Source organism: Balaenoptera acutorostrata, chromosome 15 (genome assembly GCF_949987535.1).
Source record: "Balaenoptera acutorostrata chromosome 15, mBalAcu1.1, whole genome shotgun sequence".
NCBI classification, from domain to species: domain Eukaryota; kingdom Metazoa; phylum Chordata; class Mammalia; order Artiodactyla; family Balaenopteridae; genus Balaenoptera; species Balaenoptera acutorostrata.
The window spans coordinates 9,955,076-10,016,023 of NC_080078.1; the positions used below are offsets into that span (position 1 = coordinate 9,955,076).

At 42.0% G+C, this 60,948-nt stretch overlaps 1 protein-coding gene across 2 annotated transcripts; it reads left to right on the forward strand.

The window, feature by feature from the left end:
• The first annotated feature begins 33,668 nt into the window (after window positions 1–33,668).
• Window positions 33,669–60,232, forward strand: EIF4H (eukaryotic translation initiation factor 4H). Of its 2 annotated transcripts, XM_057529421.1 has the most exons (7): window positions 33,669–33,826; window positions 50,892–51,079; window positions 53,154–53,218; window positions 53,304–53,400; window positions 53,717–53,776; window positions 58,087–58,224; window positions 58,313–60,232. In XM_057529421.1, exons 1-7 carry the CDS (start codon window positions 33,768–33,770, stop codon window positions 58,450–58,452), a joined length of 747 nt encoding a protein of 248 aa, XP_057385404.1. In that variant the 5' UTR covers window positions 33,669–33,767; the 3' UTR covers window positions 58,453–60,232. The 2 variants fall into 2 exon arrangements, with proteins under 2 accessions (XP_057385404.1, XP_057385405.1); XM_057529422.1 differs by lacking the exon at window positions 53,717–53,776.
• The last annotated feature ends 716 nt before the right edge of the window (window positions 60,233–60,948 follow it).

Genomic DNA, 60,948 nt, shown 5'->3' on the forward strand with positions numbered 1-60,948 from the left:
GTTAAGATGTTAATTCTCCCCAAATTGATCTGTTGATTTCACACAATTCCAATAAAAATCCCAAGAACATTTTTTTGTGGAAATAGACAAGCTGAGTCTAAAATTTATATGCAATGGCAAAAGGACTAGAAAAGTTAAAGTACTTTTGAAAAAAGAAAAAGTTGAAAGACACACACTACCCAATTTCATGACCTGTAGGAACTATAGTAATCATGACAGGTATTGGTGAAGGGATAGACATGTGCACCAATGGAACAGAAGAGAGTCCGGAAATAGACCCACGTGTATATAGCCAATTGCTTTTTTAAAAAAATTAATTAATTTCTTTATTTTTGTCTGTGTTGGGTCTTCGTTGCTGTGCGCAGGCTTTCTCTAGTTTTGGCGAGCGGGGGCTACTCTTCATTGTGGTGCGCAGGCTTCTCATTGCAGTGGCTTCTCTTGTTGCAGAGCACAGGCTCTAGGCACGTGGGCTTCAGTAGTTGTGGCACACGGGCTTAGTTGCTCCGCGGCATGTGAGATCTTCCTGGACCAGGGATTGCACCCGTGTCCCCTGCACTGGCAGGCAGATTCTTAACCACTGCACCACTAGGGAAGTCCAGTTGCTTTTTGACAAAGATGCAAAGGCAATTCAATGAAGAAAGGATAGTCTTTCTAACAAATGGTGTTGGAAAAATTAGACATCCATCTATCCTAAATAAATAAGATCCCAACCTAAACCTCAAACTCTATAGAAAAATTAACTCAAAATGGATCATAGAGGGACTTCCCTGGTGGTCCAGTGGCTAAGACTCTGCACTCCCAATGCCAGGGGCCCGGGGTTCAATCCCTGGTCAGGGAACTAGATCCCAAGTGCCACAACTAAGCATTCACATGCTGCAAGTAAAGATCCCGCATGCCGCAATGAAGATCCCGCATGCAGCAACGAAGATCCCACGTGCTGCAACTGAGGTCCAGCACAGCCAAATAAATAAATAAATAAATATTTTTAAAAATGGATCATAGATCTAAATGTAAAATGTGAAAGTATAAAATGTTTTTATGAAAACAAAGAAGAAAATCTGCATGACTTGGGTTAAACAAAGATTTCTTAGATGTGACACCAAAAGCACAATCAAAAAAAAAAAGTTGATAAATTAGACTTCATCAAAATTAAAACACTTCCTCTGTAAAATACAATGATTGTGGTGGTGGTTATATGAATCTATAAATGTGTTAAAACACCTAGAACCGTAAGTGGAAAAAGAAGTTAATTTTACTCTGTGTAAATTTTTTAAATAATTGTTTTAAAATCATACCAAAGCAGATGGCAAGCCAGAAGAAATATTTGCAACATACAGAAAATATTTGCAAACCATGTAATAGTCAAAGAATTCTATAATATATTGAATATAAAGTGTTTCTACAAAAAAAAAAGATTGTCAGATTGGATTCAAAAAATAATTTATATGCTGCTTACAAGAAACCAACTTGAAATGTAATTATATAGATAAAGTAAAAGGATGAAATGATACACCACACAAACACTAATTTTTTTTTAAAGCTGGACTGGCTATATTTAGATTAGATGAGATAGATTAGATTAATATCAATCAAAGTAGACTTCAGAACTGGGAAGATGATTAGGGATAAAGAGAGAATTACAGGGCTTCCCTGGTGGCGCAGTGGTTAGGAATCCGCCTGCCAATGCAGGGGACATGGGTTCGTGCCCCGGTCCGGGAAGATCCCACATGCCGCGGAGCGGCTAGGGCCGTGAGCCACAACTACTGAGCCTGCGCTCCGCAACGGGAGAGGCCGCGACAGTAAGAGGCCCGCCCAACGCGATGAAGAGTGGCCCCCGCTCTCCGCAACTGGAGACAGCCCTTGCACAGAAACAAAGACCCAACACAGCCAAAAATAAATAAATAAATAAATAAATTTTAAAAAAAAAAAGAGAGAATGACATAATAATAAAAGAGTCAACTAGCCAAGAAGACATAACTATCTGAAATGTGTATGCATCTAAAAACATTGTTTTGAAATACATAAAGCAAAAATTCCTAGAACTGAAAGGAAAAATAGATATTATAGAAGTACCACCTTTACAGCCATGTGAAGTAGTACCTTTGAAGTGGATTCACCAGCCCTAGTAAAGCCTTCAGATGACTGTGGTCCCAGTCAACATCTTGACTGCAACCTTATCAGAGACCCTGAGCCAGAACTGTCCAGATAAGTCACTCCTGAATTCCAGACCATCAGAAACTGAGAGATAAGTGTTTATTAATATTTTAAGACACTAACTTCTAGACGAATTTGTTACACAGCAACAGATACCTAATAAAGCCACCATAAAGCCCTCTGGTTCTTTGACCATGACTTAGGCTGAGAATTAAAAGCCCTAAGCTATTCCCTTTCTTCCTGTAACTGTGCAGTGCAGTCAGAAGTAGCCAGCCCACCTCACCATTCTTATAGTTTTCCTTAGCTATTTGTTTTCACATGGCACTGGGCACTTCTCAAGCAACCACGAGTGGTAATCAGTTTATCTGAGATGTCTCTTTATGCCAGGGGACATCAGAATCCCATTTACATTGGCAAGGTGCTCAGCACTGAGTTCAAGGTCAGGGGTGTAACCAAATCAATTTCATGGTCCCACCTTTTAAGGTCTACTTCTCTTGCCAGCTGGCTTCCTTCTAACTTCTGACAATGGGAATCACTAAAGGGACCTTGGAAGATGGACAAAGAGGAAAAAGGACGACTTCCAGCTTTCCAGGGATTGTCTGTATTTCTCAAGCAACAGCAAACACTTGACTTCTGCCCCCAACTACTTGCAGCAGGCATAGCCCAGGCTGCCCATAGCTCTCTCTTCACAGGTCTGAGTACCAGCCACATGACACAGCCTCCTCAGTAGTCTGGGTACCACCCAAGGGCTCCCTTTCCTCAGGGTTCTGAACACCAGCTACATGAAGATACAATGTAGATAGAGCTCCGAGGTCTTGGTAAGTTATAAAGTTTGGTTTCCATTATCCTGACTAGTCCCTGATTGATACAGTACTTGGTACTGGAGTGGAGTTGAAATATTTGCTGGATAAATGAACAGAATAATGAACAATTGAGCTTGTAAGATCTAGGACTCCCAGCTGCCATCTTACTCTCAGGAAGAGCAACTAAATTATTCCTTCAGTAATTAAATCATTCAACATCTGCTCTTTTTCTATGTTAACCTCTTTACCACTCCATCAAACCAGTCCATCAACGCCTCTCTGCTTCTACCTCTTAGCCCGATAAATTTATTTTTTAAAATTTATTTTACTGAAGTAGAGTTGATTTACAGCATTGTGTTAATTTCTGCTGTAGAGCAAAGTGAGTCAGTTATACATGTATATACATTCTTTTTCATATTCTTTTCCATTGTGGTTTATCAGAGGATATTGAATATAGTTCCCTGTGCTATACAGTAGGACCTTGTTGTTTAATCCATTCTATATATAATAGTTTGCATCTGCTAATCCCAAGCTCCCACTCCATCCCTCACCTAACCCCTCCCCCTTGGCAACCACAAGTCTGTTCTCTATGCCTGTGAGTCTGTTCCTGTTTCATAGATATGTTCATTTGTGTCGTATTTTAGGTTCCACATATAAGTGATATCATATGGTATTTGTCTTTCTCTGTCTGGCTTACTTCACTTAGTATGATAATCTCTAGGTTCATCCATGTTGCTGCAAATGGCATTTTTTCATTCTTTTTTATGGCTGAGTAGTATTCCATTGTATATATGTACCACATCTTCTTTATCCATTCATCTGTCGATGGACATTTAGGTTGTTTCCATGTCTTGGCTATTGTGAATAGTGCTGCTATGAGTATAAAGATGCATTATCTTTTTGAAGTATAGTTTTGTCCATATATATGCCCAGGAATGGGATTGCTGGGTCATACGGCAACTCCATTTTTAGTTTTTTGAGGAACATCCATACCATTTTCCATAGTGGCTGCATCAATTTATATTCCCATCAACAATGTAGGAGGGTTCCCTTTTTTCCACACCCTCTCCAGCATTTGTTATTATTAAATTTTTAAAATGATGGCCATTCTGACCAGTGTGAGGTGGTACCTCATTGTACTTTTTTTTTTTTTCATTGTACTTTTGATTTGCATTTCTCTAACAGTTAGCGATGTTGAGCATCTTTTCATGTGCCTGTTGGCCATCTGTATGTCTTCTTTGGAGAAATGTCTATTTAAGTCTTCTGCCCATTTTTTGATTGGGTTGTCTGTTTTTTGTTGTTGTTGAGTTGTATGAGCTGTTGTATATTTTGGAAATTAAGCCCTTGTTGGTCACATCATTTGCAAATATTTTCTCCCAGTCTGTAGGTTGTCTTTTTGTTTTATTTATGGTTTCCTTTGCTGTACAAGAGCTTTTAAGTTTGATTAGGTCCCATTTGTTTATTTTTGCTTTCATCTCTGTTGCTTTGGGAGACTGACCTAAAAAAACATTGGTACGATTTATGTCAGAGAATGTTTTGCCTATGTTCTCTTCTAGGAGTTTTATGATGTAATGTCTTATATTTAAGTCGTTAAGCCATTTTGAATTTATTTTTGTGTATGGCGTAAGGGAGTGTTCTAACTTCACTGATTTACATGAGGCTGTCCAGCTTTCCCAACACCACTTGCTGAAGTGACTGTCTTTTTTCCATAGTATATTCTTGGCTCCTTTGTTAAAGATTAATTGACCGCAGGTGGGTCGGTTTATTTCTGGTTAGCCCAATAAATTTAAATAAGACTCAGACTCTGCAACCCTCTGTTTGAATAAGAAATCCAATAGGTTTGGAGTCTTATTAAATTTTTGTGGGTAGGGAAAGGAAAAAATTGCCAATGATCCTTTCTTGACTTAATAAAAAGAAGATTAATTATGTATATATTTCAGAAAGCATATACATCAACTTAAACACCATTATAAGTGCAACAAATTATTAAATGAGATAACCAGAGGACTTCCCTGGTGGCGCAGTGGTTAAGAATCTGCCTGCCAATGCAGGGGGCACGGGTTTGAGCCCTGGTCCAGGAAGATGCCACATTCAATGGAGCAGCTAAGCCTGTGCGCCACAACTACTGAGCCTGCGCTCTAGAACCCACGAGCCACAACTACTGAGCCCACGTGCCACAACTACTGAAGCCCGCGCTCCACAACAAGAGGAGCCACCTCAATGAGAAGCCCACGCACTGCAACGAAGAGTAGACCCCACTTGCTGCAACTAGAGAAAGCCCGCGCACAGCAGTGAAGACCCAACACAGGCAAAAATAATAAATAAATTAAATAAATTTAAAAAATAAAAATAAAAAAGACTCATTCGAACAAATACCATTTCTAGAAGAAGATTATACATTTGCAAACTCACATCAGATAGGAGTGCAGAACTGATACTTCGGTGAATGCTCTATCAGAAATAGCTTTATGATCCTCAGTGATGGTCTGCATCTCTGCAGCTGTAGGGCAAGACAACATACTTCTCTTAGATTTTCTTTACTAGCAGCATTTTCAAACCTACTCCCCAGAATTCCATTAATTAGCACGAAAAACAGAAGAGACCTAATAAACCTAAAACATAAAGTAGGGAAAAGGAACTGCCAAGATAATTTTTAGATAAAATCTACACACAAGTGAGATGCACAAATCTTAAGTGCTCAATTTGAAGAATTTTAATAAAGTTTACACCCATGTAGCCACCACCCCAATCAAGAAATAGAGCATTTTCATATCCCCAGAAAGTTCCCTGGGGGCTTTTCCCATCAATCCCCCCCCACCCCATGGGCAACCACTGTTACGATTTCTATCATGTAGGACACGTTTTCCAGTTCTTAAACTTCAAATAAATGGAATCATACAGCATGTACTCTATTATGTCTGACTTCTTTTGTTCAACCTAATTCCTTCCAGGTGTGTCCATATTGTTGAGTATAGTTGAACTTTATTCTTTTTATTGCTCATTTTGTATTCCATTGCAGGAATATACTGTCATTTGTTTATATATTCTTCTGTTAATGGACATTTTGGTTATTTCTGGGTTTCGGATATTATACATTTATATACAGTCATTGTGAGGACATATGTCTTCATTTCCATTGAATAAATTCCCAGGAGTGGAATTGCTGGGTCACGTGGTAAGTATATCTTTAGCTTTATAAGAAACTGTCACAGTGGCCGCACCATTGTTCATTTCTACCAACAATGTCTGAGAATTCTGGTTTCTCTGCATCCTTGCCAGAAATAGATACCATCAGTCATTTTAATTGTATCCACTGGCATCTCACTGTGAGCTTAACATGCATTTCTCTAGTGACCAGTTATTTTGAGCATCTTCTCATTTGCTTATTTGCCATCCATGTACTTTATCTGGTCAAGTATCTGTTCAAAACTTTTGCCATTTCTTTCTTTTGTTTGTTTTGTTTTGGCCAGGCCGTGCAGCATGAGGGATCTTAGTTCCCCGACCAGGGATCGAACCCATACCCCCAGCAGTGGAAGTGCGGAGTCCTAACCACAGGACCGCCAGGGAATTCCCAGCTTTTGCCATTTCTTATCGGTTTTGTTCTTCATATTATTGAGTTTTAAGGGTTCTTAAATATTCTACATTCAAGTCCTTTTTCAGATGAAGAAGGAAAAAAAAAGTCCTTTTCAGAAAGCCTGCATGCAGCAACAAAGACCCAACGCAGCCAAAAATTAATTAGTTAATTAATTAATTAATTAATTATTTAAAAAAAAGAATGTGAATTTAGTGATCAGGTTCATTTTGCAGGGCATATATTGATATTTATATATAGCTAATTGTTCTAGCACCATTAGGGTTTTTTAAATTTAAAAATTCTTTTAAAATTGAGATATAATTGGCACATAATATTATATTAGTTTCAGGTGTACAACATAATGATTTGATATATGTATACATTGTGAAATGATTAACACAGTAAGTTTAGGTAACACCATTTATTGAAAAAACTATCCTTTCCCTGCTTCTTGTTTTTGGAAGCTGTATTAATAGGTACCTACACATTTAGGATTGCTATGTCTTCTTGAAAAATTGACCCGTTTATCATTATGAAATGTCCTTCTTTATCTCTGATATTAATGTAGCCATTTCACCTTTCTTATGGTTAGTGGTTCCGTGGTATATCTTTTTGCATCCTTTTGTTTTGAACCTATCTATGTATTTATATTTAAGCTGCGTCTCTTGAAAACAGCGTATGACTTGGTCATGTTTTGTTATTCAGTCTTTCAAACTTTGCCTTGATAATGTTTTGTCCATTTACATTTAATATTGTTGGTAATTATTGCTTTTATTTTCTAATTGTCCATCTGTTCTTTGTTCCTGTATTTTTCTCTTTCTGGCTTCTTTTGAATTGAGTTTTTTGTTTTTTAGAATTCCAGTTTATCTCCTTCTTTGGCTTTCATTTTTTTTAATTTTTATTTGTTTTTTGGCTGCATTAGGTCTTCGTTATGTGTGTGGGCTTTCTCTAGTTGCGGTGAGCGGGGGCTACTCTTTGTTGCGGTGTGCAGACTTCTCATTGCAGTGGCTTCTCTTGTTATGGAGCGTGGGCTCTAAGCACTCAGGTTTCAGTAGTTGTGGTGTGCGGCCTCAGTAGCTGTGGCTCGCAGGCTTAGTTGCTCCACGGCATGTGGGATCTTCCCGGACCAGGGATCGAACCCGTGTCCTCTGCATTGGCAGGCGGATTCTTAACCACTGCACCACCAGGGAAGTCCCTTCTTTGGCTTTTTAGTTATACCTCTTTGTAGTACGTCTTACTGATTGCTCTATAAATTATAAAACTAACCCTCCACTTAACTCAGTTTACCTTGAATTAATGTTTATCACTTCACATATAGCATAGGGACCTCTCAACCATGTAATTCCATTTATCTATTCCCATCCTTTGTGTGTTTATTGTAACATGTTTTGCTTCTACTATGCTATAAACCTCACAATGCATTGTTATTTTTGTTATTGTTGTTTTGCTTTAACCACCAACTTTCTTGAATAAATTAAGAAAAGAAAAAAATAGTCCTTATTTTTACCTTCGTAATTGCAATCTGTGGTGCTTCTCATTCCCCCCCTTTAGATCTGAGTTTCCATCTGGTATCATTTCCTCTCTGATGGACAAACATCCTATTGCAATTTTCATAGTGCCTGTCTGCTAGAGACAAATTCTCTCTACTTTGTTTATCAAAAAAAAGGTATTTATTTTACCTTCATTTTTCAGAGCTGTTTTCACTGAGTATAGAATTCTAAGCTGACAAGTTGCATTTTCAGCCTTTACATATGCCTTTCTATTGTCTTCTGGTTTCCAGTGTTTCTGATTAGATGTTAGCCATTTTTCTTACTGTTCCCTTGTATGTTATGTCTTTTTTCTTTGTCTCTTTCTGAGATTTTCTCTTTACCTTTGGTTTTTAGCAGCTTGACTCTGGTTTGCTTAGGTGTGATTTCCTTTCTGTTTATCCAGTTTGGGTTTCATGAAGTTTTTATTAATCTATGGGTTAATGCTTTTCATCAAAGTTGGAAATTTTGGTTTCACTTCCAGCATGGCCAAGAAAACCCCTAACAAACCCAACCCTCCCACAGATAATAACTGTAAACACTAGATAAATATTTGTAAATAGCATGGAGGCACTGGAGTGTGAAGAGAGGCAGATTCTGAAGGGGAGTTGAAAATTGGAAGAAGGGACTAGCACAGTATGAGTTTCCCATTTTTACAGCTTTTAGCTGGAGGTCAAGACAAAGTCAGGGTCATATAGTAAGTGCTCTGTCCAAACTAAAAGTAATCTTTCTGGCTTGAAGAACCAGAGGGCAGTATTTGGGACAAGTACAGCTGATGGAACTAAAGGGGATTCATGGAAAGAAGAGGGCCAGGGGAGTCCCGGGTGCTGGTGTAAGTTGCCAAAGTCTCTGGCTGATCCCTACACCATGTATGCAAGGGCAGATTCAAGGCAGCCAAAAGAACCAAATGAAGATTTAAGCTGCTGCCCAAAAGACAGAGCTTGAATTTGAGTCCACCCAATTAATTGCCTTTAAAAAGTCAACACAGAGTTATATAAAAGAATCTAGAGGGGCTTCCCGGGGCTTCCCTGGTGGCGCAGTGGTTGAGAATCTGCCTGCCAATGCAGGGGACACGGGTTCGAGCCCTGGTCTGGGAAGATCCCACATGCCACGGAGCAACTAAGCCCGTGAACCACAATTACTGAGCCTGTGCTTTAGAGCCCGCAAGCCACAACTATGGAAGCTCACGCGCCTAGAGCCCGTGCTCCGCAACAAGAGAAGCCACCACAATTAGAAGCCCGTGCATCGCAACAAAGAGTAGCCCCCACTCGCCACAACTAGAGAAAGCCCGCGCCCAGCAACAAAGACCCAACGCAGCCATAAATAAATAAATAAATAAGAATCTAGAATCTCTTCAACATAATATTCACAAGGTTCAGGATAAAATCCAAAATCTTCAACATAAAACCAATAGGAAAATGTGACCAATCTCAACAGAAAAGAAAATCAATCATCCAAGGCCAATCCCAAAATAATCCAAATGTCGACATTAGCACTATGGAATTTTATTTTAAAGTAGCTATTATAATTATGCCAATTAAGTAAAGGAAAATTTTTTTCATGATGAATTAGGAAATCTTAGTGGAGAAATGGAAACTATGAAAAAGAAGCAAATTGAAGTTCTAGAACTTAAAAATAAAATATCTAAAATAAAAAATTGGGGAATTCCCAGGTGATCCAGCAGTTAGGACTCTGCGCTTCCACTGCAGGGAGGCTGGGTTCAGTCCCTGGTCGGGGAACAAAGATCCTGCAAGCCATGCGGTGAGACCAAGAAAAGGAAAAAAAAGGAATTGAATTCAGAAGGAGTTGCAGTGTAGCCTTGGTTAGTTTGGCTTCACTTTTATATTTAACTCTAGTAGTGTCCTAGAATCTAAGCACCATGAGACTGTGCCAACTCTCTCTGCTTTGTAGCCTCAATCCCATCACCCCATACCCAGCAAATTCCCCGAGGAAGTAGGGGCTGTAGGCTTGTCAGGTTGTTCAACCTATTTATCCGTTTTTAAGAAATAAATGATAATTAGAACATAACACTTTTTAAGGAACAAATCTACCTTACACACATTCTACAAACCAACTTGTTTCCAAATATAAATAGTTACCCACATTTTGTTTAGTTAAAATGTTGTTTCGGGGACTTCCCTGGCGGTCCAGTGGTTAGGACTCCGTGCTTCCATTGCAGGGGGCACGGGTTCCATCCCTGGTCGGGGAACTAAGATCCCGCATGCTGCGAGGTGCGACCAAAAATTTTTTTAAAAAAAGAAAAAAGTTGTTTTGGTTGTAAAACCAATCTTCTGTTTCCAAAAAAAAATCAAATACTTAATGTATTTGAGCTGCTTTTACAAATGGACTAATAAACCTTAAGCTAAACAATATTTTATACATGTATTTTTCATTAAGATATAATTCACATAAAATTCATCCTTCTACAGATAATCAAGCATTTTTTTAAGTGAATCATGGTGTTTTTTTAATTCCATCGGTATTTTTATTTGTTTATTTATTTTTGGCTGCGTTGGGTCTTCATTGCTGCCCGTGGGCTTTCTCTAGTTGCGACGAGTGGGGGCTACTCTTCGTTGCAGTGCGTGGGCTTCTCATTGCAGTGGCTTCTCTTGTTGCGGAGCACAGGCTCTAGGCGCACAGGCTTCAGTAGTTGTGGCATGTGGGCTCAGTAGTTGTGGCTCGCGGGCTTAGTTGCTCCACGGCATGTGGGATCTTCCCAGACCAGGGCTCGAACCCGTGTCCCCTGCATTGGCAGGCGGATTCTTAACCACTGTGCCACCAGGGAAGTCCCTCAAGCGGTTTTTAATGTATTTACAAAGTTATACTTACAACCATCAGCACAATCAAATCACAGAACATTTCATCACCCCTAAAAGAAATCCCATCCACACTAGGAGACACTCCCCATTCCCCCTCTCCACAGCCTCTGAAAACCACGAATCTACTTTCCGTTTCTATGGATTTTCCTATTCTGGACATTCCAGAATCATACAGTATGTGGCCTTTTGTGTCTGGCTTCTTCCATTTAGAATAATGTTTTCAAGGTTCATCCATCTTGTAGCACGATTCATCCATTCCTCTTTAGGGCTGAATAATGTTCCATTGTATTCATGTACTGCATTTTGTTTATCCATTCATGAGCTGATGGACATTTGGATTGTTTCCACCTTTTGACTATTATAATACTGCTATGGACATCTGTTACCAGTTTTTGTATGAACATGCATTTTCAGTTCTCTTCAGCATATACCTAAGAGTGGATTGCTGGCAGATATGGCAACTCTATGTTTAACTTTTTGAAGAACTGCCAAACTGTTTTTCAAAGTGCCAAGAGTTTTATAGTTTCAGATCTTACATTTAGACTTATGATTTGAGTTAATTTTTGTGTGTGACATGAGGTAGGGGTCCAGCTTCATTCTTTTGCATGTGGATAGTGAGTTGTCCCACTACCATTTGTTGAAGAGACTATTCTTCCCCCATTGAATGATCTTGGCACTCTTGTCAAAAATCGATTGACCATATTCGTATGGGTTTATTTCTGAACTTTCCATTCTATTCTGTTGATTAATGTTTATCTTTATGCCAGTATCAACGGTCTTGATCTCTGTTACTTTGTAGTAACCTTTGGAATCAGGAAATGTGAGCCCTCCAACTTTGTTCTTCTTTTTCAAGATTGTTTTGGCTATTTGGGGTCCGTTAAATTTCCATATGAATTTTAGGAACAGCTTGTCCGTTTCTGGGGCAAAAAAAAAAAAACCCAGCTACGGTTTTTTTGTTTTGGTGTTTTTGTTTGTTTGGGGGGTTTTTTTTGGTTTTTGTTTTGGGGTTTTTGTTGTTGTTTTTTGGGGGTTTCCTGTTTGTTTGGTTTTTTTTGGCTGCTTTAGGTCTTCATTGCTGTGCACGGGCTTTCTCTAGTTGCGGCAAGTGGGGGCTACTCTTGGTCGCAGTGCGCGGGCTTCTCAGTGCAGTGGCTTCTCTTGTTGTGGAGCACGGGCTCTAGGCGCGCGGGCTTCAGTAGTTGCGGCACTTGGGCTCAGTAATTGTGGCTCCTGGGCTCTAGAGCGCAGGCTCAGTAGTTGTAGCTCGAGGGCTTAGTTGCTCCATGGCATGTGGGATCTTCCCAGACCAGGGCTTGAACACGTGTCCCCTGCATTGGCAGGTGGATTCTTAACCACTGCGCCACCGGAGAAGTCCCCTAGCTAGGGTTTTTGATAGAGATTGCTTTGAATCTGTAGATTAATTGAGGAGTATTGGAGTATTGATATCTTAACAATATTAACTCTTCTAATCCATGAACATGTCTTTCCATTTATTGGGGTCTTAAATTTCTTTCAATGACGTTTTGAAGTTTTCATTGTATAAATTGTGCACTTCTTTTGTTACATTTATTCCTAAGCACTTTGTTCTTTTAATGAAATTGTTCATTTCTTTTTGGGTTGTTCATTGCTAGTGAATGCAAATACAATTGATTTTTGTATATTAATCTTGTTTCCTTGCTGAACTCTTTTATTAGCTCTACTAATTTTTTGTGGATTTCTCAGGATTTTCTATATACAAGATCATGTCATCTGCAAATAAAGATAGTTTTTTATTTTTTCCTTCCAGTCTGAATGCCTTTATCTGCCTTTCTTCCCTAATTGCCCTGCCTAGAACCTCCAGTACAATGTTGAACAGAAGTGGCAAGAGCAGACACCCTTGTCTTGTTCCTGATCTTAGAAAGCTTTCAATCTTTCACCATTACGTATGATGTTAAGCTGTGGGTTTATGCCCTTTATCAGACTGAGGAAGTTTCCTTCTGTTCTTAGTTTGTTGAGTGTTATCATGACAGGGTGTTGAATTTTGTCAAATGCTTCTTCTGCATCTATTGAGATGATCACGTGGGTTTTGTAACCAATATTCTAAGTAGAAAGAACTCTATTTTTCAAATAAGTTAGTATCTGTTTCTGTGGTTTACATGCATATATTAACTTTCTCTTTTATAAGAAACTTTAAGTTGATCACTTACATTAAGCATTATAAAATAAAGGCAAAGTGGGCTTCCCTGGTGGCACAGTGGATAAGAAGCTGCCTGCCAATGCAGGAGACACAGGTTCGATCCCTGGTCCGGGAAGATTCCACATGCTGCGGAGCAACTAAGCCCGTGAGCCACAGCTACTGAGCCTGCATGCCATAACTACTGAAGCCCACGGGCTTAGAGCCCGTGCTCCGCAATGAAGAGAAGCCCCCGCTCGCCACAACTAGAGAAAGCCTGCGCACAGCAACTAAGACCCAACGCAGCCAAAAATAAATAAATGTATAAATTTATAAATTTTAAAAAAAATTAAAAAAACTTTTAATTAAAAATAACTATTAAAAAATATAAATAGGGCTTCCCTGGTGGTGCAGTGGTTGAGAATCTGCCTGCCAATGCAGGGCACACGGGTTCGAGCCCTGGTCTGGGAAGATACCACATGCCGCGGAGCAACTGGGCCCGTGAGCCACGATTGCTGAGCCTGCGCGTCTGGAGCCTGTGCTCCACAACAAGAGAGGCCGCGACGGTGAGAGGCCTGCGCACCGCGATGAAGGGTGGACCCCACTTGCCGCAGCTAGAGAAAGCCCGCGCACAGAAACGAAGACCCAACACAGCCAAAAATAAAAATAAATTAATTAATTAAAAAAAAAAAACAAAAACAAAAACCCGGCATTTGCTTAAAAAAAAAAAAATATATATATATATATAAATAAAGGCAAAGCTAATTGCCTATTAGCAAACTACTCTGTATGCAACAATTGCCAATATCAGAAATACTATTTAGTGGTTGTCAATTACATGCCCTGAAATAGGAAACAAAATTCACTTACTGTATTGTTTTTCAGATAGCCCCTGGCCTTCAGAATCAGAAATAGGGACTTGCCTGGCAGTCCAGTGGTTAAGACTCCGCACTTCCACTGCAGGGGGGCGGGTTCGATCCCTGATTGGGGAACTAAGATCCCACATGCCACATGGTGCAGCAAAAATAATAATAATAATAATAAATAAATAAATAAATAAATGTATATATATATATATATATACACACACACACACACACACATACAGAATCAGAAATAAGGATTTCCCATAATTAAGAACCACTGCAGTGCATCTAGTGATTAAGTCAGTTGTTTTTCCCCAGCCGTGGCACCACATTATTTTTTTTTTTTTTAATAGCTACTTTATTTATTTATTTATTTATTTATTTATTTATTTTGGCTGTGTTGGGTCTTCAGTTTGTGCGAGGGCTTTCTCCAGTTGCGGCAAGCGGGGGCCACTCCTCATCGCGGCGCGGGGACCGCTCTTCATCGCGGTGCGCGGGCCCCTCACCATCGCGGCCCCTCCCGCTGCAGGGCACAGGCTCCAGACGCGCAGGCTCAGCAGTTGTGGCTCACGGGCCCAGCCGCTCCGCGGCACGTGGGATCCTCCCAGACCAGGGCTCGAACCCGTGTCCCCTGCATTGGCAGGCAGATTCTCAACCACTGCGCCACCAGGGAAGCCCGGCACCACATTATTAAAAGCGTTAAGCACCTAGGAATTATGCTGTAGTTGATAAGTCAAATAATGCCTGTCTCCTTTTAAAAAGAATGTTCTGTGTTCACAATTACCTCAAAATGTGATTGCTTTAAAATAATCTGATATATCATGCTCTAGCAATTACAGAAGCGTGATTTTTGACACACGGCAATTTTATAAATTAGGCAAATGTAAAATGATAAAAGATGTGAACAACTGTTCTGTTTAAGCTTAGAGTGCTGCGAAATGTAGGTAGTAGATTTCAGTTAACATAATCAGCCTATAATACAGCCTTCTAAATCATAAAGACTTCTGGAAATACAAATATAAACAAGGTAATTACTTTTCCAAATTACAAAATTTTGGCAAATCAATACAGTACTTTGTAATACAATAAAACTGTGTTGTATTTGTTGGAATCATACATCACTTTAATGATAATTCCCACCAGAAAAATACTATTTAAGTATGAAATCAAATTACTAAGTCTTTTTATCAGAGTTTATAGCAGAACCAGCTGTTTTATACAGATTAATATGGCTTTTAAAATTATATACTTTCCTTCTTTTAGAGTGCATTCCTTCTTGTAAGCTGCTGAGTTAATACAGCAAAGCAATCCCATGTATGTAAAATGGGCTCTGTTTCCTTCTGAGGTTGGCCCAAAACCATTCATGAAAAGGTTTAAAATTCTGCTTTAAGAAGCTCAAACATGCCAATAACAAATTAGTTTTGCAAATATTGTTAATTCTTCCATAAATAGGAAAACCCTCAATGACAGATGATCACATATATAGTTTTTTTTTTTAAATTGTGAACCAACATGACCTATTTCAAGCCCAATACCCTTAGATTATTTTTCTGGTTTCAATGTACTGGCTACTACCACCTATACAATGTTGAACAGAAGTGGATATTGGGCAAGCTTTTCTTGTTCCTAATTTTAAAAGGATACTTTCAATATTTCTCTTTTGAAAATTATTTTTATTATAGGATTTTGGTAAATACTCTGTATCCAGTTAAAGAAGTTCCCTGCTATTCATTATTTGCTAAGAGGTTATAGCATGAATAGATTTTGAAAAGTATGGAAATTTCCTATTCATCTATTGGGGTGCTTATGGTTCTTCTTTGTAAAACTGACAATGTGATAACTTACATTAATTTTTTTAAGATTATTTTATTTTATTTTATTTTGGCCACACCACGCGGCATGCAGGATCTTAGTTCCCCGACCAGAGATCAAACCCATGCCCCCTGCAGTGGAAGCGCAGAGGCTTAACCACTGGACCACCAGAGAAGTCCCTACATTAATTTTTTTTAATGTTAAAAACCTTGCGTTCTTGGAACAAACCCAATTTTGCTATAATGTGTTCATTTTTGTATATACTGTTGGATTTTATTGGCTAAGATTTTTTTATGATACTTACACCTGTAATTCAGAGGAAGATGGTCCTCTAGGTTTCCATTCCCCTGTTATCCTTGTTTTGTTTTGGCATTGAGCTTATACTAGCTTCATATAATATTTGGGTACTGTTCTTTTTGTTTTTCTTTTTCTATTCTCTAGAAGACTATGTATTACACTCTTGTGAAATTCCTTGAATGTTCGGCAGAAGTCACCTATAAAGCCGCTGTGAATGTTGTCATTTTTAAGAGATTTAACATACTGTTCAATTTCTTTCATTGACTGAAAGAAAAACACACAACGTTAAGAGCTGTGAGTTGAGTTTTATTCAGTGTTTTGCTGAGGACTATAGCCCAGGAGACAGCCTCTCAGATAGCTCTGAGAAACTGCTCTGAAGATGTGGGGGGAGAAGCCAGTATATATATGATTTTGGCTAAGGAGCACATGCAATCAGGCATACATCTCAGTAGGAAGTTACTGCTAGTCACAAGGAACAGATATCCCAGTTAATGATTCTAGTGCTTTTCTAAGTATGGGAAGATGCAAGAATCTGGGTTCATAAAAATGTTTCCCGAAATATAGCTAACTATCTAAGGGCCTGTTTTGCCTGTTTTCCCAAAGCACAAAGTGCCTCATCCTGTTCTTGGTCTTGAATTCCTTTCATGGTGCACTGTAGGTCAGCGACTGCAGTGGCTAATGACTTGATTCTTGTAAAACTGTATGGTATGCAACATTTTTGTTTTACACTTTGATGATTTTCTATGTCATCTTGAGTCAGTTTTGATAACTTGCATTTTTCTAGAAAACTCACCATTTGACTTAAGATTTGAAATTATTGTTAGAAAATGATAAATAGTTTAAATCTCTCTGTCCTCTGTATCATTTCTGAAAATGTTAATTTGTGCCTCTTTTCTTCTTTTTTTTTTTTTTTTTTTTTTTAAAGATTTATTTATTGATTGATTGATTCATTGATTGCTATGTTGGGTCTTCGTTTCCGCGCTAGGGCTTTCTCTAGTTGCGGCAAGTGGGGGCCACTCTTCATCGCGGTGCGAGGGCCTCTCACTATCGTGGCCTCTCTTGTTGCGGAGCACAGGCTCCAGATGCGCATGCTCAGTTGTGGCTCACGGGCCCAGTTGCTCCGCGGCATGTGGGATCTTCCCGGACCAGGGCTCGAACCCGTGTCCCCTGCATTAGCAGGCAGACTCTCAACCACTGCGCCACCAGGGAAGCCCTGTGCCTCTTTTCTTGATAATTTTCCCACAGGTTTCTTTTTATAGATCTTCTTTATTTATTTATTTTTATTTTTATTTTTGTTAGTTATTTCTGAGATATACATTTTAAAGTAATACCTAGAATTATGACTTATAACATTATACCAGAACATATAAGATTTTTAGAAATTTCATGTAGATCTTCTTTATTATTTATTTGTTTGATGGTTCACTAATTTTTGCTCTGGTTTAGGTTCCTTCCTTCCTTCTAATTTCTTTGCATTTGCTCCATTTTTCTTTTTCTACATTTCTGAGATTATTTGCTGTTTCTTATTTTATGTGTAATTTATTTTTAAATACAGGTATTTATGGCTGTACATTGAACTTCTATAGCCACATCCTACAGTTTTTATTTTTTTTAATATTAATTAATTAATTTATTTATTTATTTGGCTGTGCTGGGTCTTAGTTGCGGCACGCAGGATCTTTTAGTTGCGGCATGTGGGATCTAGTTCCCTGGCCAGGGATCAAAACCGGGCCCCCTGCATTGGGAGTGCGGCATCTTAACCACTGGACCACCAGGGAAGTCCCTACAGATATTTAGTGTTTGTATTAGTTTCCTATGGCTGCTATAACAAATTGCCACAAACTTGGTGGCTTAAAACAACAGAAATATTTTTTCTCACTGTTTTGGAAATCTGAAAATCAGTGTCACTGGGCCAAAATCAGGGTGTCAGCAGGTTTCCATTTAACATTTACAAGTCCCACAAGTATCTCCAAGCCTGTAAGTGCACAACATTAAATAGCAAATTAAAAAACACCATGAAAAGTCAACACATTTTCATGGAATAAAGAAAAAGTCCTCACATTTTCATTTTGCACTGGGACCCACAAATTACATAGCTGGCCCTGCTTCTGGGACTCCCATTACATGTATGTTGATATACTCGATAGCGTTCCACTCAACAATTTTTCTTTATTCTATTTTCTGTCTAGTCTTCAAACTGGATCATCTGTATGGACCTATCTTCAAATTTACTAATGCCTTCTTCTGTCAACTCAAACCTGTTGTTGAGTCTCTCTAGTGAATTTTTTATTTCAGTTACTGTACTTTTCAACTCCAGAATTCCTATTTGGTTATTTTTAAGCCATTTCCATTTCTTTATTGATGTCCTTAATTTGATGAATAGTTGTCATACTTTCCTTTAATTCAATAAACATCTATTCTTTAGTTCTTTGAACATATTTGTAATAGCTGATTTAAAGTCTTTGTCTACTAAGCCCAGTGTCTGGGCCCCTTCAGACAGTTTCTTATTACTGCTTTTTCCCCCTGTGTTTGGGCTATACTTTCCTGTTCCTTTGCATGTCAGTCAGACCAAAATTAGTGTGTCAGTGCAGCCGTGTCCTAGCCGTGTGATTTGGAGCAAGCTACTTTATCACTCTAAGCCTCATTTTCCACAAATGTGAGTTAGAAATAGTTCTGTTGGGAGGATTAAATGAGGTCTGCCTCATAATTTTTTACTGAAAACTGAATATTTTAGAGAATATATTGTAACTCTGGATCCTGATCTCCCAGGGACTGTTGTTGTTGATTCTGTCATTGTTGTTGTTGTTTGCTGGTTGGCTGGTTGGTTGACTTAGTGACTTGTCTGGACTAATTCTTTATAGTTTGTCTTCCCCACAACGTGCAGCCACCAAAGTCTCTGTTCAGTTTTATTCTGGTTTGGTGTTTTGTTGTTGTTGTTGTTATTGTTTCATCTTGTTTTTACTTTTAAGCTTAACTTCCTAGGTATCACCCCTGGGTCAGCATAGCTTAGTGGCCAGCCAGTGGTTGGTCAGAAGTTTTTCTTAAACACCTTGAGCCAGTGCCTTCTGCCCTTTGCCAAGTGGGTCTGTGTGTGGACTGGGGCACACAAAGTTCAGGCAGGTTACAAGTCTGCCTTGGTTTTTACTTTCTGCTTGCACAAGGCCTGATGTTCAGCCAGGGATCTGGACTGGGGCTCCTCAACTGTATGCACAACTGTGTGCACACCTCTAGATCCCCAGGAATATGTCAGAGCTTCTCAAAGCCCCCTGTGGCTATCTTGTGCCCTACATCTCCTTTTCAAAATTTTGACTGCTCTCTTGCTTGCCCCAGGCAGCACTGTAGCCTTAGGCAACTGTGACAGTGGCCTTTCCCAATTGTTTGCCACCAATTGATATTATTTTCAACATCGCCCCTCACCATGAGCTTTTTTGCAGAGCTGCAAATCAGGTCAGCTCCTCCAGCAGCAGAATTGAGGCTGCCAGTTTTCATGGCTACCATGTCTTGGCATTGGGGGTGGGGGAAGGGAAATGGAAGCAGCCTGGAGATAAAATGCGACAGACCCACTGTTATTACTGAGGTTCAATTTTTCTTGAATAAATGCCTTTCAATTTGTTGTATGCCTTTAGTTACCTTCCAGAGTACTGAAATCGTTGTATTGGATAATTTTGCCAGTTTTATCATTGCTTTTTCTGAGGAGAGGATTTGCCAAGGTCACGTCCCTCTGTCACTTCCCCTCCTCATTCTTCACTGCTTCTTATAATGCTCTAAGTAGAAATTTCTTCTTCCTGAAGTATATCCATTAGGAATTCTTTCAGAAAGGATCTGTGAGAAATAAAATCTTTTTTTTTTTTTTTAACCTTTATCTGCTTTTTATTACCATGGGAATCTATTTGGACCTATTTTAAATTATATTTAGTATTCACAGTGTTTCTTAATTCTTGAGAATCGTGTCTCAACAATTCTGGAAAATTCTTAGTCATTTTATCTTCAAATATCTCTACTTCATTCTTTTCATACTCTTTCTGGAATCTCTATTAGACATATGTTGAATATTCTGATTCTGTTATCTGTGTCTCCTAAACTTCTTTTTCACCATTTCAGTTCTCTGTGCTTCTTCAACTCTCTTTTCCAGTTCATTAATCCTCTCTTCTACTGTGTTCAATCTGCTGTTAAATCTACCCCTTGAGGGCTTTATTGTGCTGTTTGTTTCAGTGACTACATTTTCTGTTTTTAGAAACTTTGTTTCTTCATCAAATTCTGGGGGTTTTATTGTTTGTTTTCTTAGAGTTTGGATTTCTAACATTGAATTTTATGTTCTCTTCCATGCCATTGTTGTATAATCTCAAGATCTAGGGGCTCTGATTGTCTTAATTGTAATTTTTAGTCTCATATGTGAAAAACTGTTTCAGGGCTTTGACATTTTTTAACTGTAATAATGGGTACAATTTCCATTGTAGGTGGGTCCAACTGCCATACTTAGCCAAAAAAAAAAAAAAATATATATATATATATATATATGCTTGTTTATACATATATATTTTATATTTTATATCTATATATACACACACACACATAATACAGGATGTTTATATACATGTATATATATACATGTATATAGGCATCCTGTATTGTTCTGTATTTTTTTTCTTGTAACCCTAGTGCAGGGCCTCATCTCCTGACACTCCTGGTTATTGACCCTCACTGACACCTAAGGGAAGACACATTATCAACTCATCAACTGTCATCTGTGCTGTTTAGTCCCCTCTTTGTTTCTGGACTCCTGAGTTTCTCTTTCTTCCGTGGGAACTCAGCTGTGCATCTAAAATCATTTTTAATTTAATCAAACATTTCAAACAATTTTACTAGTAGAGTTTTCTGGCTATCCTAGCTGACAAATCAGAAACATATGGGGAGATTTTTCAGAACATGTTTCATAGTCCTTCCCCTGCCAAAATCCTGATACCACCTCCTAGAGAGTCTGCCAAAATCTGGGTGGAGCTGGGACCAGAAATGGGGTGGCGGTGGGGATCATTCCTGTATAATTTGAAAAACAACACAAGTCACTTCCTTAGTGTTCTGATTCAGTTCCTGGTGTCTTAGACTTCTGTGCCTAATGCAGTTTCATGGCCCACAGGAGATACCGGGTAAAGATATGCTGAATACATGAATGCATGGCTGATTACTGACTGATACTTGTGTTCAGCATAATGCCCATCGTGCAGGTCCAATATGTGATTAAACTAGATAGTAACTGCTCGATAAAGATCATTTTCCCTTCCCCTAAAACAGGAAGGAGGAGCTTACCACCACCCCACGGGCATGGCAGGCTCAGGTCAGACTACTATCAAGGTGGATAACCTGTATTCCAGCCTTGGTACAGGTCTCTGAGGACTGTGATGGAGGTCACGAGGGAAGCATGTGAGTTGGCCTGGATTCCATTCTGTGGATTTTCACCCTCATGGGCTTGATGAATGGGCCAATCAGCCTGGAGGACAGGCCCTAGGGGGTGCCTCAGGGGTCTGTATTAGGCCCTACCTATTTATGTGTTTGGGGTGTGACACAGAGTTGAGAAGGATCACGACACCTTAGGTGACAGTCAGGACCCTGGATCGCCTCTTTTGCCCCTTAAAGCCTCAGCTTTCCTTCTCCATCCCCTCCCCACTCTTCCAATCTGTCCCCAGCCCTTTCCTGACTCTGACTCTCTGCAGAGGACTCCTCCTCCAGCAGGGCTGCCCACACCAGCACCTCCAGCTCATCTCTCCAGGTCAGCAGCCCATTGCAGGAAGACCCAAAGGCTCTTCAAAGGCCAAGTGCACAGACACAGACTCCCCTTTCCCCCAGCATCCTGCCCTCCTTCTGTGATCCCAACTCCAGAGTGTCATCCTTACCCATCCAACCCATGCAGGCACCTGGGAGTCACCCTGGACTCCACCCTCCTCTTTCCGAATCTGTTTAGACCAAGTCTCCTGGATGGAATCCACTTCTGGGTATGTCTGCAATCAGGCCTCTGCCTGCCACCTTCCCTCTGCACCATCACCTGAGGTCAGTCACCAGCATGGCCCTCTGGATAATCATACCTCCTAACTCACCTGCAGCCTCTAGTCCGGGGTTGGTGGCCCCTGAGCCTGATCAGGGCCTCAGACTTGCTTTGTCTGCCTCCAACTGTGGTTTGCTTTGCTTCTGCTTTTCAATGAGCTAACACTATAAACTAGAAGATTTCACATACAAGGAAAGAATTCTGGCTGCTCTTGAGTAATTTGTGGGGCCCAAATGCATGCTGTCCCCTTGGAGGGGCTATTAGCTGTCCCCAAGTGGCAGCTGTTCCCTGATGATCACAGACCCCTAACCAGTCTGCCTTGCCCCTCAGGGCACTTGAGATTAAGGCTTTTCTCCGGTCTGTAATCATCCTCACTGCTCCCAGCTAAAACTCAAAGTTGATGCTGTCATTCAGCAGTTTGTCCAACCTCCTGCAGAGGAAATCAGCCTCTTTAACCTGGCATTCGAGTCCCTTCCCCACTCCACCCAGGCCAACCCTCCAGCCTCACCCCAGTCCTTCTCCCCTGGAGAAGCGCAGCTTACCGGTCTCACAATTCCCATACACATCCTGCTTTCCCAAACCTTTCTGCCTATAATTGGGCTTTTGGTCCTACTTAGTTTACATAAGAATGATTGTACTGGACCATATACACAAAAGTGAGTCCACTGAGTATAAAACACTGTCTCAGTGAATGAGAGCTGTCTTGGAAGTTTGCTGTCTTGACTGCAAACTTTTCATTATGATACATTTCAAATGCTAAGAAATAATAAGTTAATGAGTCCCTTATGCCCACTACCTATATTCAACAATTGTTAACGTTTGTTGATGTATGTATAGGGTTAGCTGGTTGGTTGGTTGGTTTTGCTGAACTATTTGAAATCAATTTGCAAATATCATTACATTTCACTTCCTGAATATATCAAATACTTAAGCATGCATCTCCTAAAAACACATTTTCTTCAAAACCACAAAACCATTATCAGACTCAAGAAAATTAACAGTATTTCCCAGTATTATCTAATATCTAGTCCATAGTCAGTTTCCCCTGTTTTCTCAGCTAAGCGTTTTTCAGCTGTGTTGCCGTTGTTGTTTTGTTGGTCACATCAGGATTCAATTGAGGCTTTAGGGCAACTTTGCCTGTTGTGTCTCTTTGTTCTTGTGCCCCCACCAATCCTCTTGTCCCTGACATTTTTTTTGTCCCAGGCCAATCGTCTTGTGTAAATCCCACCTTCTGGATTTGTCCTGTTTCCTTGAGGTGTCATTTAACTTGTTCCTCTGTCCCCTTTATTTCCTGTAAATGGGGAGGGAGGTTAAATATAAAGGCCTGACTGGCCTTAGTTAAACATTTTGACAGGAACATCTCATGGGTGATGCGGTGTAAATAGGGGAAAGGAGTCTGATTTAGTCTCCATGGTTTTCTGTTGTTGTTGTTGTTGTTGTTTCTGTGGCAGTGGCGCACGGCATGTGGCACCTTACTTCCCCAACCAGGGACCAAACCCATGCCCCCTTCAGTGGAAACACAGAGTCTTAACCACTGGACTGCCAGGGAAGTCCCAAGTCTCCATGTTTAGACTGATGTCTGGAACTGGTAGACGTTACAGGGAAAAAGGGAGCTGTGTATAGACATCAGGGCTGCTGAATGTGGCATGGGCTGCCTTGTGAGGTGGTGAGCTCCTCATCGCCAGGGGCATCCCAGCAGGCGCTGGTGGACCATCAGGTACATTGGTGAGGAGTCTGCTGCTTTGGTTAGAGCGCCAGACCCCCCTCACCCGCTGGATACTTTAAGGGGTGCTTTTGGTCGTCACAATGACTGCAAATGTTGTTGATAGACAGTGGACGCTGAGAGCCTTGCAACTTGTGGGACGGTCCCATAAAAAGAGCTGTGTACCCAAGATGCTGTTGAGAACCCTGGGCAAGGGCTTGGTTAGAAAAGGGGCTTTCGAACCACTTTTAGCGATGGAGCTGTTTTTCAAACAATAGCTTCACGGAACTGAGTACACAGAATAGGATCACGGTGCTTAAAGCAGGGGTGTCTGCGCTGTGGCCCTTCTCCAGAACCCTAAGGCACCAAAGAACACATGTGAAAACCACAGAGCTGGGTAACCTGAGATCCAGATGCTTCTGCAATTCTCTATCACAGGAGCGGGGTGGTCCATTCCAGGCCCCACGGCCACCGTCACTCACGCTGCGGGTACCTGCAGGCAAGTGCTGGCCCTCTCAGGCTCAGGTGAGGGGACAGCAGCGCCCACCTGCCCTTACAAGGACTGCAGGAAGCGTGGCCCAGACAATGCCTGGCTTACGGCGGGGGCTCCATGATGTTTGTTAAAACTTAATCTGAAACTCATTCATTTTCTTGAATAAGAAATACATTCACATGGTAGGAAATTCAGAAGGCACACACAATTATACTGTGGATTCCCCAGCAGATGGAGGTTACTGCTCTTCCCAGCACACACTTGTTTTTAATGGGTGTGTACTCCTCTGTGTTTTTCTTTCCATCTCAGAATCTCAGAGATCACTTCATTCCAGTACATGGAAAGGTTTCTCATTCCTTTTCTGTAACTTCTTTTTTTAAGTATAATATACATATGTAAAAGTGAATGTAAGGGAAAAGCTCAATGAATTTTCATACACCCAAGAGACCAGCACCCAGACGAAGAGGCAGATTCCAGCCTCCCAATGCCAGCATGTGCTACCCCCAAAGTAACCGCTATCCTGACTTCTAACACTGGAGTTTAGTTTTGCCTGCTTTTGGACTTTTATTATATAAATAGACTCAGTATGTTCTCTTTTGTGTCTGGCTTCTTTCATTCAACATTATGTCTGTGAAATTCATCCACACCGTGTGTAGTTGTAGCTGATTCATTCTCACATTTGTGAGCTGCTCCATTGAATGACATGACTATTTATTTATCTATTCTACTGTTGCTGGGCTTCTGGGTGTGTTCCAAGGTTTTGTTATACCTAATAGTGCTGTTTATGGATCAGGCACTGCCCAGGAACAAATCCAGCTCCCACCCTTGGTGCCCTGGGGAAGCTGGTGGGTGCATTTTGCAGTTGCACTGTCATTCATTCTTGTGCCAGGGGTCCATGAGTTTGAGTTTCGGCCCAGACCCCGCATTACAGCTCCTTTATATTTCCTCTTACTATCCCTGTCCTCAGATGGCCGTGGTTTACCCAAGCATCAAACCCTTCCGTTGGGACTTCCCTGGTGGCACAGTGGTTAAGAATCTGCCTGCCAATGCAGGGGACACGGGTTCGAGCCCTGGTCCGGGAAGATACCACATGCCGCGAAGCAACTAAGCAACTAACCGTACTGAGCCTGCGCTCTAGAGCCTGCAAGCCACAACTACTGAGCCCACGTGCCACAACTACTGAAGCCCGCACGCCTAGAGTCTGCTCCGCACAAGAGAAGCCACTGCAATGAGAAGCCCGCGCACCGCAACGAAGAGTAGCCCCCGCTCGCCGCAACTAGAAAAAGCCCACGCACAGCAACGAAGACCCAATGTGCAGCCAAAAATAAATAAATAAATTAAAAAAAAAAAAAAAAAAACCTTCCGTAGTTCCCTACGGGAGTCTGCAAAGAACAAGATTATCCTGCCCTCCAGGCACTCGCTGTGAAATCCACATAGCCCTTGAGGAAGGGTGTTCACAGCCTTGAGGCACAGCAGTTGTCTTTGGGAAGGGGAATTGGGTGGCCCGAAGCCCAGAGTGTGGGGGAGACAGACTTCTCACCTTAAAGCCCTGGATGAATTTTGAATCTTGTGTGTCATGCGTATAAAGCTTACTCTTAAAAACAAATGTTATACATGTGTGTACATATACACATAGAATACGTATATTAGAGTGTTTGGGGAATATAGACGTCGGGCTTTCTAGGGGAGGTGACATTTGAGATTTTGGCTTTTAAAGAGAATGAGCCTGTCAGGAAAGCGGGTGGGGGGTGATAGAGAGGGCCTGCGAGGAAGGGGGAATGGCTAGCGTGGGCAAAGGCCTTCAGGCTTGGGAAAGCGGGACGAGTTTGGGGAATCCCAAGATGTGTGAGGCTGTACTTGAGGCACCCAGGGGAGCTGGAGCCCCTGGAGGAAGAGCTCTCCAGGGAGAGTCTGGGGTCAGGAAAGGGCTGAGGACAGAATGGAAGAGTGGGGAGGGGATGGAGAAGGAAAGCTGAGGCTTTTAAGGGGCAAAAGAGGTCTTCCAGGGTCCTGTCACCTAAGGTGTCCCTGATCCTTCTCAACTTTATGTCACACCTCCAAATAGATAAATAGATGGGGCCTAATACAGACCCCTGAGGCACCCCCTAGGGCCTGTCCTCCAGGCTGACTGGCTCTTTCATCAAGCACATATCCACAGAATGGAATCCAGGCCAACCCACATGCTTCCCATGTGACCTCCATCAGGGTCCTCAGAGACCTGGACCAAGGCTGGAATGCAGGTTGTCCACGTCCTGGGATTAGTCTGACCTGAGCCTGGGGAGGTGGTGAGCTCCTGCTTCCTTTCTAAGGCTGCACTGTCCAATATGGGAGCCAACAGCCACATTTGGCTATTTAAATCTCAATGTCAATTGGTTAAAATTAAATAAAATTTAAAAATCAGTTCCACAGCCACACGAGCTGCCTTTCAAATGCTCAATACCTTCTCAAGGTGTACAGAACAGAATTTATTTCAAATGCTCAGCTGAGGTCCCAGGAAAGAAAGAGAAATCCCAAATGCCAGAAACAAGAGGGGACTGACCCCTACAGACGACAGCTAATGAGCTCACCCTGCTTCTGGGGTGAGCATGGGGTGAGAAGCAGGGGCTTGTGCTTAAGCACATGTGGGGACAGAAGACAGCCTTGGGAGCACACTGAAGGTCACGGCAAGTCCTGAGATCTCTGTATAAAGCTGGACCCTTGAAAAGCCGCACTCTCAGCAAAAGGGCAAACTTGAGAAAAAATGCCATCTACAAGGAGGTGACAAGCACGCCTGTCTGTTTCAGCCTGAGAATCCAAAACTCCCAACTCAGCATTGCATGGTTTGGGATGTCAATTTACTGGACAGGAATGGTCCAGAAACTCCCAACTCTTAAGCAATGACATAAATACTGAACATAGTCTGGTGATACTTCTGGGAGATAAGCAAAAAGGGAAAAGCTCTGAAGCCATGCTCCCAAGATCCAGGCTGCAGCAGGCTCTATTGGAGGAAAAAAATAAAAGAACCCGCCACCCTAAGGGTGAGCTCATAGTAAGAAATGTCAGAATCCCTGGGGGAACAATCTATGAGGATTGAAAGTCAGAAGACACAACAAATAGAAGATAAGAGGCCCAGAGTCTCCAGAATACACAACAACGGTCTGACAGAGAACACAAAATAAGTCTGTTAAAGATGAGTGGTTGCCTTTGGGGGGAAGGAGTGGGCATGAGAGAGGCTTCTGGGGGTACTGAATGTTCTGTGTCCCGACCCAAGTGCTGGTTACATGTGTTTGTTCAGTTTTGAAAATTTTAGTGAGGTACATACCTATGATTTGTGTACTTTTTCGGATGTATGTTATAATTCAATAAAATGACATAATAAATGATGATTAAAGGAAAAATATTAGGAATCAGAACTCTAAAGAATAAGACATTATGGGGGTGGAAACAGAGGAGGCAGGTTTTAAGAATAATCAAACAGAACTTTTAAAGATGAAAAATTGGGACTTCCCTGGTGGCGCAGTGGTTAAGAATCCACCTGCCAATGCAGGGGACACGGGTTCAAGCCCTGGTCCGGGAAGATCCCATATGCCGCGGAGCAACTAAGCCCGTGTGCCACAACTACTGAGCCTGTGCTCTAGAGCCCGTGAGCCACAACTACTGAGCCCGCGTGCTGCAACTACCGAAGCCCGCGCACCTAGAGCCCGTGCTCCGCAACAAGAGAAGCCACCACAATAAGCCCACACACCGCAATGAAGAGTAGCGCCCCCTTGCCGCAACTAGAGAAAGCCCGCACACAGCAACGAAGACCCAGCGCAGCCAAAAAATTAATAAATAAATAAATTTTTTTTAAAAAGAAATAAGCCTTAATACCAAAAATTTAATACCATACATACCATCTTCTCTGATGACAATAAAATGAGGAATCAATAAGAGAAAACATACACAAGTCCACGCACATTTGGAATTTTAAAATACACTTCTGAGTATTTTACCGATCAAAGAAATGAAAATACCATGTAACAAAACGGGTAGGATGTGGCCATAAAAATACATAATAATACTTAGGGGAAATTTTTTAACCTTAAATGTATATGTTAGAAATAAAGACCAAAAGTCAGTCAGCTGGGCATCCAACTCAAGAAGTTAGAGGGAAAAAAACAAAATAGAAAAACCCCAAAGAAAAAATAAAGGAAACAATAAAATTGAGAACAAAGAAACAAGATAGAGAGCCCATAAACCCAAAACTGGTTCTTTTAAAAGTCTAATAAATCCTCTGACGAAAGAAAGAGAGAGAGAGGGAGGAGAAAAACTATTGGAAAGAAAAAGGGCCATATTATAGATACAGCAGAGACTGTACTGTGAACCACTTTATGACATTAAATTTGAAATTTTAGATGGAATAGATAATTTATCTTAAAAATATAACTTACCAAAATATATTCAAGAAGAAATAGAAACCCCTAATAAACCTATAACCATTTTTTAAATGGGTCATTTAATATCCAACCACCAATTGGTCCTAATAGGAAAATAAATAAATTGAGGTTTAGGCACATAATGGAATACCATAGAGATGCTAAAAAGAATGAACTAGTTTCACAAATGTCCACACGAATACAAGTAAGGAACAATTTGGAATGGAATCATGTGCAAAAGGAATTGTACAGTCCGATAACATTTCATAAAATGGTAAAATACAAACAATAATCATATCTATTCCTTAGAGATGAAGGGATTGACTGTTAAGTCAATGGCGAGTGGTGAGAGTGTGCAGGCCAGGAGGACTTGGGGGCCCAGCTGGCTTGGTGGGGGTCCATGCTCAGCTCCAGTGCCTGGTACCATGGAGAAATGAAGGCCCAAGGTCACCAGATCTTCCCAGTTTTTGAAAGTGAACAAGAAATCAAGGCATTTATGTGAATTATGTTCCAATTCTTTGAAAGGCTGAACTTGGGGAGTCGGGGGGGGTCTTCCATAGGAGGCTCACATTTGGTCTATGGCCCCCCCAGTTTCTGACTTTTGGCCCAGGCCACAAGAAGTTGGGTCTGGGTTTGAACAGGAGCTCTGGGGAGAAGAGGCTGGATCAGCCACCCTGGAAGCAGCCTAGATTCTGCCCAATGAAAACTCCTTGGCTTAGGCAACAGGTTCTTAGATATGACATTTAAAGCATAAACAACTAAAGAAAAAAATAGATAAATTGGACATCATTAAAATTTTAATGTTTCAAACAACACCATAATGAAAGTGAGAAAACAAAACCCCACAAAACTGGAGAACATTTTTGCAAATCATATCTGATAAGGGTCTTGTATCTAGAATAGATAAAGAACTCTTACAGCTCAATAATAACAAGACCAATAATTCAATTTAAAAACAATGGCTCTGATTACACATTTGTCCAAATAAGATATATAAATGACCAATAAGCACATGAAAAGATGTTCATAGCCATCAGGAAAATGCAAATCAAAACAACAATGAGATACCACTTCATAACCACAAGATGGTCATAATCAAAAAGATAAGTGTTGGGGAGGAAGGGGAGACGTCAGAACCCTTATATACTGCTGGTAAGAATGTGAAATGGTGCAGCCACTTTGGAAAACAGTCCACAAGTTCCTCAAATAGTTAAACGTAGAGTTAACCATATGATCCACCATTTTCACTTGCAGGCGTATACCCAAGAGAAGGGGAGACACACAAAAACTTGTACACAATATTCATAGCAGCATTATTCATACTGACCCCAAATGGAAACAATACAAATGTCCATCAGCTGATGAATGGCTAAATAAAATACGGCATACCCACACAATGGAATTTTATTTCACAATAAAAAGGAATGAAGTACTGCATGGATGAACCTTGAAAATATTACGCTAAATGAAAGAAGCCAGTCACAAAGGATCACATATTGTATGATTCCATTTACATGGAATGTCCAGAATGGACAACTCTATAGACAGTAGATTAGTTGGTCCCTGACTCTGGGAGAGCATATGGGGGTTGGGGAGTCAGGCTAAAGGGAGCAGAGTTTCTTCTGGGTATTGAAAATGTTCTGAATTGATAGTGTTGATGGTTGCACAATTCTGTGATTATCCTACAAACCACTGAATTATACACTTTAAATGGGTGAATGGCGTGGTATGTGAATTATATCTCAATAAAACTATTAAAAATATTACTAATGAAGCACATGAATGGTACCATTGTTGAATCACAGGGTCTTTTTGTCCACAGAGCACCAGTGGCTGAGGAAGCTCTTTGCAATGCTACCCAAGTTGAGGGATGGGAGGAAATGGGATGATGAAGAAAGGGTTTTAATCAAACTCCAAATATTTTCATCTGATTCCCAGTTTTCATAGAAGCAACCAGTATTTATTGAACTTCCTCTATGAGACAGGCCCTGCTTTAGGTGCCAAGACTTCACCAGCCGGCAAAACAAATTCCCTGCTCTCAGGGAAGATGGACTTTAAATAAGAAAACAATAAATAGATAAGAAGTCAGGCGATTCATGTTTGGTAATTGCAATCATTGTTGCTTTTGTTGTGGTCATCCATGTACAATACTTGGTGTCAGTCTATTTATCTCTTGTAAAAATAAAATACAGTGTGCGTGTGTGAAAAAAAACAAAAACAAAAAAAAGAAGTCAGGTGAGACAAGTGCTGGGAGAAAGAACCACCAGGGCAGGAAAGAGAAAACTGGAGGCTGTGGCTATTTTGAACAGAGCAGTTAGGAAGGCTCCTTTGAGCAGAAGCCCAAGGGAAGCAAAGGTGCATGCCATGTGGGTATCAGGGGGACAGGCAAAGCAAAGGCTTGAAGTGGTAAAGTGATCAGGGTGCTAGAGGAAGAGGAAAGAAAACAGGGTGGCTGGGCAGACAAGTGACGGGAGAGACAGGGAGGAGGGGCTGGGAGGGGACAGAATAGGGCCTTTAGGCCATAGTAAGGGCACTGGCTCCTACCCAGGAAGATGGGAGGGTTGGAGCAGAGAAAATGACATGCCCTGATTTAGGGTTTAGGAAAAACACTATGACTGCTTTGTGAAAAATGGACCAAGGGGGCAGAGTTGAAGCATCCTTCTTCTCCAAATGGTTTCACTGCTTATTTGATATATTTGAGATCTTTTTAAACAGTTTTTTGAGTTACTTCACAAAGTCTGCACAGTTGTAGTGCTAGTAAGCTATAGTTTTGGTTACAAAGAAAGCATATTCAGTACTCTTTTTCTTCTTTATTTTCATCATGTATAGATAGAGATTCCATTTTTAACTTTTCTCATATTCACATTCACTTGTTCGGAAAGCCTTTGACCTAGAGTAACACATGCTTGTAACAGAAGCTTTGCAGTAGCTCAATACAGATGCTTACTGAGATTCACGCAGGGCCAGATCTGCATAGATTTGTAGAGTATCAGTATGTCTTTTCACATAAACTGACTAAGTCATTGATCTTAATCTCAACATAAGTGATTCATATTTGAGGTTTTTTTAGATAGGTTAACAGCATTTCACCAACAAAGCATCAACGTTTCGAAACTTAAAAACAGCTGAATACTGAAAACTGTTATCACAAGGACTATCATTCTTTTATAGGCAAAGAATTGACAGATTAAACAATTTGTTCGAGGTCACACAGCTAGTAGCTAAGTGGGTTGGCCAGGATTTAAACACAGGCAGTTTGAAATGCAACCCACAAGCTTCACTACACTATGGGTATCTCAAAGAAAGTGGCATCTGAGCTGGGTCCTCTAGCAGGTTGCACCCCCAACTCCCAGGATTAAAGGGAACTGGTAAAGGCTGGGATATCCACTCTTGGGACGGAGTTAGGGAACAAATTAGGATCAAAGCTCACGAGGACAATCTCAGGAGAGGTTGGGCATCTAGCTTTGCCATGGAGGCAGTCAGCACATTTATGGAACTTTCTAGGGTTGGTCTCAATCCTCTGGATCCTGTGTGGGACATAGGTTGTGTGCTAGAGACCAACAGAAGGGGAAAGGGCCTATGGATAGCAAGGCTTAAGAGTGTGGCCTGAGACTGGCCCCGGGTGTTGACCAAGTAGAGAAAAGGCCATTAAGCCTGGTGGGAGGGGATGGCCCATGGATGGTCCTGGTGCTGGGAAAGCCCCAGACATACGCCTTCCTATTAGTCTTCCCTCCTTTTACTTCATTCATGATAAATCACTCTCTTCTACCTCACGCAGGGCCCTGTGGGAGATGACAGACCTCTCTCAACACGGGTTCCTATCCTCCAGAATCTCACCTTGAGGTGACTTTGGACTGGGAGACTTTGGAATAAAAAACTTCTCATTTAATCTTTACAATCTGAGGAGGTGGGTGATATCCTCCTCTTATGATAAAATGATGATAAAATTGAGACGTTAAAGAGGTTAAGTAACTTGCTTGAGGTCACACAACTAGTAAGAGGCAGGGCCCAGATTACTTTGGGTCTAGTGGACAGTAAAGTGGTTTTATTATCAATACTTACAAAGATAGAGACAGAAAAGCAAAAACTGATTTAATAGCTGCCCTGTCAATGCCAGCACTGGGATAAAGTAGCAGAAATGCTTAAATATAACAGTACTGGGCATACCAAAAATCCTATGAGGTTCTTTTAAATTCTTCCTAGACACGGAAGGGTTTGGAGCATCCAATATTACCACAATCTCAATCACAAACTGGAGAAATTACCAGCGTAATGAATTCTCATTGCATATCCATTCTTTGCTATTGCTAGATGGACTTCATGTCAGGATAGAATTTTCTTCCAAAAGCAAGATGCACCAACTCGCTCGCAGGTTCAACGACAAGCTATACTCCAATCTCAACACCCCTTCCCCACCACCAATACCCAGGCGGCAAGTAGATCCTTGAAGGCAGGATTCAAAAGGTCATCCCCATTGCCTCGCACGCTCAGATCCTGACCCCAATCTAACCCTTCCAGGCCCTTCCGCCCCTGTGCATTCTCAACAAATGCTCAACTCTGCGGGGTCTCCGTCCTGGGGGAGGTAGCCCTTTCTTTGGTGTTAGCAAGCGACCCCCTGGCCGTGTAGGTGTCGGAGTGGGACCCGCCCCCCGCCCAAGCGGAGGAGACCTCTGGGGTCCCTGCCAGGTCTGGAGTTCGGAAGCTAGGCGACAGAAAACACCAAGGGCCCGGCGCAGATTCCAAGGCCAGCCCGGAGCGAGGCCTTCGCAGCGCGCGGAGGGAGCCACCGGAGGTTCGGCGGGTAGGGCAAGGCTCAAGGGTGGGGCGCGGCAGGGGCAGGAGGCGGCCGCGGGTGAAGCCTCAGAGCTAGCACACAATGGGCCGGGGCGCTAGGGCAGGAGCCAAACCAACGCGCTGCCGCACCACGTGGGCCGCAAAACGCGCCGGGCTGTCAGAAGCCAGCCAGCCCAGACCGGGCGCGGCGGGCGCGGCGCGGCGTACGTGCGCGCACGCGAGCGTGCGTGCGTGCGATTTGCAATCAGGCGGCGCGGCGGACAGCCCCGGCGGCGGGGCGGGGGGAGTTATATTGCGGGGTCCTTCCGTGCTCACCCTGGTTCCTCTCGGAGCGGAGACGGCAAATGGCGGACTTCGATACCTACGACGATCGGGCCTACAGCAGCTTCGGCGGCGGCAGAGGGTGAGGCGGGCGTGCGCGGGCCCCGGCCGGGCGCGGGAGGCGGGCGGAGTCAGGGGCCCCTGGGCCGCGGCCTTCCCGCGCGCACAGCTGGGGCGGCGAGCGGTAGGGGCCCTGCTGGGCCGACTGAGGCCTCATAGAGGCGCCGGGAGGACTGGGGTCTGGAAATGGCGCGCTCGGGGAGGGTGCGGCACCGGTTAGGCTCCCCGGGTCTTGCTCGCGGGACAGATCTCTCTCTGTGCCACCCCACCCCGCCGCCTACGACGTGTCTTTTCTTTGCCTCGGCCGCAGGGCCAGGCCGCAGCGGCGCCGAGTGCCCGGCAGGACGAGCTCCCGCTTCCAGCCCCATCCCCCAGTACGGCGGGGCCAGCGCGGGGCTGTGCTGCAGCGCGGGGGTGGGGCCCGCGGCCTGCCCCGCTCCAGTCCCGGTCCCGGCCGTGGCTTCCTGTTGTCAGCCTGCGCTGCAGGCCCCCTGGCCCCTTTCGCCAGGAGACCAGCGGGCTTGGTATGGTCGGAAGGCCGAGAGAGGGGCGATTCCCATCCCTTCACGGGTGTGAGGCTGGGATTTGGCAGCTGGAGCCCTGGAATAGTTCGATTCACCCCGGGGTCGGGGAAGACCAACCAGAACATACACATCATAGCATTGTATTTATCCTTTCTTAGATCAGAGTGCTTTGTTGACAGGTGCTACGTGCCTACTGGCAGAAAATGTTATTCTCCCTGGTTTCTCCAGACCTGGAGAAGGAATAGGAATCGCATTTAACTTCGTTCTGATTCTGGTCATACACAGACTATATGTAATTGAGACACCTTGTTTAAAAGAAAGATCCCTGACTAGTGTTTAATTCCAGGAACCCGCCCTAGATTATTTCTTTGTAGACACAAGTTATCTCATACAGAATTTAGAAGATAGGCTATAAACATCTTGCCGTTTGTCAAGGGCACACTTGGCCTTTGTGTGATTTACAGAAAGGATTACTTTCCCAGGATTACACCACAATAGTACCTACTGAGGTGTCCAATCTCCTGGGTTTCAATCCTAAAAGTATCTTTGTTTGGTGAAGAATGATCTTTTAATACCTTGGTTTGGGAATGGCTCAAATAAAAGCTTGTTTGGGTGCGGGAGTGTACCCAGCATCATTCATGAAAGTTGGGGACATGGAAGTTGGGGGAGGTGGAGCCACCTGTTACTTCAAAGAATACTTTATTTACTAATAAAAAAGAAATAGATGTTGGATTACATGTAAAGTTATTGCCTTTGGGGTAGGTTTCTAGACATCAAATTTGTACTTCAGTCATCTCAAAATTTAATCACTAGGATTTTTTTTTTTTTCCCCTAGTTTCAAAAAGCATTTGGAAGTACCCAGGAAGACACTTAAACAGAGTAGTTCAGATTAAGGCAGCTCCAAGGAATTTTAGTTGGTTTGGAACTACAGTGTTAGTCCAATTATACAGAGCCTGGGGATTTTTTTATTATTATTTTTAAATTCTGCCTTTTGACATATTTACCAGCTGTTCTGGTGACTAGAGGTGTTCAAGTTAGACTTTAGGTGGATATCAAATTTTGACAGTTGGAGTGCCTTGAACAATAGAAGTTGATCAAAAGTAAAATTCTGTTTTAAGATGCCATTTATTTATCAGAATATCAAAAGACGAGGACACTGTTAGCCATTTGCCCAGATGTACTCCAAAAAGTCGTATAAGATGAGAGTAGCTGGCGTGATACATCTCCTAAGCTTCCTAATAAAAAGTCCCTTTACTATTAAGCACCTTCTGCATCTTACCTTCTCAGAATTTTCCACTTCATCTTCATGGAAAAGTACATAGGAAATACTGCTCAGATTGCCAAAAAGTAGTTTTAAAAACCTGTTGGTGAATTTGTGTGTTCTTTTAGGCGGTGTCACAGGTGAGTCAGGAAACTTCACAGAGGACTAGACATGTAGTGGTGCGATCTGTGCCAAAGCTTTCCTATTCCAGATGGTTAATGTTATTTTAACTTCATCAGGTCGTAAGTTATCAGTTATTGGAATCTTTGAAATTTAGCAAGGTGATAGGATAGTTGACCAGGTACTCTTCAATGATAATTTTGAGTTTTGGATTATGTTCACATCAGTACACGTCTCAGTGCTATTTGTTTACGTTCAGATAGAAGCTTAAGCATTATAGACGATTACCACCTATGGAAAGCTGGTCTTGTATTGCTTTGTTTGGTACTTTTTTTTTTCTTTTTTTTAATTTATTTATTTTTGGCTGCGTTGGGTCTTCGTTGCTGCGCGCGGGCTTTCTCTGGTTGCGGCGAGCGGGAGCTACTCTTCGTTGGCGGTGCGCGGGCTTCTCACAGCGGTGGCTTCTCTTGTTGCGGAGCATGGGCTCTAGGCGCGCGGACTTCAGTAGTTGTGGCACGTGGGCTCAGTATTTGTGGCTCGTGGGCTCCGGAGCACAGGCTCAGTAGTTGTGGTGCACAGGCTTAGTTGCTCTGTGGCATGTGGGATCTTCCCGGCCCAGGGCTCGAACCCGTGTCCCCTGCATTGGCAGGCGGATTCTTAACCACTGCGCCACCAGGGAAGTCCCTGTTTGGTACTTTTGTAAGGCAACTGCTCTCTAGTCTAAAACACCTTAGCTAGATAAGATGTCTTAACTCTAAGCAACTTGGGTCACAGGTGAAAGGAATGGCGGGTTTGAAATATAGAGTCAAGGGGCTTCCCTGCAGTGGTTAAGAATCCGCCTGCCAATGCAGGGGACACAGGTTGGAGCCCTGGCCCGGGAAGATCCCACATGCCGCGGAGCAGCTAAGCCCGTGCGCCACAACTACTGAGCCTGTGCTCTAGAGCCTGCGAGCCATAGCTACTGAAGCCCACGCGCCTAGAGCCCATGCTCCACAAGAGAAGCCACCGCAATGAGAAGCCTGCGCACTGCAACGAGGGTAGCCCCTGATCGCCAGAACTAGAGAAAGCTCGTGTACAGCAACGAAGACCCAACGCAGCCAAAAATAAAATAAATAAAAACTAATTAATTAATTAAAAAAAGAAGGGTCTTCTCATTAAAAAAAACAAAACAAAAACAAAAACTTGGGTTTTAATAATTATACATTCCCTGTAAGTTTATTTTGTAGTTGTGTGTAATAACCAGTACGGTTGTCAGGAAGCAATATTGAACAACTGCTTTATTTCCCCAGCCTATAGAGGCATGTCCCCTGCAGCAGAGGAGAGAACCAGGGACTGCATTGTTGCTCAGAAAGCAAGTCAAAACAAAATTCCAAATTATTAGGAGTTGATTGTATCATATCTTGAATGTATTTGGTTTTGCTCTTTGCTAAATTATCTTTGTGGGGTTCCAATTTTTCATTTGCCATTGACAAAGTGTAGAGTAACACTGATTTTACATTTTTAACTGCAAAAGGCCTTTTGAGTGCTTAACCTAAAACTAGCATCAATCCTGAGAATTAGATTGGAACTTGGAATTAGCAAGAATTGATATTGCTGAAATGGTACCTGCTAAAAATTGATTAATCTACAAAGTTAAATATCCTTTATTAGGTTCCAGTTAGGGGATTTAGAATTCTAATCTTTGAGTCTTATAGGATTTAAGCTTGGCATCTCTAAATTTCTAAGTATATTTTAAGCCTTAAAATGGGGAAGAAAGTGTATAAAAGCCAGCTAGTTTCACTTATAGCAGGATCTGTAAAGGTGTTGAAAGGCATATTCTAAAATCCTGTTTACCTATCAAATGTTAAGTTGTTTGGGTTTATTGTCATACTTCTCTCCACTCAATCTCCCAGTGCTTGATTCCAAGTCATTGTCCTCTTTGAGAAGTGTTGTTACCACAAATACTTGGTTTTACCAAGAGATCTTTGAGATGTCAGATGTTCAGGCAGAAGCCCTGGCTTTAGAATCAGGCAGACCAGAGCTTAAGTGTCCTCTTGGCTGTGTATTAGCAGTATGATCTGGACAAGTTTCTTTACCTCTCTGAGCCTCACTTTCCCCGCATATAAGATAGAAACTCCTCTATAGGGCTGTTGGGAGTATTAAATGAGATGTTAAACTGCAGCACAGTATCTGGTACATAAAAATTGTTTAATATTTGGTAGCTGTAGATTTATAATTTTTTAAAATTTATTTGTTTTTGGCTGCGTTGGGTCTTCATTGCTGTGCACGGGCTTTCTGTAGTTGCGGCTAGCAGGGGCTACTCTTTGTTGCGGTGCGTGGGCTTCTCGTTGCGGAGCACAGGCTCTAGGCGTGCGGGTTCAGTAGTTGTGGCACGCAGACTCAGTAGTTGTGGCTTGCAGGCTCTAGAGCACAGGCTCAGTAGTTGTGGCGCACGGGCTTAGTTGCTCCGCGGCATGTGGGATCTTCCCAGACCAGGGCTCGAACCTGTGTCCCCTGCATTGGCAGGCAGATTCTTAACCACTGCGCCACGAGGGAAGTCCAGTTTATAATTTTTTAATTCTTAAAATAATTTCTTTGGAGCTAGAGTGGGAAAATTTCTGTTGAGGGTTAGATGGAGTGAGTTTTTATTTTCCTGGCTATATTTCTAAAGCCAATAAAGGGAAAGCTGTTCATTTTATAGGCATAAAGCATTTATAATGTAATACCATAAGTATGGTAAATTAGTACCAAGTAATTCATTTTTTAAATTTATTTATTTATTGGCTGCTTTGGGTCTTAGTTGCTGCGCACAGGCTTTCTCTTTCATTGCGGCGCGCGGGCTTCTCATTGCGGTAGCTTGTTGCGGAGCATGGGCTCTAGGCGCACGGGCTTTAGTAGTTGTGGCACTCCGGCTCAGTAGTTGTGGCTCGTGGGCTCTAGAGTGCAGGCGCATGGGCTTAGTTGCTCCGTGGCATGTGGGATCTTCCCGGACCAGGGCTCAAACGCGTGTCTCCTACATTGGCAGGCGGATTCTTAACCACTGCGCCACCAGGGAAGTCCCACCAAGTGATTCATTCTTGTACATTATTGGTTTGTAACAAAATTCATGCTTGGAATATTTATTTATTTATTTATTTTTATTTATTTTGTTTATTTTTGGCTGCGTTGGGTCTTCCTTGCTGCGTGCGTGCTTTCTCTAGTTGTGGCGAGCGGGGGCTACTCTTCGTTGCGGTGCGTGGGCTTCTCATTGCGGCGGCTTCTCTTGTTGCGGAGCATGGGCTCTAGGCACGCGGGCGTCCCGCAGTTGTGGCTCGCAGGCTCTAGAGTGCAGGCTCAGTAGTTGTGGCGCACGGGCTTCGTTGCTCCGTGGCATGTGGGATCTTCCCGGACCAGGGCTTGAACCCGTGTCCCCTGCATTGGCAGGCGGATTCTTAACCACTGAGCCACCAGGGAAGCCCCATGCTTGGAATATTTAAATGCTTCTGAGATTTCTAAAAAAAAATTTTTTTCGCATACTTTTAAAATTTATATTTCTGTTTGAAATTAACCTTAGTGTTCTGGAAAGACTTTACACAAATTCAAGAAGTCTTCCCAGAAACTTGGAACATAGCAGAATGTTTGGCTGGGGGGGTGGGGGGGCATGGGGGGAGTCAGTCCTAGATCAGATCCACCTTCCAGTTTCCAGCTTCCGCTAGAAACTAAAGAGTGTTGGGCAGAAGACCATGGCATGCGTCTTTGCCTTTTCATCATTTGTGCAGCTGGTTAGACCTGCACACTCAGGGCACGAAGTAAGTGACCACTTGATTTTGACTGCACTTAACAGCTCTAATGTCTAAGTTGTCTTTTTAAATAATTGAACATCCTTGTTTTTTTTAAGTTTGCCAACCATATGATGGTTTTTAAAATGTTTTTCTTGATAGGACCCTCTGGATTTGCTTCAGTATGTTGATACTCTATTGAAAACATAGTACCTTCATTGCACTCCAGTATAGGGTAGATGTAGCTGGTGATCTCCCTCGCTCTGCACACTGTTCTCTAATTGAAATAATCAGTTGCATTTTTGGAGCCCCCCCCCACCCCTTTTATTACTTTTTTGGCCGCACCGCGCGGCTTCTGGGATCTTAGTTCCCCTGACTAGGAACTGAACCTGGGCCCTCGGCAGTGAAAGCAAGGAGTCCTAACAACTGGACCACCAGGGAATTCCCTGGAGCCTTTTGCATATCTGGCTGAGTAGAAGACAGCTCGTTTCTCATAGCTGCCTCTGTATTCACTCTTGAGGTAGGTTGTTTGGTTGACATATATGAAGAAAATCCAGCCGTACATAGGTAAGTAGTTGAAAGTGGGAGGACTATTTTAATAGCCTTTTCAGATAATTGTAGATACTCTTATTTGTGACTGTACCAAAACTTGACAGGTGGTAATTTCCATAAAGGTTAGTTGTAACAATAAACTTTCCACACTCTTACATTAAAATCCATAGATCTATCTTATATTTTGAGTGGATCTTTTGCTGTGCCTTTTTTTTTTTTTTTTTTTTTTTTTGCTGTATTGGGTCTTTGTTGCTGTGCGCAAGCTTTCTCTAGTTGCGGTGAGCAGGGGCTACTCTTCGTTGTGGTGCGCGGGCTTCTCATTGTCGTGGCTTCTCTTGTTGCGGAGCACAGGCTCTAGGCGTGCAGGCTTCAGTAGTTGTGGCACGTGGGCTTCAGTAGTTGTGGCTCACGGGCTGTAGAGTGCAGGCTCAGTAGTTGTGGCATACGGGCTTAGTTGCTCCGCAGCATGTGGGATCTTCCCCGGCCAGGGCTCAAACCTGTTTCCCTTGCGTTGGCAGGCAGATTCTTAACCACTGCGCCACCAGGAAAGCCCAGGTGTACATTTTTTTTTGTAACATGATACTTTGGTCATTTGGAAAATACCAGTTCACTGAGTTATGCAGATCTTCCAAATGTTGAAGCATTTCACTATACAGTGTCAAAAATCATGTTCATTAATGTCGCCATCAGTTTCATCAGAAAAATTTCAGGTATTGGGAGACTGTCAAGCTTATGTTGATAGATAAAAGTTTTCTAAAATTCTGGTTTTTGCTTGAAAGCCTGTGTTTTGTCATTCACAGCAGATAGTACTGTTAGTTTTCCTTGAAGTGGCAGACTCATTTCATTTACAAGAAAATGTCTACGTAGCATCCGAGTCAGGTAAAAATGGTGTTGCATGAAAAGAATAGCTAGTTCAGCTTGTAACTCACTTGCAGGAGTGCTTTTCCTGGAGATAACCATGTACTTCTGTAAGCAGCAGAAGTGCTTCATTCCCATTTCGTAACAGGGAATATTTTTAAAGTGGGTCAGTATTTAATAAAATTAATCATTTTTACCGCTTTATTAAAAACATTCTTTGCCAAAGGTGGCTTTTTTTTTTTTTTTTTTTTTTTTTTTTTTGGCTGTGCCACGAGGCTTGTAGGATCTTAGTTCCCCCACCAGGGATCGAACCTGGGTGAAAGCGTGGACTGCTAACCACTGGACCACCAGGGAATCCACCCCCCCCCCCTTTTTTTTTTTAATACTGCAAATGCATGAGTAATAGTGCAGTTTGGTGCCCCGGCCTGATTCATGCGAAGGCCAATGGCATGATCGGTGTAGGTGTTTGCTCTCATTGACTTAACAGGGATACTACAGCCAGAAAGGTTTGGCTCTGGGGGGGGCAGAGCCAGAACCAAAGGAAGTACATTTTGGTGCTCTTTTAGAGGCCGTCTGAAAATGCAAAGAATTGTTACTTTAACTGATTTTCTGTTAATGGAGGAACCTCAGTATGGTCTAGATTGAGCTGGAATTTACCACTTGCTCATTTTACCTAATACTTAAAGAGTTTTTTAATAAATGTATTTATTATTTTTTATATTTTTATTTTTGGTTGCGTTGGGTCTTCGTTGCTGCGCACAGGCTTTCTCTAGTTGCGGTGAGCGGGGGCAACTCTTCGTTGCGGTGCGCGGGCTTCTCATTGCAGTGGCTTCTCTTGATGCGGAGCACGGGTTCTAGATGCGCGGGCTTCGGTAGTTGCGGCTCGTGGGCTCTAGAGCGCAGGCTGAGTAGTTGTGGCGCACGGGCTTAGTTGCTCCGCAGCATGTGGGGTCTTCCCGGACCAGGGCTCGAACCCGTGTCTCCTGCATTGGCAGGCGGATTCTTAACCACTGCGCCACCAGGGAAGTCCCATACTTAAAGATTAATCTGAATATTTTCATGCATAAGCAGTCAAGACTAATATATCAGACCCCCATGTAGCCATTACTCAGGTTTTTTTTCTTATTGTGGTAAAATATACATAACATAAAGTTTACCATTTTATAGGACTTCCCTGTCGGTCTAGTGGTTAAGACCCTGGGCTTCCACTGCAGAGGGCACGGATTCCGTCCCTGGTCGGGGAACTAAGATGATCCTGCATGCCACGCGGCACGGCCACAATTTACCATTTTAACCATTTCTAAGTGTACAATTCAGTGGTACTAAAGTTCACAATGATTACAATTCAGTAATCACTATTTCCAGAACTTTTTCATCGTTCCAAACAGAAACTCTACCCATTAAGCAAGGCTCCATTTATTTCACCGTTTTAATTTTATAAACATTTTTGCTTTTTCTGTTTCATCTATCTTCCCCATTGTGAGGAGGGAAATGAATGTTTTACAGCAGAGTCTAGTGTAACGACCTGCCCCATGTACCTATTACCCACTGTTTTTTTAAGTGACCACTCCTATTTCATCTATACCTCCTTGCTTTACTCTCCTGCCACACACTTCTGGATTATTTTAAAACAAGTCTTAGATGTGACTGTCATTTCATCTGGAAGTACTTCAGTATGAGTTTCAAAAGTAAAAACTTAAAAAAAAAAAATATGACCACAATATCATCACATCTGAAAACTTAATATAACAGTAGCCCAGTAAATATTTTGATTTCTCATAATTATCTCATAAATTCTGATGTACAACTGGTTCACTTAAATCAGGGCCAGACAACGTTTGCACATTTATTTGGTTGTTGTGTCTACTAAATCTGTTAATTGATAGGGTCCTCCTCTTTTTGTCTCTTGACTGTTTGTTTTTAAAGGATGTGTGGCTTTTTTGAAGGTACTTTTAATACACTTAATTCTGATACCTATCATGTGAGGTAGCAACAAGTTAAAATTTGATATCATTAAACAATTATTAAGTATTATTTTAATGCATGTATGTGTTTTAGTACAGGTTACTTGGGTTCTTATGACTTTTCAAATATTAAATGAAGAGAACTGTTAGCTCTGACTGAATGGTTTTGAATTCTAGGTTTTAAATGGTGGTCTATCTACGGCAATTTGTAGGTACCTAAAATAATTTACGTTTTAAAATAAATTGTATAGTTGTAAGTTACTTGTGGATCATATCAAATTCAACATTGCCTGAAAATGTGATTTCATGTAGAATGAAATGGAGCTGGTAGTATGTGGAATGTCAAATCTCAAATAATAAGTCTTCTATTTTGGAAGAAAAGAACCTATAAAGTTCAAAACTAATCCATAGAAATAGTTTACACCATACCTTTAAGGCAGATTTTTTTTGTGGCAGTATTTCTGAGGACCAATAAGTAGCTTGAGATTTAAGATTTCATTTCCTCTGAAAAATCTGGTACTTTTTTTGGCTGCATTGGGTCTGTGTTACTGTGGCAGGCTTTCTCTAGTTGCAGCAAGTGGGGGCTACTCTTCATTGCGGTGCGTGGGCTTCTCATTGCGGTGGCTTCTCTTGTTGTGGCTCACAGGCTCAATAGTTGTGGCTTGCGGGCTTAGTTGCCCTGTGGCATGTGGGATCTTCCTGGACCAGGGCTCGAACCCATGTCCCCTGCATTGGCAGGCAGATTCTTAGCCATTGCGCCACCAGGGAAGTCCCAAATCTGGAACTTTTGGATTGAGTAACCTTTTTCACCCATATGAAGTTATTAAATTACTAAGCCCATTTCTTTCCTTTCATGTGTGGGAGTCCAAAATTTTAGTTCATTATGATAAATACTTGTTCCCAGTAAGAAAAGGTCCCTAAAAGACTATGTAAACCAGAAGTCCCTTTCATGTTCACTATTCATCTAAAACAAGGCTTTCAAACTGCCTGTTGTGTCCTGTTGGGAGATGATGAAATCAACTTAGTGTGGGCCCTGGTAAGCATCTTTTAAGGTGAAATAGAATAGAGAATAGTGTGCATTATACTATGAGTTAGTACTGTTGGCAAGCTTTTTTAAAATTAATTTGTGTAGTTAACATGCAGGAATGTATGCATGTATTAAATTGTGATGTAAAATGTATTCCTTGTTGTTGTACACAGCCTGAAAATTTTTTGAAAAATACTTAAGTACGTAATTGGGGATGTCATCTGAATACATGTAACCCTCTTTTATAATCTAAATTTTTTTCCAAATAAGAGTACCCACATTGGTGAAGAAGTTACTGGCAACCCTAAAGTAGTTGGTAGGCCTGTGGCTTCATTCCTTCCACCCTAAGTCTCAGATACTGTAATAGTTCTGGAGATAAAGCAGTGAACAAGACAAGAGTTCCTGCCTCAGAACAACTTTGCATTTCTCTGCATTGCTTTTTACATCTTACAGATGTGATTAAATTATTAAGATCCCATTCACAGCAGAAAAGAGCTCCTTGAAATAAGGCTCATTGAAGAATTCACCATAGACACTGCTCCCTCCCCACCCCCAGTGTTTACCAGAAACTTTCAGAGGCTTTCATGCACATCCTGTAGTAACTGACAGTTGTCAAGATAAAGGGATTTAATTTTGAGTGCTAATTGAAGGCCTTGGAAAATACATACACTTAGAGGAAGATCTACTTGGAAGTGAAGGGTCTTTAATCCAAGTTCCATTGAGCTAGTTTTTTAAAACCTAAGTTACAACTAAAATGTAATGTGGCATCTTGGATGGCATTCTGTGACAGGAAAAGGACATTAGGTGAAAGCTAAGAAAATCTGAATAAACTGAACTAGTTAGTAATGAATTAGTTAGTAATGTATTGATATTGGTTCTGTGATTGTAACCAGTGTATCTTACTAATGTAAGATGTTAATAGGTAGTGTAAAATGGTGTTTATGAAATAAGGGCTTGGCTTTTGAGAGCCTAACCTTTTTTGATTATTGTCTAGAAACCAAGTAGGTTACACATTTTGATCTTTCTGCATGCTCAGAGGATTTTGTATTTGTTGCTTACTTGCATTTTATTCTCATAAAGGCAGTCTTACTGTGATTTTATGTAGGATCTAGGATAGTGCCTCAGGCCACGTGATATATGCTAATAAGCGTTTCTGGGTGACACATGAAAGACCAAAGTTGTTGATCAGCCCTAATGAAACTAACTCAGTTATCACCTAGAAGTAATAGAGGGAGAGCACCTAATGTTCCAAATACCAAAGAGAGGTTAATACTCTATAGTCATGGTATCTTGGCACTGGTCTTAAAGTTTTAAGAATGACAGCAACAGTACTTAAATTCTGTATAGTTTCTAATGCACCTAGAAATCTTCGTAAAATTCTTGTCCAGAAATAATAGCATGTGGCCTTCATTTTTTATTATCTTTCACACTTTGGAAGCAAGTCTTGAGCACTTAATTTTGTTTCATCCACTTACTGACTAATCCCAGCCCTAAGAATCTCTTCTCTTCTTTTTTCTTATAGTTGCCCTTCCTCCAGTCTCCTCTCACTCCTATATATCTTTGCTTATTCACACATTTCAGTGTTTTGTCTTCTGCCTGGAAAATAGAGTCCAAGTGCCTTTTGCTCCACCCTGCAGAGACAGTGCTCGTCACTGTCTCCTGAATTTTCTGCAGTCTTTTACTTGGGATGTGATTTCTCCTTTCTAGATGCCTGGACCCCCTTAGCTGAATTATCAGCTCCTTGAGGGTAGGAACAAGTCTTAGGTTTGTGCCCTCAGTATGGTGCTCTGTATTTAATAAACATTGAGATACTTTGTTGATTTGAGTGAAGAAACGTGATTTGTCTGTAACTCCAGGTGTGATTTTGGTCACCCCTGGAGTTGAAAGTTGGATTTCCTAAATGACTGAGGATGTAATTATTACTTTAAAACTTTCGTATTTTTTTTTAAATCAATAGACTGTCCCTGTGTGCGGCAGTAATGAGCGGGCAAGCCTATTGCTCAGTGGGAGCGATATGGCCTGGGAGTTCACAGCACAGCCCTTCAGGTCTCTTTTCTGAATTGCAGGGTGGTGGGGAGGGGGAGGTGTGTGCCCAGGCCTGCAGCTTTGCCTCGTCTGTTGCCTGCTTTACATCCATGGCTTGTTAGTCAACCTCCTTCTGTATGAGCAGTGTATCCTGTAGCGTGTTTAATTTATCCATAACACTTTAGAATTGTTATTAAACTTTTATAAAGCAATCAGTCTCTGAAGTGTTTTTATGGTCAATTTCAAACTCCTTTATAACATAGAAATTTGAAATACTTATAAAGTAACAGATGAGAAAACTGAGGTACAGAGGTGATTTGGAAGAGGTCCTACACCAAGCTAAGTAAGGTGCCAGGTGGGTCTTCTGTGTTTTTAACCTGTTTTAGAAAGTGCTTTCATGTAACATAGCTTATTTAGATAATAGTCCCCTCTAAACTTACATTAGTGTCAGAAGTATCTCATAAGAATTTTAGCTCAAAAAATTTCTGATATTTGACTTTTTTATTTGATTGGTTGATGACAGAATGTATCGTTGTATTATGTCCATATGCATTCTCTGGGGTTTGTCTTCTTCAGCCTTGTCTCTCAAGTTGCTGGCACACTGTAGACTCTTCATAGAGTGAATAAATTGAAATCTACCCGGCTGGCCCCAATCCCACTGTATTGTAATGTCTTCAGTGAACTACTCAACGAAAAGCTAAAAACCACTCAAGTCCTGTAGAACTGACCACATCAGGTAGGGCAGTATTTAGGACTGCATCTGTCAGTCTTGAAAAAGTCTGGAGTGTTAAGCCACTGGCAGTTTTGTGAGGCTAGGGTGAAATGAGCAAGTTGATGGGCTTGGGTTAGCTCTTTCCACATCTCCAGCTCTTCAAGTACTGCTTGCCTGAAGCAGGATTCTTGTATCTTTGCAAAGCCAGAGCTGGCTTCTCATCCTGCTGCATTCTTGCTAGTGCCCCCCCTCAGTAGCATTAACCTGGGCAGCGGTCCTTATCAAGGCTTGCTTACGTGGCTTTCTGTATTCAGTCAGAGGTCGGTTGACCCTATCTTTTCAGTCCTCTGTCCAGCACCCCACAGAAGTTCTCATGTGCCCTTTTAGCAAGCCTGCCTACCTCCATTTTCTTGATTCATCAAACAGACACCTGCCAAATTTATCATTTCTTCATCCTCACCTTCATGTTGAATTTTAAAAAAATCATTGTAGTCCTTTGCTTTTTTACATATCTATGTAAATATATACACAAACATGCATGTATGCATTTACAGTTATTTATGTTTTATATGTGCTACTCAGGTGTAAGCTACTCCAGGACAAGGGGCTGTTTTCCACCAGATGTTTAATAAATGTTGAGTAGATGAATTTAAAGTTTTTAATTATAGTTGGTCCCCAGTTTTGACAGTTTTCCAAGTGTTTAAACTGTATTTTATATGTTCAGTACCCAGTCCCAAAGAGTATCTTACTGAAAATATTTTAGGTTTTATGGGGGTTTTTTTGTTGGTGGTGGTTTTTATGGTTTTGTGTTTTTTTTTTTTTTTTTTTTTTTTGGCTGTATTGGGTCTTCGTTGCTGCGCGCGGGCTTTCTCTAGTTATGGCGAGCGGGGGCTACTCTTAATTGCAGTAGTTCCTCTTGTTGCAGAGCATGGGCTCTAGGCATGCGGGCTTCAGTAGTTGTGGCACGCAGGCTCAGTAGTTGTGGCGCACGGCTTAGTTGCTCCGCAGCATGTGGGATCTTCCCTGGCCAGGGCTCGAACCCTAGTCCCCTGCACTGGCAGGCGGATTCTTAACCACTGCGCCTCCAGGGAAGTCCCAGTTTTATGGTTATTGAAATGCAAAATAAGTCACATTCACTTGTAAGCCTATTTTTCTGGTATTAGGACAGAATGCAGGATTTTTCTATTGGGAAGCAGCAGTTCTGAGTTAATTAAACTTAAAATTTTTAGCCATCTAAGAATTACTTCATAGCCTGGTTCTTCTAAAAAAAAAAACAAAGGCGTTGTCTTAAAGATTGATATTTATTATCAAATATTTGAGATATCTGGAATTTGTGTCAGACAAAATGTGGAATTTCTTTCAAGATATTTCTAGCAATATATGAATTTTAAAAATCAAGTTACTTTCGAAGACCTGGTATTAATATATATTCTGCCAAAAGAAAGGAAGGTTGACTTTAAGCATATTTTTTTTTTTTTTATAAATTTATTTATTTATTTATTTATTTTTGCTGTGTTGGGTCTTCGTTTCTGTGCGAGGGCTTTCTCTAGTTGCGGCGAGCGGGGGCCACTCTTCATCGCAGTGCGCGGGCCTCTCACTGTGGCGGCCTCTCTTGTTGCGGAGCACAGGCTCCAGACGCGCAGGCTCAGTAGTTGTGGCTCACGGGCCTAGTTGCTCCGCGGCATGTGGGATCTTCCCAGACCAGGGCTTGAACCCGTGTCCCCTGCATTGGCAGGCAGATTCTCAACCACTGCGCCACCAGGGAAGCCCTAAGCATATTTTTGACTGATGTGAGGAGACTCTTTTGCTTTAAATGTCTCTTAAAGAAAAACAACATCTCCCCCTTTTAAATTTTTTTCCTCCTGTGTTCTGCAAACATTTTATTTTGAAGTTTTTCAAGTCTTCAGTAAAGTTGAAAGAGTACAATACAATGGACACTGGTAGATGTCACAAGTTTCACACTTGCTTTATCTTTATATATTCGTGCATGCACACATGTCCTTTATGCTGAACCCTTTGAAAATAAATGGCTGTCCTGACACTTCACTCCTAAATACTTTGTCTCTCCTGAGAACAGAGGCATCCTACTAACTTCAGTACCAATTAATCACTCCTAAGAAATTTAATGCTAACAATAATATTTATACTCACCAGATTCAGATTTCTCCATCTGCTTTTTCTTTTATGGCTGTGTGTTCCAGGATCCAAAGATCACATGTAGCATTGGTTATCATTTCGTTAGTTCCCCTGCCTTTTTTGTCTTTCATGACTTTTACATATTTGAAGAATCTGTGCCAAAATAGAAGGCACATTTAAATTTCTCCCATTATTAGTGGTACTAAGTTCAGTTACCTGGTTACAGTAGTGACTGGCAGGTTCATTTTACCAGTGTTTTGGCATCCTTTGAGCCTTGCCTGAATCAGTCACTACTACATTGGTGGTTGCAGAGTAGTGGTTTTCTAATTACATGGTTTTCTAATTTCCTCCTACATTTTTTAGCTGACAGCCTTATTGATGTAAAGAAGAGCTCCCCTTCCCATTCATTAATTTAGTAGACTATCTATTAGAGCAATGTAGGTTCAGAGCAAAATTGATGAGAAAGTATAGAGTTCCCATATGCCCCCTGCCCTCACAAATGCACAGGGGCACAGCTTCCCCTGCTGTCAACCTCTGCACCAGAGTAGTACATTTGTTCCAATCAATGAATCTACATTGACAATGTCATTATCACCCAGTGTCCATAGTTAACATTAGGGTTCACTCTTGGTGTTGTCCATTCTGTTCTATGGGTTTTGACAAATGTATAATGGCCACATTTATTTTTTTGTTTGTTTTTAAAATATTTATTTATTTGGCTGCAGTGGGTCTTAGTTGCGGCACGCGGGATCTTCAGTTGCGTCATGCAGGCTCTTAGTTGCATTATGCGGGATCTAATTCCCTGACCAGGGATCAAACCTGGGCCCCCTGCGTTGGGAGCGCGAAGTCTTAACCACTGGACCACCAGGGGGAAGTCCCGTGGCCCCATTTGTTTGTTTGTTTGTTTGTTTATTTTGGCTGAGTTGGGTCTTCGTTGCTGCTCATGGGCCTTCTCTAGTTGCAGCAAGCGGGGGCTACTCTTTACTGCGGTGCGCAGTCTTCTCATTGGGGTGGCTTCTCTTGTTGTGGAGCATGGGCTCTAGGCGTGCGGGCTTCAGTAGTTGCGGCACATGGGCTCAATAGTTGTGACTCGCAGGCTCTAGAGCACAGGCTCAGTAGTTGTGGCACACGGGCTTAGTTGTTCCGCGGCATGTGGGATCTTCCCAGACCAGGGCTCGAACCCATGTCCCCTGAATTGGCAGACGGATTCCCAACCGCTGCACCACCAGGGAAGCCGGTCCCATTTATTTTTAAATTATCTATAAAACATTGTAAACCTCAGGTCTTAGATGGCAGTTATTGTGGTCATTGTTACTCTACACATGTGTACTATGTGACAGGCAGTGTATGACGCACCATATGTTATTTCTCAATAATTCAAGGTCTATCTTAGTATTAACCCAGTTTTCCAAATCAAGCTTAGAGAAATTGAATAACTCCTCAAGGTTATATGGTGGAGTTAAGTATGTGGTAGAGCTCGATTTCAACCAGGGCCTATGCAGATTAGCCGTGATATGGTGGAGTCAGGGTCCTGCCACTTTTAAGCTCGGTAACCGTGGACAAGCTAAACATCTCTTGACTTAGCTGAGGAAATGGCATTGACGTTTAAATGAATTAGTAATATGCACCTTGTATGTGAGGACCCAATGAGGTACTGCATGGGGGAGTGGAGAGCAGTATGTACAATGCATAGTACTTGCTGCACAAAATCTAAAATTTTTATTAGAGCTTATTATCTATAATCAGCAAGAAACAATTGTATTGTGAATGAGTTAAACTTCAGCTTCAGGGTAATAAGTGGACACTCCATTTCAGTGTGTGTTAGTATTATCGGGTATGAAGGAGGGCATTGGCTTAGGTTCTTTTCTCCTATTCTTAGTGAATAGGAGAGAACCACTTGTCTGTAGGAGGATGTTATATTTGGATTCGATTCTCCAGGGAAAGGTACGTTCACATAGATTCTGTGTTTCTGTGGACATTTCTGTCATCCAGAAATAGGCATGTTTTTCATAAATATTTTGGAATACTGTATTATTTCAAGGAGATGTTACTGTATACATTATATAGGATTATTTCGCCTGGGTGGTGTGGCTTAGTGGGAGACATTTTCCTTGGCCCTCTGGGGCAAGAACACATGGGCAGAGTTGAATCCTGTCTGTTTCCCCTCCTAGGTCCCGTGGCAGTGCTGGTGGCCATGGTTCCCGTGGTCAGAAGGAGCTGCCCACAGAGCCCCCCTACACAGCATATGTAGGAAATCTACCTTTTAATACGGTGCAGGGCGACATAGACGCTATCTTTAAGGATCTCAGCATAAGGAGTGTACGGCTAGTCAGAGACAAAGACACAGACAAATTTAAAGGTGAGTTTGGGGGATTTTTACTGTGCATTATTGTAAGGGGAGGAGGGTCTAAACCAGAGGGCTCTAATTATGAAAGTCTTTCAATGAAAGTGTTCCAAACATTTGCCTAGTCCAAGTAGTTGAAATAAACATTTATTAGCGCTTTAACGCATAGGCCTTCAGTTCTATTTGGGGGGGAAGATGTTTTATACATAATCTAGTTTGTAGAAATATGTGGCATATGCCCAAGTAAATCTGGCGTTTGCCTGACCGATATAGCAATCCTGTCTCTGCCAGAAAGGGAGTTAACAGGACAGAAATGAACAGATAAAACTTAGGACTTTTCAGGTGCATATCACCTTGGCCAAGTCATGCATTTTTAGGGAGTAGTTTTCCTGTAATCTAGTTTATTATGAAGTCCCAAAGGTAACCTAGTACTCGTCACTGTACATTTGTGACTTCAGAGCATGTGTTTAGGGAAATGATTGGCTCAAATCTCAGGTAAAGTTAGTGTCTGTAGGTTAGTCTTTCGGGTTCTTGAGCAGAGGAGTAAGGATGAGGAACCAATTGGGCATTATCGTCCGACTTCCACGGCTTCCTGAAGGCAAATGTGCCCTGTATCGAAGTGCATGATGCCAGATACAAGGTCATTTGGTTTGCTTTATTTACCCAGAAGTACATCCATTAAAGGCACACAGAGGCTGTGGGGCTGTAGAAGAAGCAGGGGTGCTGCTCAGCAGAGCAGTTCCGTAGTTTTGTCGTTCTGAAAGCTTTCTGACTTAAGAGCCGGGAGCCTTGTTATAGTAAGTGATCAAACAGTGGGAAAAAATGTATCAGTTAAGCTTGGAGCAGTAAGTCCCGCTGCTAGGAAGCGTTAGGAATTCAAATGTAAGGGGAAAATGTGTGGGTGAAGCCAGCCTTTGGGCTGAGTCAGTAGCAGCAGAGTTTGTCTCATAGAAGGGCATCTTTGGTTTCGGCAGCTGGAGTGTGAGATGAGTGGGAGCTCTGGAGTGACTAGGCTCTTGTTGCCTCTTTGAACTTGCAAGTGGTTTTCTCAGTTCTTCTAAACATTGAATCCACTTAGGGCAAAAGGCATGGATGGGGAGGTGGAGTATGGGTTTGGGGGTGGAGGACAGGGAACTCTACAGCCAAGCAGTACATTCTTTGTGTAAGCAAGTGGTGAACAGGAAAAGTTTGGACCCAGGCTTTAGAAGCACTTGCAGTCTAGTGGGCTTTGAAGGTGAAGTGTAATCGTCATACAGAATGGGGATGGGGAGGGTGGTAATACAGGGTGTGGTGTGAGCATACGGGGTAGGGGGAGTGCTTAACCTTGATTTAAACGAGATGGCAAGGAAAGGGCATGGACAAGAGTGTTGCAGGTAGAAGGAAAAGCTTATTCAGAGGTTGGAGGTGAGAGAGAGGGTGTGGTTTCTTCTGCCTGGAGTGTCCTCTGCTTACAGGCCTGTGTCAGAATCTAGCGTTAGAGACTCAAGTTGTCAATAAAGCATGCTGCACCTAGGCCAGCTGTCTTTAATTAATTAGCATCCTGAGGAGGACGCGCTTGTGGCTGAGGGTATGTTTTGTTTTGGTTTTTTCCGAGGGTATGTTTTTTCACTTTGTAAAACAAATTTTATACCACCTACCTGAGTAGTAAGTGGTGGCACCCTCAGCCTGTTCCATCAAAGCGTGTTTGGTATCGAATTTGAAGTCTGTGTCTTAAAGCCCCTGTTAGGTTATATTAAAGTCATTCAGAAGTCAGAACTAAAAGCTCTTCAGTGACCCAAGGAAGGTTTTAATATTATGGTTAAAACATAAAGCTTTATAAAAACACAGCTACTGTTTCAGTACCTATTTGATTAGCACTTTCTGATAGAATATAATTAAGAGGGGAAAAAATATAATTAAGAGGGAGGAGTACCAGTCAAGTTCTATTTATTAGAAAGTAAAATATGCTCTTTCAGGTTCTGCAAGTCTCCTGCCATCTAGATGCAACAGAAGTGGTAGTTATGATGTAGGGAAATGGTACAGACAGGGATCCCACCTTATCTTTAACCCGGAATTCCTTGAGGAAATCGGGGTTTGTTATCTCTTACAGGATTCTGCTATGTAGAATTTGATGAAGTGGATTCCCTTAAGGAAGCCTTGACATACGATGGTGCAGTAAGTATATTCAGGTTTTCTCTGTGGTGTTAGTAGTTGAGATTTTTTTCTTGCCAGTACTTACACAGTGTTTTCCACTTATTAGCTCTTGGGTGACCGGTCACTTCGTGTGGACATTGCAGAAGGCAGAAAACAAGATAAAGGCGGCTTTGGATTCAGGAAAGGTGGACCAGATGACAGAGGTGATTGGTTCTTCTACAACTGAACATAAAACTTACTATATGCCCACTGATTACAGCTCTTAAAGGTTACCAGAAGAACTCTATTTCATAGGTCTGATAGGTGTTTATGAGCTTTTAAAAACGTGTAAAATCTTAGAAAGAATGGATGATGCTTCTGCAAGCCTGGGTTTTTTTCCTTCCTGTTGGCAGCAAAAACTCTTATAATTTCATTGAACTTCCCATCACATGAGTTGTACGTCTTCCCAATGAATTTTTCCATGTTTGTGCAGCAAGGTAATGATACGACCTCAACTTTATCTTTTTTGTGTATCCTCAGGAATGGGTGGCTCTCAAGAATCTAGAGGTGGATGGGATTCCCGGGATGACTTCAATTCCGGTATCAGTATTTAAAGTATCACCACTTACCCTTTTCAGTGGCCTTGCTGCTGTTGTACATTTCTTGTGAGTAGCCCGCCTGGCCGGACTACTTTAGTTCCTTTCACAAATGAAACTTTCCTAAAAGGTACCCAGGCATGCAACAAGCCTCTGTTAGAACCTCAATGTTTGGGGTAGGACTTGAAAGCTTCCACATCGTGGGCAAGTTGGACTGATCCGCCTTATTTTGTTACCTTTTCTTAGTCTACTGTTCTTATATGTGCCTGTGTCTCATGCTGAGTCCTTCTCAGGGTTTAGCCCAGGGGAGCCCCTTGATGGTGCTTGTGGGTATGGCATGAATAGAAGTACTATTATTTCTAGAAGTCTGAAGGTTCTAGAAGCTTACAGAAAGGCTCATACTAATGGTTCCTGGTGGCTACCTCTTAGATGGTAATAGGTAGTCCTGATGACCTCTTTGTTTCTTAAAGGGCGTGGAGCCCCTATCCCTTAAGTGGACATAATCCACTTTATCATTGCTTTTCTTAACTCATCAAAGCATACCAGTGGGTGCCTCCTTGTGTCAACTCAAGAGGTCACTTTGCATGCCAGGTTTTGAAGGGTTGCTCTCCTAAACATTTCTTCATCTCTTTACTTGTTTTTTTTTTAATTATGAAGGTAATTCATACATGGTAAAAATGTCCATTGTAACCATAAGGTAGAGAATGAAAAACAAGTCTGTTTTCTCTCCTATAAACTTGAGATTATCTCTGCACTTGCCACCACATAAGATGAGATCATTAGTGCCCGCCCCCCCATCACCCCCCCCACCCCAGTCAAAACAAAAATCAGTAGAAAGTAACTGGTAAGTATGGGAGGAACTGGTCTTGTGAGTCGACATTTTTTAAAAGTTTATTCCAGTACTGCGTTAGCTAAACAGATTACTGCTTATATCTGTTGAATAATTTAATTCCTAAAAGTCCTATAGCCAATCAGAAATGAGCTTATTCATAAAAGTACAGTATAATCCAGTAAACCTGTAATTTTATGTATAAGCTAGTCTCTGATTGAAAAATGCAACAAATGTCATCTCAAAGCCACCTCGGGTGTAGTAGTTAGTGACTTGACAGTGGTGCTCTCCAGTCTGCCAGTTTTGCATCTCCTAGAACTGGAGAAGTAGCACAGTGAGCTCACAGCTTTGGAGGTTACCAGAGAAACTGATGTCTTTCTACTACTGGCTTAGCTTGGGCTTTTTTTACTCTGAAACAAGACATACAGTGAACATAGAGAAACTACCTTGCCACCAACCAGTGTAAACTACAGTGTTTTGGTGATAATCTAAAACCAGCAGTGCCCACATGGTGGGGTACGGCCTATATACATGATTTGTATAGGTAGACCTTTTTTACTCTTTAGAATAATGCCTTTTTTTAAATGACACACTCTCATTGTAAAAAAAAAAATTTTTTTTCAAGCAATACAAAAAAAAATACAAAGAAGAAAACAGATAAGACAGTCCCTGTCAACCAGAAATAGGCAGTGTGTTTTTATTTATTTTTTATCTTTTTTTTTTTGGCCGTGCCATGCAGCATGCAGGATCTTAGTTACCCACTAGGAATCGAACCTGCGCCCCCCTGCAGTGGAAGCGCAAAGTCTTAACCACTGGACCACCAGGGAAGTCCCTAGGCAGTGTGTTAAACTAAACTTCGTAAAGAAAACTCAGAAGATTTTCATGAATAGTGTGCCTCCTAGAAATCTGTCATCAAACTTGATGAAAAGATAATTGTTAATGTCAAACCTTGCTTTTTTTTCCCCCCTCATAATCTTCTCATCGCTCATATCATAAGAGTTTTGAAATGAGGTGGTCACTTGATGTTAATGTACACTGGGTTTTTGGGGGGGGGTTTCCCCACTATACTTTGTCTCATGAACCTGGACAAAGTAGCAGTTGTGTTTATGTGCCTTGTCAGTGTGGGTGTGAGCTGATTTGTCTTATGCTAAACACTGGTAGCAAAAATTAATCTCATTAAAAGGGAAGTAACTTTACTTTCATAATCAACGTGGAAAGGTACACACAGTTTAGTTTGGAGGAAATGTCAGGTTAAATGTTTGAATACTAATTAAGCCTGTTTAATGAATGGTGTATCCTCTCTGGTTGATAGAAAAGATTTTGTAAAGAAACTTATACTTGATTATATGCTTCCAAAATGGGTTTCCCCCCAAAGCAGTGCTCCTGTTGGTCTAAACCTTCTTAGAATTGTTGTCATTACTTGTTTTGTTAAAATTGAAATTGTTCAATTTAGTCTCTGAACTGAGTTTCAGATAACTTGATCAATTTACAAATTCCTTGCTACCCTTAAAGAACAAAAAAACCCCACCATTGCAGATAGTTGATTCTCCATATTCACAGTAGTTAGGTTCTTTAAAGCCACTGCAAACACCAAATTGGCGGATACTGAGCCATCGCTCATAAATACACAGGCTCCTGTGAGCCTCTGGTCATATTTTTGTCAGCCATTCAATACATAACCTTGCTTTATGTGTTTGTGTTTAAAGACGCCTTGTTTAATATATATAGTTGATTGACTAACAGTGAACTCACGGCCAGCAGCACTGTAACTCATGCCTGCATGAGGCTTCTCTAACAAGGCGCATCCCCGCCTTGCACTTAGCAGTACTAGACAGCACTTCAGCATGATGTTTGGGTGCTGTTTTATTTTAACCGCAAAATCACTAACAAAAAGCACAAAAGAGCAGAAAGCCTGGCACTAAATAGATTGTGAAAAGGACGCCTGTTTACTGTTTGAGCTGAGACAAGGCAGAGTGTTGGCTCGTTCAACCTCAGCTGAGAATGTATGTGTCAGGTGACAGATGTTTCACTGCTCTGTGCATGTCTGAATGACAGCAAAAGGCCCCAAGTATTGATTTCGGGGTTACAGATAAATTTTGGTGAGTAGACGAATTTGCAAACGTGAAATCTATGAATAATGGGGATCAGCTATTTAGTAGAAGAATATTTCTCAAGCTCAGGATCCTTCTTCAAGGATAAGTTCCTACAAAGCTTTGAGCAATGGCACTATCCTTGGAGTGAGTAAAAATAGTCACCTTCAGGAGCTTAAACAGAGGGGGCAAGCTCATTTGTTTAATTACAGTCTTATTTCTTAAATTTTTACTGAAAGTTAAATAGGTTATACTGTTAAAAGGTTAATTATCTTAACCTCCCCCCATGACTTTCAGTTAAATACAAAACTAAGGCTTACGGTTCTTAAAATATTCTTCACACTGATGAGAATTGCAACTTACTTTTTTTAATATAAATTTATTTATTTATTTATTTATTTATTTATTTATGGCTGCATTGGGTCTTTGTTGCTGCGCATGGGTTTTCTCTAGTTGCAGTGATCAGGGGCTACTCTTCGTTGCGGTGTGCGGGCTTCTCATTGCGGTGGCTTCTCTTGTTGCGGAGCACGGGCTCTAGGCGCGCGGGCTTCAGTAGTTGTGGCTCGTGGGCTCTAGAGCGCAGGCTCTGTAGTTGTGGCGCACGGGCTTAGTTGCTCCGCGGCATGTGGGATCTTCCCGGACCGGGGCTCGAACCCATGTCCCCTGCATTGGCAGGTGGATTCTTAACCACTGCGCCACCAGGGAAGTCCAAATTGCAGCTTACTTTTAATTCTAAATCAGATGCAGTTTACTTCTGTTGGTAATTATTTTAGCGGATGCACAAACGAATGGGGGAAAAAAACCCTTTGCAGCCAGAGGAGGTGTGGGTTGGGTCTGCGGCTCCTGCTCTCTGGCGCCCTCTCTGGGAAGGGAGTGGGCCTGATCACAGCTTTTTTTACACACAGGTGCTTTGCTTTTAGAATGATCCACACCCGAATCGCAGCAGAAACAGAAAAATGGGGAATGTCACCCAGAGGTGACTTTGTATTTTTATTTTGCCTTCATATCTAGCTTTTTTCTTTTGATTTTGTGTTCTAAATTGTAACTTCTAAATTTCAGGTTTATCTTTTTTAATAACTGTATAGATTGAATTAGAAAACAATAAAATGTGCTTTGAGCATTTTTGTTTTAAGCCATATTAGAATATTATGGACTTTTCCTGCAAGCTAAGAATTTACAGCTCGTTTTATTTTTCTCTCCTAAGATTCTTTTTTTATTTTAGAAGTCTGTTAGCATTGAAATTACCCAACAGATTCACGTTTGGACTCATTTTGTATGCACTTTTGATGCTGGACAAACTAAAGAATTTAAAATTAAAATTAATTCACACAAGCTATGTTATCAGCTTTGAGACAGTAGTTCAAAAGATAATTCAGTGTCATCTTCCTCCTTCAGGCTTCAGGGATGACTTCTTAGGAGGCAGGGGAGGGAGTCGCCCAGGTGACCGGCGAACAGGCCCCCCAATGGGAAGTCGTTTCAGAGATGGCCCTCCCCTTCGAGGGTCCAATATGGATTTCAGAGAACCAACAGAAGGTATGACGATAATGTGAACGTGTAAGTGGAGCTCTGGAGGGTGTCTTCTTGGCACATTTGTAAGCCATGTTGTGTTTCCCTCCCCCAGAGGAAAGAGCACAGAGACCACGGCTCCAGCTTAAACCTCGAACAGTTGCAACGCCCCTCAATCAAGTAGCCAACCCCAACTCTGCTATCTTCGGGGGAGCCAGGCCCAGAGAGGAAGTCGTTCACAAGGAGCAAGAATGAGCTTGCGGCTGGGAGGGAATGGGATGTGGGGGGAGTTCGAGCGAGACCACAGCCTGGCTGGCCCCCCAGACCGGCAGTCCTGCAGTTACCATTCCTGCGCCTGACCTTTGTCCTCCTTTCTTACAATGGAAACACAGAGCTTGTGAGTGCATGTCAGCAGTTAACAAGTGGTTTTTAGTACATTCTTGGCTTTGCCGTATCTACCTAGTGCCTGTTTTGTGCTTTTTTTTTTTTTTTTTTTTTTTTCCTCCTGCCACCACTCCTTTCCTATTTTCCTTCTGTCCTTTTTCCTTCCAGCACGTGAGTTTCTCTAGAGGGACAAAGGCAGCTGCCATGCGGGAGTTCTTTATATTGAAGTGCTGCTTCATTTCTCTCCTTTGCTTTTCTGTTTTTCCTTTAGCCACACTGGGCGTTTCCTTTGATTTTTCTCAGCGACCTGCATGTTGAGTTCTGTGTTGCTGTGGCTTCCAAGAAAAAAAACAAGTCACAAATTGGATAGCATCTTGTTTTTATTCAGCTGTGATCAACATACAGAATTTGGGACACCTTGCTTTCAAAACAAGGATAAAATATCTGTTGATCTTTGCAAATTCCTTCCTGTAACTATTTATAGATCGTCCTGACTCCATTACTCCCTCCCCAGATGGGAGAATAGGCTCACATTTCAAACAGCAAAACCTAAAAGGATAATGTGAACTGCTGGTGGGTGTGCACATAGGAGATAAATTGAATACACTGCTGTGTTCACATGCTTTATTATTGCTCTTTCAACACCGTGTCCAAACCGGTTCCCTTCTTTCACTGGCCGTTTTAGAGGCTCCTCTGTGGCTGGATGTAGCGAACTGCTCTCTAGTTTCCTTTCTGCTGGCTGCAGAGGTGCTTCGGGCACTGCAGGTGGTAGCGCGGTGCTGGGCTCACTTCGTAGTGCGGACGCTGCTTCCTCTCAAACCCCTGTTGTCGTGTGTTCTGCATCACTCCCTGTGTTTATCTGTTCCCTGATACAAGTAATAATGAGATACTGCGCTTCCCACCATCCCTTAATTTTAGAGTGAAAGAATGGGCCTAGAATCTGGCACTTTACTCTCGTTCACTTGATGAATTGAGAATTTGACTATGCAGAGCTGTCAGATAACTGGTAGGTGGCTTGAGGTCACTAGTTCTCAGCTTTAGGACGTTCACTCCCACGTACAGTGTTCAGCACTCACCCAGGCTAGGCAGCAGCTTTTGAGCTTGAACACCTCTGTGTGAACAAATTCTTTAGCACCCGAGTCCCACTTCATCCAGTTGGGAGCAGTTCGGGGTCAGCTAGAGCCCCGGAAAAGAGAGACCCTCACCAGCATGACTGGAGGGCCGGGGGCAGGCTGGCCCACGCAGTGTGCTTGGAAGGTAGCTCCTCGCCAGCTGCCATCCTCGGCTTCTCTTACTTTATCACCAGGTCTCAGCAATTTACAGAACTCTCCCTCCTTTCCTTCCTTCCACCTGTCATCTTTGCTTCTGAAATAAGAACCATTTGTGTAACACCAATACTTACCTTAAGAAAGACATGCATTATGTGGTTGTAATCAAACCTGATGCTTTCAGATGACCTACTTACATCTTCAGTGTGGAAAAGATTAAGAACAAAACAAATTCATCTAAACTTCTGGGCAATCCAGTTGACTTTTAAATGTAAGAATGGAATTCCAAACACTTAACACATTCAGCTATATGACAGAAAGTAAATCTATGGATATGGTATTTTGTGAATGATCTTTTAAATAAAAGAAAACCTTACGTAATATTTAATGCTTGTCTTTATTTTTGAGTTGTTTTTTAGCTGCTTGTGAAGTTAACAATTTTAAATTTGGAAAGTAGTCCAAATTTAGTGGAATGTACTGCGGAGTGAGCGAAGCATCTTGCTTTTGGAAGTTACAAGATTTGTGAAATTATTTTAAAAGCTAGTGGTGATCAGAGATGGGATGCCAACTTTTTTCCTGTTTTGTTTTTTTCCCCCAAAACTAATTTTTCTAACAAATGTTACATGATGTGGTCATAGTTTTTGGTTGGGTAAAGGAACTTTTAAGAATAACTGCTTGTTGGAGAAGAAATCCTAGGTGCTCCTCATGTTCATGATGGGTGCTACTTCATGGCAAGCAGATCGTGTGTTTGAGCAGGCGCTGCTGTGTAGTTGGGTGATTTTATGACCCAGTGGGCAAGGGGCAGGGCTTTGAGCTACGTGCGGGAGAGGCCAGGCTGGTGGGGAGGGTGCAGAAGTTGCTTACCTTGCGGTCAGAGCCTGACTGCAACTTAATCTGGAGAAACAAGGCAGGGAGGATGGGTGCTGTTGCGGCCAAGTGCGTGAGGGACTGTTTACTGCAGCTGCTCCTCAGCCGAGAGGGCTTGGAGGAGAGGACTTGATGCCGACTGGTGTTCCTTAAAAGGAGAGTGGGAGCATTCCTGAGGCTGGAAACCCTCTGCCCAAAGTTAAGGAGTTGGAACTTGGTCTCCTGGAGGGAT

What these genes read in the sequence shown, in the direction of transcription:
- EIF4H (XM_057529421.1), top strand. Translation starts at nt 33,768, where the DNA reads ATGGCGGACTTCGATACCTACGACGATCGGGCCTACAGCAGCTTCGGC. An exon ending in CCTTGACATACGATGGTGCA is followed by an intron (nt 53,219 to 53,303) that starts GTAAGTATATTC and finishes TCCACTTATTAG; the next exon opens with CTCTTGGGTGACCGGTCACT. An exon ending in AGGTGGACCAGATGACAGAG is followed by an intron (nt 53,401 to 53,716) that starts GTGATTGGTTCT and finishes GTGTATCCTCAG; the next exon opens with GAATGGGTGGCTCTCAAGAA.